The following is a 72,089-nucleotide window of genomic DNA, read 5'->3' on the forward strand; positions in this document are numbered from 1 at the left end:
TTACCATACACACAGTAGCTAGTAGGCAACCTTTCTCCCGTCTGATGTAAGTTGTCGGCCTATCAAATGCAGGCACGGTAAAAGGAAGTGACGTGTCCGTCCTACAACGTGTAGTTTGTATGCATTAATTTTGTTGTGTTGCTAGTTTTGATTATTTTTTACAACCCGTATTTTAGAATTTACTGTAACGATATATTTCATGACAGAGTAGACTTGAAGACGTTTAGGATCACTGAAGCAGAACTAGAGACCAATATACACTTACCAGAATTAGAGACCAATATACACTTACCAGAACTAGAGACCAATATACACTTACCAGAACTAGAGACCAATATGCTATGAAACTTTGGGAGTTCAAGAGAAGATTTCCGAGAAGATTTCTTATAGGCGGCGCCCGGAATGTTGCGATTTTTGTCAAAACCCGGTTTGGGCCCCGATTTCCAGAGCGGCTATGTTAGCACTAGATATCCGTTTACACACACCACTCATCATGGATTGCTGACGTGTCTTTCTTAAAGATGTTGTAACACAACCAGTGGTGACCTGACACCCCTCTGTATTCTAACACACCACATGGTGTCATGACAGCAATCCCAACCAAGCGTACACCCACGGTATAGAACAAAGCGCGTCGTTATCCCGGTTAGAATATTAAATATCCGCATTCTTAGAGTTTATGTTTAGTAAATTGTAGGTAAATATAGGTCACAAAACAATGACATTACAAACGAGACAACAATTGTGCGATCAGTGAAAATAGTTGACAGCTAACAACGAAATAATTTGACAATGTTGTTGTTGTCTTTGACTAATCTGACGTTATCAAAACATCAAATAACTATTCTAACGTCAATCGGTGTAGCAACGTCACAAAAACCATTTCGTGACGTCATGAACAGTGACATCATGGCACTAGTTTGACACTAACATCGTGTATTTGTGAGCACATGTGGAAAATAAGCTCAGGCCAAAAGAGGAGCTAAATTGAGTTAAAATCTTGAAGCCGGCAGCTAAGCCGTCAGATCCTGAGGATGCCTTAACGGCGAGTCTTGCCAATTGTTCTGGTAATTTGTATTTGAATTATGTTTGGAATACTTGGCCATTGAAAGTCATTGGGTGAGTTTTTTGGGTATCACTAACAGACTGTACTAAGTGAATGGGAGGGTATATAACCTGGGTGAATGGGAGGGTATATAACCTGGGTGAATGGGAGGGTATGTAACCTGGGTGGGTTTTTTGGGTATCACTAACAGGTTGTAGTACGTGGATGGGAGGGTATATAACCTGGGTGGATGGGAGAGTATGTATGTATGTATGTATGTATGTATGTATGTATGTATGTATGTATGTATGTATGTATGTATGTATGTATGTATGTATGTATGTATGTATGTATGTATGTATGTATGTATGTATGTATGTATGTATGTATGTGTGTGTGTGTGTGTGTGTGTATGTATGTATGTATGTATGTATGTATGTATGTATGTATGTATGTATGTATGTATGTATGTATGTATGTATGTATGTATGTATGTATGTATGTATGTATGTATGTATGTATGTATGTATGTATGTATGTATGTATGTATGTATGTATGTATGTATGTATGTATGTATGTATGTATGTATGTATGTATGTATGTATGTATGTATGTATGTATGTATGTATGTATGTATGTATGTATGTATGTATGTATGTATGTATGTATGTATGTATGTATGTATGTATGTATGTATGTATGTATGTATGTATGTATGTATGTATGTATGTATGTATGTATGTATGTATGTATGTATGTATGTATGTATGTATGTATGTATGTATGTATGTATGTATGTATGTATGTATGTATGTATGTATGTATGTATGTATGTATGTATGTATGTATGTATGTATGTATGTATGTATGTATGTATGTATGTATGTATGTATGTATGTATGTATGTATGTATGTATGTATGTATGTATGTATGTATGTATGTATGTATGTATGTATGTATGTATGTATGTATGTATGTATGTATGTATGTATGTATGTATGTATGTATGTATGTATGTATGTATGTATGTATGTATGTATGTATGTATGTATGTATGTATGTATGTATGTATGTATGTATGTATGTATGTATGTATGTATGTATGTATGTATGTATGTATGTATGTATGTATGTATGTATGTATGTATGTATGTATGTATGTATGTATGTATGTATGTATGTATGTATGTATGTATGTATGTATGTATGTATGTATGTATGTATGTATGTATGTATGTATGTATGTATGTATGTATGTATGTATGTATGTATGTATGTATGTATGTATGTATGTATGTATGTATGTATGTATGTATGTATGTATGTATGTATGTATGTATGTATGTATGTATGTATGTATGTATGTATGTATGTATGTATGTATGTATGTATGTATGTATGTATGTATGTATGTATGTATGTATGTATGTATGTATGTATGTATGTATGTATGTATGTATGTATGTATGTATGTATGTATGTATGTATGTATGTATGTATGTATGTATGTATGTATGTATGTATGTATGTATGTATGTATGTATGTATGTATGTATGTATGTATGTATGTATGTATGTATGTATGTATGTATGTATGTATGTATGTATGTATGTATGTATGTATGTATGTATGTATGTATGTATGTATGTATGTATGTATGTATGTATGTATGTATGTATGTATGTATGTATGTATGTATGTATGTATGTATGTATGTATGTATGTATGTATGTATGTATGTATGTATGTATGTATGTATGTATGTATGTATGTATGTATGTATGTATGTATGTATGTATGTATGTATGTATGTATGTATGTATGTATGTATGTATGTATGTATGTATGTATGTATGTATGTATGTATGTATGTATGTATGTATGTATGTATGTATGTATGTATGTATGTATGTATGTATGTATGTATGTATGTATGTATGTATGTATGTATGTATGTATGTATGTATGTATGTATGTATGTATGTATGTATGTATGTATGTATGTATGTATGTATGTATGTATGTATGTATGTATGTATGTATGTATGTATGTATGTATGTATGTATGTATGTATGTATGTATGTATGTATGTATGTATGTATGTATGTATGTATGTATGTATGTATGTATGTATGTATGTATGTACTCGAAGACTGTATTATAAGTAATACAATTATTTACAAAGCATAATTGAATAAATTCCAACTTGGTTAGGCTTCCCATTCAGCTCTACCCTCTCGGCATCCATGCACAATTTTACCTTTTGTTGCCGGATGTCGCGAACACGCTACAAAGCGAAATCATAAGAAAACTTACTAAATAATTCTCATGTGTGATGTAGGCCTATATTTTTTACACATAGAGAATAGTGAACAGTAACGATTTAAAACATTTTTGTACTAAGAAAGATCTAGCAATAAAAATCGAAGTAAGTAGATTGAATTCACAAAGTGCAAAAATTGTCGATGCGTGTGAATCAAGAGAGTGTGACATCACACATTTTGTACTGTAGTGACCAGTGGTACCGATACAACAATCGGCGGTAAGGGGTTAACTTTGTTGAAGGTACCAAACGCCACGAGATTGATATACCTTTTCACCGAACACTCTCTAAACTTTTCTATAGTCGCCCAGAGTCGGGTGTGTGTCTCAATCTCCGCCTAACTTCGAGATTGACTCTCCGAACACCCGGGGTTAAAAACCACTGTATTAAAGAAAGAAGAAAATAAAGATATTATTGCGAAATATTTTCTTTCATGTTATAATGTTATTGCGTAAGAATTTATGGTAAGATTTTTTTTATTCGCTTGAATAAACAAATACCACGCATGGCTGATTAAGGATGTGCTTGAAGATTTTAGCACACATGACCAAGGGTGGATTATGTCCTACATACATATATATATATATATATATATATATATATATATATATATATATATATATATATATATATATATATATATATATATATATATATATATATATATATATATATATATATATGCTGAGAAATGTGTTACGCTGCTTAGTGCAAGAGGGTTTGAGTCACTTGATTCGATTCGGTACCATTTTAATTCATCTCCACTCTCATGTAGAGAAGTTACAACCTTAAGAGCCTATAAGGCTATTTCACGTTCAGTCGAATAGATGACGCTCACAAAAAAGACGAACTCGATACTCCTTGCCCTTTAGTTTATTCTTGTATCTGCATATGATATCTCTAGAATCTACCTCCCAACTTGAGTCATATCAGCCAGCACACGTCCTTTTACCCCGACGATCAAGATAAGACTAACTCACACACAAATTCAAAGCAATCAACTCTCTACACAAATACGTCACTACCTTTCAATCGAATCATCATTCTAATGTGTTCAATATACTCTTCGCACCAACATGCACTCAGTGCTAATCTATATACTACAAAATGTCAAGTTTGTTTACATGTTTGAATATTTATTTGTTTGTTTAATTGTTTGCCTGATTGACTATTGTACATGGTTGCACTCTTCGTGGAAAGCTGTAAAATAGTATGTAGGTAGAGAAAAAATTTTGTTTTAAGACAGACTGTTAATCACAAATTTATTTAAAGACGTTAATTAATTTATTGATTTATTCATAGTTAAATTAACCGTATTTTTAAAAAAAATGTTAATACTTTGAATAAACTTTGTGGGGATAGTGACGTCCCTTGATGTGTTTACTTTTTGGTACAATAAAAATGGCGGACTCCATCATAGACTTTGTGGCCCATTCAAAAGTTTAACGCGTTACAAAGCTAATTTTCTGCCGGCTATAACTTAAACAATACGTCCGTTTGCTGTATTTATTACGTTCCAACACTTATATCAATTTTCAACTGTCTTTTTCATTTAGTTTTACGATAAATTTCTCTAGATCTAAAGATCAGCTGTCGAAGGAAAGTTATGAATCTAGCCTAGATCTAGATCTAGCCTAGATGTAGGTCACTAGACTCAATATAAATTCTAGATCTAGACTTAATGTAAATTCTACATCTAGAATCTATTTCAGGCCTTAATTATTTTATATAAATCTTTGTTTGGCTAATTTAAGATAAAATTTAATTTGAAAGTTAGTACTACTAGACTTAGATCTAGATCTAGAATCTATGCGCTTAAATCAAGTTGCATAAGGAGACTTAAAGTATAGTATAAAAATTCACTTGTGACGTCACGTGTAAATAGCTAAGTTGGCAGCGTAGTCGGCTCTCATGCAGGTGGCACGGGTTCCAGACCAATATGTCAATGATATTTTTTTTCAATTTTTTTTTTAGATGTGAATGATAAAGTTGCCTATCTGAACTTGGCAAGATACAGGGCAGGTGAAGTAGAATTCATCTGTTTCTTTGTCCTAAGCATATGAAAGGATAGTGTGGTCAGATACATGCTCGGCTGGAATTGTTTTTTAAACTATAAAAACATGTTGTCTGAGACTTGGCGGGACACTGGGCAGGTGAAGTAGAGTTGAGTAGGTCACCTGTGACGTCAGTATATGAAGGGATAGTCCGAAATCAGTGTTTTCGGTGTTTTTAAAAGATAAAAAACATATTTTTAAATGTGGGGGTCTGTTTTTTGTGACGATAAGTGACACTGCAGTAGCGTAGCGAGGAGGGAGGGGTAGGGGGGGAGACATATGTCCCCGGGCGCCGACCTTAGGTGGCGCCAAAATGGGTTGGAAAAATAAATTGAAAGGCTGAGGGGGGTGCAAATCGAAAGTTTGGGTGGGGGGGGGGGGTGCACATCAAAGTTTGGGGGGGGGGGGGTTGCAAATCGAAATCTTGCGGGGGGAGGGTGGGTTCAAATTGAAAAGTTTGTCCCCGGGCGCCGGGAAGGGTCGCTATGCCTCTGAGTGACAGACGTGATGTTTTTTGATGGATGACCCCCGAAACCCACAGTTATCCAACAGATGACGGGTACTCTAGTATCTATCTGAACATCATAACAAGTGTAACATTCATTTAGATTGCTAGCAACTAACAAAATGTTGATAGGAAATATTTTACTATCGCTGATCACATAAAATGGGATTTCTCCTGTTCGGCGCATTTATCCGTCACTGTCAATGAGCTGTGTATTTATCTCTTATTTTTCTATACTTTTGAGGTCAATCTAGTCGTATGCTTGAAGCGCCCTCCTGGTGCCTAGGTTAGGTTTTGATTCTTATTAATATAATAAATAAAATAACGTCACTTACCGACCAATCACTTCAACTAACTGGGCAACATTCAAAACAAGATCACTCCTACCTAACGTAGTGCAAATAGCCGGACAAGTAGATCTATATTTTATTTATTATTAATAAGTTTAGTTTAAAGCGTTATAGGCTTCGCCAATCACCATCGGCTCCTTGTTAGCTGTTTGACGTATTATTGATAAACGCATGCGTTAAATTAAACATATTTTTCTAGCCTGTTTTGTTTGGAGTCAGTGTTTTTTCTCTCTAAAAATAATTGATAGCAGATTTGCTTGCCTATACAATTTATAATATTTAGGGAGTGTCACTTTATGTAAACAGTTTTTGGGCAGAATGTGATGACAGCCGATGTCATTGGAGAAGAAGGGGAGTTTGGAATTTTTTTTCATGGGGAATAACTCATGTTTGTGTGTTGTTTTTTTTTTGTTTTTTTTTTTTTTTAAATAAAAGAGCTATCTTTTAAACATGAAAGTGTTCACTTAATTTACAAAAACAGAAGTATATGTAAGAGCAAATTTGAAGACCTCTAAAAATCAGGGTCCCTCTCAGCTCCTCCTCCACCTTTACTCGCCACTGTCTGCCCTATAAACGCCAGGCTCATGGAAGTAAATGAGAAAGACGAATATCTCAAATATTGGATCTAAGTAGTTTTAATGCAAAACAACTAGATCTAGATAACTTATATTTAAAATATATTACTAGCCAAAACCTCACTTCTAATTACAGATATGTAAAGCATAATTCCATACCTTTCTTAGTAATGTAGCTGGCGAGCAAAGATGAACAAAATGATTGCGAGTGTCAAAATTTGTTTGCTGTTTGTATAATAATCAACTAATTTTATTGTATGAAATAAATTAAAGAAAGCCCGATTTTGACCCAAACATGACGCACAATCCGTACAAACCCCAAAGCCGTTTTCCCATTTTTTTTTTTCCCATCATCCAGTTTAAAAAAAAAACGTTTTTATTTTTCCATGATATCTTCACAAAATATCAACTTTTCTTTGCTTGCATCCAAATGAAAATATTTCACAAAGACAAGCAACTGGTAACACGAACTCACGTATGTTGATTCTTCGACTTGAAAACCAAAAGGTGAAAGTTTGATTTCATACACACACATTAAAAAAGACGTCACGCCTCAGACGTATCTGTCTTTTAAAAACACATATTTTGGCTGAGCTCGGATCTGACAACACAATCTCTTCACATGCTGAGGTCATAAAAACAGGTAAAAACTACTTCACCTGCCTAGTGTCCTCCCAACTCAGACATGTTTTGTCTTTGAAAACTCAGATTTCGGCGGAGCATGGGTCTAACCATACTATATACGTCGTATGCTGTGGACAAAGAAACAGGTGAACTCTACTTCACCTGCTCTGTATCCCTTCAAGTTCCGATACCCAACTTTATTATTCACATAAAAAAAATTGAAAAAAAATCAACATTGAACTGATGTGTCTAGAACCCGTGCCACCATATTACACTAACACCTTAACTATCTTGGCTTGTCACAATAATGAAGTTTTTTTGTGCTCTATATTAATAGTTTGAGTCTGCTTAAAAAACTTTATTTACGCGAATAAGCCATAGATCTAGTATTATTCCACTTAAATTTTATCTTAAATTAGCCAGTTCAATAGCTAAAGAAACAAAGATTTATATAAAATAATGAAGGTCTGAAATAGTTTAGTATAGAAACTCATTATTATCTTGATCTAGATAGAGCTATCTAAATTCTACGTCTGGTTTGGTTAAGTCAAGGTTTTGCCGTAACTCTAGCTAGATTTAGATTCTAGATCTAGATATAGATCTAGAACCGAGATAGATAAATCCATTGTATTCTTGAATTAGATGATTCGTGAAGTTAAAATGCAAAGATGTATATCAAATAATTAAGGACTAAAACTAAAAAATGTATTCTAATTTTATAATTGTTTTTATTTTTAACTAATTAATTTTGGTTTGAAATAGATTCTAGATCTATACATAACTTCATTTCACAGCTGATCTTTAGATTCTAGATCTACAGAAATGTATGGTATACTTAAATGAAAAGATCTGTTGAAAATTGAAGTGTTGGAACATAATGAAAATAGCAAACGGACGAATCGTTAAAGCTATAGCCGACAGAAAATTAGCTATATCATGCGTTATACTAATGCATGGGCAACGAAATCTTGTATGGAAGCCGCCATTATTGTTGTAAAAAAGTAAATAAATCACGAGACGTCACTATGAAGTCATTGTTCTAAACTTGTATAATTAATAAGTTTAATGTACCAATGCATAAATTAATACCCTAATTAACGTCATTAAATTAATTTGTGATTAACTGTGTGTTTAAAAAAGAAAATTGTTCTCTACCTAAATACGATTTTACAGCTCTACACATAGTGCAGATTCTCTCCTGTAACCGAACGCACAAACAAAAAAAAAAAAACAAATAAGTATTCAAACATGTAAACAAACATGAGTTTTAGTAGTATACTAGACTATCCGTTATCATTAGATAACTTTGGGTTTTGATGGTCATCCATAAATGACATCACTTTTTTCACTTATCATTACAAAACAACTAGACCCCACATTAAAAAAGACGACAACCTCAGAAGTTTTGGTCTTTTAAAAACACCGATTCCGGCTGAGCATGGGCCTGACCACACTATCTCTTTATATGCTGACGTCACAGGTAAACTCTAAATCTACCCAATTCTACTTAACATGCCCAGTGTTCCGCCAAGTCTCAGACAACATGTTTTTATGTTTAAAAAAATATTTCGGCCTAGCATGGCTCTGACCACACTATTCCTTTATATGCTGAGGACAGAGAAACAGGTGAACACTACTTCCCCTGCCCTGTGTTACGACTAGTTCTGAAAGACAACGTTATCATTCACATGATAGATTAGGCCAGAAGGAAGACAGTAAAATATTTCTCTTTTTAAATCGACGTATGAAGCGTAACTTAAGATGTGATTGATGTTTCGAGTCTTTGTTTGGTAAATCACCACACTATACTGCAACAGGCTTACATACAAATTATTATCACAATTTAAAACCGTTCATGTCTGTTATTAAATTTGGATCCCGGCTGAGGTAATATTAACATAGTTTATCGTGGATCAATGACTTTAAAGCACTGAACGTATAGATCCTCCAGAGGAAATGGATTGGCCACACACTCAGGAAGCCTGTATCTAGCATAACAAGACAGGCCCTCACCTGGAATCCACAAAGCAGGAGGAGGAGAGGCAGACCAAGAAAGACCTGGAGACGTGACCTGGAAGAAGACACCAAGAAGATTGGATAACCTGGGGACAGTTGGAGAGACTAGCCCAGGACAGAGATGTCTGAAGGCTCTTATCAGCGGCCTATGTCCCAAGAGGGGCGACAGGCAAACCTAACCTAACCTACTGAACGTGTTAAATCGTGTCTAAATGAAGGTGACTTTGACTGTGTAGTGTAGGGAGAACAGTCCGCATACAATTTAGAATATTCTAGAATTAAAACATAATATAACATGTTACTGATTTATAATTTTCCAACATTTTAGAGATTAACTATCAAGCTAAACATACTGTTTAAAGTCTTCTATAACAGCAGTCTAACAAATTGAGTCGCCAGATCCAAACACATACAAAGACAGAAAGAAAAAAACAAATGACCAAAAGTATTAATTTACATTTATATTTACTAGACATGTTGACCAATTTTTTTTTACTCCCAAACAAGCATTCTTCAACGTTTAACAAGAACACTTAAAATATTAATTAAACGATCAATGAAGCTCTATAATAAAATGTCGAGAAATAAATACATCTATTTAGTTACGGTATAGACTATAGACAAACACCCGACACGATGACGTCATTGTTTCTTTGTGTGAATCAAACATTCAAATACACAGCAGTAGACTTCTTTGAGTGGTGGTGTAATATTTCAGGGGTCGATTCACACAATACAACACAATTTAGTTTTCTTTTTCGTACGGGACGAACTTGAGCGACGTTTCTATAAAGTTATTCAAGCGTTCAGATCACGTGATATGACAATTACGTAGTTGGTAATTCAATGCCTACTTTAATTGTAATGATTTTTGGCCAAGTTTAAAGAAAAAAATATTCGTCATGTATCAGTGACTTTAAAGTAAGCACTGAACATGTTAAACCACGTCTATTTGAAGGTCACTTTATCTTTGTAGTTTGAGGGCAACAACTTATATTCCAATAAAAAATATTCACACAAAAACTTGGTATCATAACACTATGAACTAAAAGCTAGAAATTTGGTATAATTGTCTAGAGCCATGAACTAAAAGCTAGAAATTTGGTATAATTGTCTAGAGCTATGAACTAAATGTTCACTTATCTTTATCTCTGGGTTATAGCTTGTATCTGAAATATATCGATCTGATAAATCGGAAATAATATCAGATGAAATGAAAAATTTAGTTTATAATATACATTCAATATCGGAATGGTGGTCTTATAATAATCACCGTAACTAAATATAGAACTTACGGCACGAATAAACAGGTCAGATGTGTTTGTCTCTCCAATATAAGACAGTTATTTCTATACAGCTTTATTAAGATACATCCGCATATGCATTTTCACTAAAAAAATTGGAAAAATCTTGGTAACTATTACAACGGCGGCCATCTTGAAAAATTAACCCCTTCCACCATTCCACATTCATAAAATATTACATTTTAAGCCCAATATTAAATCAATTCATAATCTTCTTCCATATTTTGGGGTAATCAGCTAAACATTTTAAGTGCATATCTTCAAACTAATTTTTTATGAATTTACAAGCCTTGTTGCGGGGACGTTCTACACAGAATAAAAACATCGTAACAATTTAAGACAAGAAGAAATAAATCAATAGTTTAATTATCGCCATAAGACCCTATCTTCATATCTCTGTGTGAATCAAACGTTCAAGTGTAAAGCCACAGGGGACACAGTCTGTCTATAACCGCGGTGTTTTATCTTAGTGGTTGGTGCACACAATAGCACAAGGTTCTGCTTTGTTCCTTACAGTAACGTCAACAGTCAGTCTATAACCGCGGTGTTTTATCTTAGTGGTTGGTGCACACAATAGCACAAGGTTCTGCTTTGTTCCTTACAGTAACGTCAACAGTCAGGCTAATGTTATTCAAGCGTTGATTCAAAAACTTAAAATCACGTGACGTGACAACGACCTATTAGATAAAGCAATGCCAGCCCACATTCAACAGGTTCCTACTGGCGCTAATATAAACAGTGTACCATGCATGATTAACTTTAAAACAAACATGTACTGAACATGTTTCAACGAGTTTTGTTAAAGGTGACTTTAATTAACCGGTACAATGTTCTAATATTTTTTTTAATGACACCCATCATCAAAGCCGCTACTCTCATATTTAACATCCCAACTTGTTGAATACTGACGATTGTAAAATCGTATGTGAACTCAAAAAAACTTTAAGAGTCTGGAACTTTTATCTAAGCGATGGTGTCATTTTATTTTTCGAGGTCTTTCTAGTGGCTCTATGAAGTTTATAAATGGTTTAAGGTGTTTGACGGAATGTTTACATAGAATCTTTGGCGGAATCGTAGTCTTGGGTGAATTACTTGAATCATGAATTACACAAGGTGTAACTGAGACTGGTGTTTGGGGGACCAAAATCTGAGAGACTGACGGCCCATTTAAGAGACAGAATATTATTTAAAGTAAAAGAGAGCTGAAATAACTAGAACTATGATGTCCACTAAAACTACAATGTACACTAAAACTACAATGTCCACTATTGTTACAATGTCAACTGAGTTTAACTGGCATTAGACATCAAATTTCAGTACTATAATAATTTAACTATCCACTAACTCAACCCATATTTGTTGATCAAGTAACTACATACAATGACGTATATCTTTAGTTATTTCAACATGTGTGAGACATGCTTTAACGCGATATTGTACAGGTCATTATCTAGAGCATTTATGTTATAAGCTTCAACACAAGATACACGAGGTATAAAGTCAATAACAACACAATGTTGTACTAGTGCCTGTATTAAACATTTATTTTATTAGTTTTAGTAAAAAACAAAATGAAGCAATATACATTTTTTAAAATCATTATATAGTGAAGTACAAATTTAAATTTCGTGTTATAAAATGTACAAACACGTTTTATCTTGTTTGTTAGCTCAAACATGTTAGGTAGGTCAAAGTGTGTTGTCATTGTACACGGTCGTCGCTTCATTAACACACGGACAGAAACAGGAAGCTACGGTGGATTGGTTTTATATAGAGGTTTTTTTTTTGTTGTAAAGAATAAAGTAGTTAGGTCGTGTTTTGTGACGTCAAGAAAATCAGTAATTGGATCCGTGCCATAATCTGTGTGATTTGTGATAAGGAATTTTATCTGTCCCATAACCTGTGTGATTTGTGATAAGGAATTGTATCTGTCCCATAACCTGTGTGATTTGTGATAAGGAATTGTATCTGTCCCATAATCTGTGTGATTTGTGATAAGTTATTGTATCTGTCCCATAACCTGTGTGATTTGTGATAAGGAATTGTATCTGTCCCATAATCTGTGTGATTGGTGATAAGGAATTGTATCTGTCCCATAACCTGTGTGATTTGTGATAAGGAATTGTATCTGTCCCATAATCTGTGTGATTTGTGATAAGGAAATGTATCTGTCTTATAACCTGTGTGATATGTGATAAGGAATTGTATCTGTCCCATAATCTGTGTGATTTGTGATAAGTTATTGTATCTGTCCCATAACCTGTGTGATTTTTGATAAGGAATTGTATCTGTCCCATAACCTGTGTGATTTGTGATAAAGAATTGTATCTGTCCCATAATCTGCGTGATTTGTGATAAGTTATTGTATCTGTCCCATAATCTGTGTGATTTGTGATAAAGAATTCTATCTGTCCCATAACCTGTGTGATTTGTGATAAGGAATTGTATCTGTCCCATAATCTGTGTGATTTGTGATAAGTTATTGTATGTGTCCCATAACCTGTGTGATTTGTGATAAGGAATTGTATCTGTCCCATAATCTGTGTGATTTGTGATAAGGAATTGTATCTGTCCCATAACCTGTGTGATTTGTGATAAGGAATTGTATCTGTCCCATAATCTGTGTGACTTGTGATAAGTTATTGTATCTGTCCCATAACCTGTGTGATTTGTGATAAGGAATTTTATCTGTCCCATAATCTGTGTGATTTGTGATAAGGAATTGAATCTGTCCCATAATCTGTGTGATTTGTGATAAGTTATAGTATCTGTCCCATAACCTGTGTGATTTGTGATAAGGTATTGTATCTGTCCCATAATCTGTGTGATTTGTGATAAGGAACTGTATCTGTCCCATAATCTGTGTGATTTGTGATAAGGAATTGTATCTGTCCCATAACCTATGTGATTTGTGATAAGGAACTGTATCTGTCCCATAACCTGTGTGATTTGTGATAAGTTATTGTATCTGTCCCATAACCTGTGTGATTTGTGATAAGGAATTGTATCTGTCCCATAATCTGTGTGATTTGTGATAAGGAATTGTATCTGTCCCATAACCTATGTGATTTGTGATAAGGAACTGTATCTGTCCCATAACCTGTGTGATTTGTGATACGTTATTGTATCTGTCCCATAACCTGTGTGATTTGTGATAAGGAACTGTATCTGTCCCATAACCTGTGTGATTTGTGATAAGGAATTGTATCTGTCCCATAATCTGTGTGATTTGTGATAAGGAATTGTATCTGTCCCATAATCTGTGTGATTTGTGATAAGTTATAGTATCTGTCCCATAACCTGTGTGATTTGTGATAAGGAACTGTATCTGTCCCATAATCTGTGTGATTTGTGATAAGGAATTGTATCTGTCCCATAACCTGTGTGATTTGTGATAAGGAACTGTATCTATCCCATTATCTGTGTGATTTGTGATAAGGAACTGTATCTGTCCCATAATCTGTGTGATTTGTGATAAGGAATTGTATCTGTCCCATAACCTATGTGATTTGTAATAAGGAACTGTATCTGTCCCATAACCTGTGTGATTTGTGATAAGTTATAGTATCTGTCCCATAACCTGTGTGATTTGTGATAAGGAACTGTATCTGTCCCATAATCTGTGTGATTTGTGATAAGTTATTTTATCTGTCCCATAACCTGTGTGATTTGAGATAAGGAACTGTATCTGTCCCATAATCTGTGTGATTTGTGATAAGCTATTTCTATCTATCACATAACCTGTGTGATTTGTCTTGAACAAAGATACGTCTGTTGGTGTCACGTGACTATAAAAACTCTATACGCCAATTAGAAATACAAAAATAAATAATCTAATAACTGTCTTAAATATAGTTCCAGTTATTTACTTTATTGTTGTAATGTCCTTAGAAGACTTACCATACTCCCAGCAGCTAGTAGGCACCATTTCACCTGTCTGATGCAAGTTGTCGGCCAATCAAATGCAGGCACTGATAAAGGAAGTGACGTGTCAGTCCTACAACTTTTTGTTTGTGTAATTTAATTTTGTTGTGTTGTTAATTTTGATCATTTTTAAAACCCGTATTTTAAAATTTACTGTAACGATAAACTTTCATGATGGAGTAGAATTAGAGACGTTTTAAGGATCGCTAAAGCAAAACTAAAGACCAATATACACTAACCAGATGTGGAGAGATTCTGGCTTTTAATGTCGTCCTGATACGTGTGAACGTATTTCGTCGCACACTTCGTCAATTGTTGATAGTTTTAGAGCAACATAGTTAAAGTATTGTCTGTAATTACCATTCATCACAAATAAGCAGATCTATGACTAAAAGAGAAAAGCCTATGGATGCTCGTGCATGTTACTCACTCTATAAATGAGTTATTAAAATTTTTCCCAACAAATATGAGAAATGATGTCATACAATTAGTAAAGTCTTTCCTAGCAAATATGACAAATGATGTCATACAGTCAGTAAAGTCTCCCCCCCTCCCCCCCAAATATAAATATCTGACAGAAAAACATTGAAATTAAACTTTGGTTCCTTAAAGCCCGACAAAAAACAATAAAAATTTCTTTTCATAAAAAACGTTTTAATAACAAGCTTTTATGTACTAATGCACTAAAAAGTAGAAAATAAATTATACACTACTATTTAAATAACTATAAAGAAAAGCGTGGGTCACTTTAGTATCTATTGGATACCTTTACTAATGTTTAGGAAGACAACCACGCTTTTCTTTGTATGCCTTTATCACTTTACAAGACTTGTTGATTGTTCACGGTTATGGTTTATTTATTACATCTTTCTATTCTCACAGTTTATTTTACTTAATCTTGTGGGCGCTGCGTTTGTAGAATGATAATAGTAATAATATAAACCTTACTGTCAGATATATTATGAATGAGACATAACACATTAACTACATTAATAATGACTCAAGGTTTACACATTTTACAAAACGCAATAAAAAAACAAGATTTTTTTTTGTATCTTTAAATAAAATTCACACGAAGAAAAATAAAAATGGCAAAAAAAATGTTTTTAAATCAGGCAAATCATCATCAAAATGTGTATTTATGACTTGCTTTTTGTGTTCATATATAACAGCTTTTATCATTATTCTGCTCTTGTACAACTAGCATGGGCTACAGATGAGATGATAAGGTTGCGACCCTAGTTTAGCAATTTCCAGCTATCTGCTAATTCACTTTGAAGTAGATAGTGGCATCAGGGTTGTACTGTTGTGTATGAATATTTGTCGTATTGAATTCTTGATAGGTCTGACTGGTCTGTTGAAAAGGGGTTGTGTCTTGTATAGTAAAAAAGGTGTGTTGAGAGAGGTTGGTCTATTTTGTGTTTAGACTGGTCAGTTGAGAGTTTGATCTTTTGAATGTTACAACTGGTCAGTTGAGAGTTTGATCTTTTGAATGTTATGACTGGTCTGTTGAGAGTTTGATCTTTTGAATGTTACGACTGGTCTGTTGAGAGTTTGATCTTTTGAATGTTACGACTGGTCTGTTGAGAGTTTGATCTTTTGAATGTTACGACTGGTCTGTTGAGAGTTTGATCTTTTGAATGTTACGACTGGTCTGTTGAGAGTTTGATCTTTTGAATGTTACGACTGGTCTGTTGAGAGTTTGGTCTTTTGAATGTTACGACTGGTCTGTTGAGAGTTTGATCTTTTGAATGTTACGACTGGTCTGTTGAGAGTTTGATCTTTTGAATGTTACGACTGGTCAGTTGAGAGTTTGATCTTTGAATGTTACGACTGGTCTGTTGAGAGTTTGATCTTTTGAATGTTAAGACTGGTCTGTTGAGAGATGCTCAGCCCGACTAACTTCCCCTCCCCTTCAAGTCGCTGATTAGTTTTCCTCTAGAACTCCTGGTAGTGGTCGCCATGTAAGGGCCCCCAATGTTGGGTTCTTCTGTCTAAGTCTGGGGGTATATAGCAACTGACAACATATACAACAGTAGATATTACTAGATAACAATGCTAAGCAATAATAAGAACTGTAATATACATACGAATACACAATATGAAAATAATAGATGATTCTATATGCTTTAACACATGAGGATACTTAACACGCCCACAGCCACATCACGTCTCCAGCCACAGCAACATCCACAGCCACACCACAACTAACCGCTTCACACACTAGCACACGCTCTGACACCCGTCACTTGACACACCTCACGTGAACACTTCTCGCTCCATGTCAACACACTCAACCAAGGGATACAACTATACACAAAACGGAGGGTACCTGTAATTCAGGCACACAACAGGCTAGGGCTAGGAGACTGTTGATCCCTTTGTAGCCTTAACGTTTTGTTAACATCGCCAGCTATGTTAGATGCAGTACAATCTTCAACTAAACAATAAAATTTAAAAGTTGGGTTGATTTAATTAACGGAGCGATTTTTCTCTTTATGTTTGCATGGATTAAGTAATTTAGGTTCTGCTTTATGAAGCTTAGTAGTTCCAGAAACTTGGGCGACTTGTAACAAACAAAACTTGACTTGGGCGACTTGTCTTAAACAAGTTTAACGTTGATGGCTAAATGCCAAATATTAAAATGTCCAGGAAATATTCAAATGCTATAACCTATATTGATGACGTCACCAACTGTATTAAACGTGCATTTTATCTCAATAAAAATTCTTCAGTATATTTTTTTTCTAAAAACGTACACGTATGTTTAGATTTTAAAAATTAAACACTACAGACGACTTATCACGACTTCTTCCCTTCAAACAGAAATGTTGAATTATTTTATAGCCTATACATTGCATAGGTAGTTATAAGATTTGAAGGATTAGATAAGTCAGTTGACTTTGATATGAGCATATGTGTATGAAATAAACACGAATGTGAACAAGGACATGAGCATGACAAATACATGACAAACATAGAAATTAATTCATCACATATGAACAAACACATGCTACAGAAGTTTAAAATGTTAGATAAAGTCCTTGATTACGTGGCTACCTTATAACTTAAACCTTGCTTATGACCTTTGCACTTAGTGCAGCTTTGCTGACCTTTGTTCGACCTTTAAATCTTAATTACCTGTTGTTGTGTTGTTGTTTTTTTTTTTTCATAAGTTTTAAACCAGAGATACCGGGCCATTGATAAGACTCTATCGCTGTCTCTAATTTGCTGTGTGGTTTTTTTTATCATTATGTAAATGTCATCTGACTAGGACGCTAAGAATACTTTCTAAACATAACAAATATTTACACGGCAACAAAAAGAAAAGCAGACAAGAAACATTATGTAGGCATGTAAACAAGACTTGTAAGACAATATTTTATCCTTGCCAAAAGCAAGAATTTAAAGCTGACAGCTAGATCTTGTACTTGGAGTGTTGCCGGCTAGTTCAGCTGAAACCAGTTTAAAGCTGACAGCTAGACCTTATACTTGGAGTGTTGCCGGCTAGTTCAGCTGAAACCAGTTCTAACCTGCGCCAGTCATATGACTTGATTGAGTACTGATTGGATCACGTAACGTGACTTTAGAAATGGTTGAAGGCGTCAACAGGTGGGATTAAAATTTTCTGGAAGAAGTCCAAGTGTGTCAACTGACGTCAGCAAATCGATAAAATTAGTTGATTTTATTTCATTGATCGTTTAATATTTGAAAAGGTGTAAATGGCGCTAGATTAATATTGTTATAAAATGATACGAAATGGGCGCTTGCCAAGTGGTAAATAGCCAACAGGACGATCTAATATAGATCTACTGTGGTTGGGTTACCTGCTTGTGGGTAAAATAAGTTTATAGACAAGGTATTTTATAAACACTTATGTATAGGCAAATAATCTGAAATCTTAAAAGTTGATTTGAAATTAATTGTTTTTATCCTGTTGTAATATCACTAGTGATGAAATAGATGTTTAAACATATGAATAGAAATAAAAACAAAAGGTACGTCTAACCCAACTGAATTGGAACACACAACTCAGCCGGGGTAATGGAACAAGTCTAGTTAATAATGTAAAGCGACGCCAGACAGTGTAGTTCTAACGTCTGTTCAAAAGTTGTTTATTTCCATTAAAAGTGTTGTTTTAGTTTTTAATAAGCATTTTATAAATGAGTAAATAATGATATTTAAAGGTCTTAATATTTTTGCTGATTGGTTATATCTAATTGTATCTAATGCCAGATAGTGTAGGCCTACTTTCATGTTTTATTCAAACAAAATACTCTTTTTTATAAAAACTTTACCAACATTAACTTAACATTTAATATACAACTAACATCGATCGAATTACAAAAAGGCAAGCAAAAAAAAATTATTTTATTTTATAAAATATTTTCTATTTAGGACGACCCTCAATAGACTGCCTGTTAAAAAAAAATGTTTTGAAGCAGACATTTGTACGACTAGTCAGTGACGTAGCGAGGTCGGGTGTCACCAGGTGCGGCACTTAATGGTGTTACCCCAAGAGGCGTAGCGACCCTTCCAGGCGCCCATGGACAAACTTTCAATTTTCGATTTTCACCCACCCCTCAACCTTTCGATTAGCTACCCTCCCCCCCCCTGAAGCTTTTATTTACACCCCTCCCCCCGCCCCTCCACCCATGTCGGGATTTGTCAAATTTGCTTTTTAACACTCGAATTAATCACTTAATTAAGTGGAAGTATCATTTTTCTCTATATATATTGCTATTTTTTGCCTTGGTGTCACCCCCCTAATTGGTGTCACCCGGTGCTGTCCACACACCCCCGCCCCCCCCCCCCCCCCCCCCCCCCATCGCTACGCCACTGCGACCAGTATTACTAACACCGAAAGAAATATTCGCTCATTTATCAGCTTTTCACATTCGTGCCCAAGACACGTGGGGCAGATGAAGTAGGTTTATCTGCTTCAATATTGTGTGGTCACCATTATGCTCAGACATATTTGTTTCCTTCACATGAGCTAGGTACCCATCAGAGCTGAGTAGGCTCAGGTACGTCCCAAATATCAACTGGGTGAGATGACACAGAGGGCACAGCACTGTGTTTTATGTCACACGGGATGTTTAAAGGGAGGTAACCGGTAAAATAGAAGTTGTTGTAAAAATACTTGGTTGCCTACCTTTCTACAAGTAGTAAAAAAAGTTTGAACCACTGTGAGAGATAAAAACAACAGACAACAGAACTGTGACATGTCATCTGATGGTCAAAGGGAAGTCACCAACAGGCAGTCTATTGAGAGACGCCCGATGGCTTTATTTATTTCTTGTAATGTAACGGGTGCATTGAGGCACTTTGTGTTGAATCCTTGAGAGATTTCTAAATGTTTTACTCAGCCTTGCTTTTCTCTTTAGCTCCTAGGGATCAATTCAGCCGACTTTATGAAATCTTGATCGTGCACTTCAGCCTTTTCTCGTGTAAATGTATTATTGATGTCTTCTACAGGACAAGTCTGAGATACCCTGGTCATGAGACGATCATTTAGATAGTAATTTAAATCAATTTCCCCACCAATTTTGTTTTATTTCTTGTGGTTCTTGCACATTCCCACTTAATGATCTGGACATTTTCTTCAACGACTTTTAAAAAAACAATTTCCTATTTTAGTTTTAATATTGTTTGAAATGTGCTTTATAATTGTATATTCAGTTTAGTGAACGACTATAATGCTACCTTTTATCCATATTCTATTACCGTAGCCCTCACGAGATACCCGGGGCGCTAGGTTGCACCCTGCCTTGGCAGCGCTCGTGCGAAATTAAACTTATTTTTGTTTTGCAGAAATCTTATCAGGACAGTTCTCGACAACTTCCTAAAGTTTCATGGCGATCAGATGCAAGGTGTAGCAATGCCTGAAAGACAAATAAAATCTGACAAAATATATTAAGATGATTTCATCAATGCTTTACCAATCCTATATTCTTAGAAGCGTGACCTTGTTTTCTAAAACTGGGTTTTTTAAATGTAAACAATGCCCGTGATCCCCCGATTACAGTACCGCAGGGGTGCCGCGTACGGCGAATATTGTGTGCCGCCTTGTAAATATTGTAGGAAGCTCCTTAAAACTTAGGCGCGTTTGCGATTTTGGGATAGACCGGGGCGCCAAATAGCACCCTGCCGAAGCGCTGGCAAGCACGCCTGATTTAATTTAGTGAGCGACTATAACGCCCATCTTATCCATTGCAATGTTTACAACGAACGTAAGGGACACAACGCTCACTGGAAAGCCCAGGGCGCCAGATCGCACCCGCAGAACGCCGGCAGACGCGCCCGAATCGATATAGCCAACGATTATTGTTGTCCATTGTGTCTGTTAGGAAATGTCAGTTGGTATGATTGATACTGATGACTGCAGTGAGAGGTTCAAGTAAAACACAAACACAATTTCAGCTAGGCAACTTTAATGATTACTACGTTAGTCTTCAATAAAACAGGAATATAATCTTGAACATAGTGGCCAGCCCTAGTGGCCAGCACTACCACACTTTACAAAAAAAACACGACTACATCCTAGCAAAGCTAAAGTTCAACTGTCCTATCTTTCTGGCCCTCACCACCCAGCTTGGGGTCTATGCCCTGGATTAACATCGGATACAATAAGGTATCTCATTTCGTGTTTCCCCAAATTTGCATCCCATGTTAGTTGTGTCGGTCAAAGACCGGCGACCTGGAGCCTACTTCCCCTAGCCTGCACATCGCTAGGTAAAGCGGGGTGATGGGGGTGGGACGTTAACACGCTGTCCCAGTTCAGGTGTGGGACGGTGGGACTGGAGGGGGGTGGACTCAGTTATAACAGTGTCTATAATATATAGCCAAGTGCTAAGATAGCCGCTATGGAACTCTGGGTGCCAAACCGTGTATTGACAAAAATCGCAGCCTCTAGCGGCGCTGCCAATAATAAATTTGATTACCCTGTTCACACGCGTTTTTTTGAGAACGGAAATAGCAAAAATGACTGCTTCCGGTCAACGGAAATTACTTAAAATTTGATAGAAGGCAGAGATTATCTTTTACTTACATGTGAAATTTTAATTTATCTATCTGAAATAGTACTCAAGATATAGGCTTTTGAATAATTCAAAGTAGAAAAAGTTCCACTTCCGGTTATCGGAAATCGCTCAAAGTTGATACGTATCTATGATTTCAATATAATACCTATATATGAAATTTCATCAACCTAGCTCTAACGGTACTCAAGTTATCGTGTTTACACTAAGACACACAGAGAGAGAGAGAGAGAGAGAGAAAGAGAGAGAGAGAGAGAGAGACATATACACACAGACAACCGGACAAGATTGCAAAACTATGTTTTTCCGACTCAAGGAGCTGTAAAACGTCGAGATTTTCAAAAATCTCGATTTTGTTTGCACGATTACAAGACTTTCTCTATATGTCGTATATACGAGAAAAAGTAAAAAATACACTGCGCTTAGAATGTTTGGGAAAAATACAGATTTATTGATTAATTTTCCGATGTGTAAATATGGACGCTCAAGAAAGTATACATAACACTAACCTTATCAACAACAACAACAATTATAACTTCAAACCAGAAGTGAAACACAAACACAATGGTTCACTATAAATATCTATATAACATGGGTGAATGGGAGGGTATATAACCTGGGTAAATTGGAGGGTACTGGATGAATGGGAGGGTATATAACCTGGGTGAATGGGAGGATACTGGGTGAATGGGAGGGTATATAACCTGGGTGAATGGGAGGATACTGGGTGAATGGGAGGGTATATAAACTGGGTAAATGGGAGGGTATATAACTTGGGCAAATGGGAGGGTATATAACCTGGGTGAATGGGAGGGTATATAACCTGGGTGAATGGGAGGATACTGGGTGAATGGGAGGGTATATAAACTGGGTAAATGGGAGGGTATATAACTTGGGCAAATGGGAGGGTATATAACCTGGGTGAATGGGAGGGTATATAAAATAGGTGAATGGGAGGGTATATAACCTGGGTGAATGGGAGGGTACTGGGTGAATGGGAGGGTATATAACCTGGGTGAATGGGAGGGTATAAAACCTGGGTGAATGGGAGGGTATATAACCTGGGTGAATGGGAGGGTACTGGGTGAATGGGAGGGTATATAACCTGGGTGAATGGGAGGGTATATAACCTGGGTGAATGGGAGGGTACTGGGTGAATGGGAGGGTATATAACGTGGGTGAATGGGAGGGTATATAACCTGGGTGAATGGGAGGGTATATAACCTGGGTGAATGGGAGGGTATATAACCTGGGTGAATGGGATGGTATATAACCTGGGTGAATGGGAGGGTATATAACCTAAGTGAATGGGAGGGTATATAACCTGGGTGAATGGGAGGGTATATAACCTGGGTGAATGGGATGGTATATAACCTTGGTGAATGGGAGGGTATATAACCTGGGTGAATGGGAGGGTATATAACCTTGGTGAATGGGAGGGTATAAAACCTGGGTGCATGGGAGGGTATATAACCTGGGTGAATGGGAGGGTATATAACCTGGGTGAATGGGAGGGTATATAACCTGGGTGAATGGGAGGGAATATAACCTGGGTGAATGGGAGGGAATATAACCTGGGTGAATGGGATGGTATATAACCTGGGTGAATGGGAGGGTATATAACCTAAGTGAATAGGAGGGTATATAACCTGGGTGAATGGGAGGGTATATAACCTGGGTGAATGGGAGGTTCGAGAAGCCTCCAAGATGAACGCAATAGGAAGCTATCAGAATTTAAAATGTATCCAATATTGTTCCAGCGATTTTATATTGTGTATTCATTATCTTTTATTTTAAGCTCTATATCAAACGTTGGATGTTTGAATAGTGAAATGAACTATACACATTGTGAATTTGACTGTTGTAAATAAAGTTGTGATATGAACCAGCAGTTTATCGTCTGTCCTTACAAGAAGAACCTACAAGAACAACCAGTGTGAGTCCGTCTACGACATACACACCTGTATCTAACAAAGGCAGGCTACTATTGTTACAGGCATCCCCAGTCAGTTTAACGGCCGTACACTGCGGTGACGTCACACACAACGATCTCAGACGTTATAAATCTCATAGGTCGATGTCAGACGTTATAAATCTCGTTGGTCGATGTCACATGTTATAAATCTCATTGGTCGATGTCTGATGTTATAAATCTCATTGGTCGATGTCTAAATTATATAAATTTGGTGTCCGGTCAAAATCCCCAAGACATAAATCCCCATTATGATGGGGGTGGGGGAGGGGATGTATACGTTGCTATATGAATCTACTCCTATAACTAACACTCCAACTATAAACTTGTGAATAGGAAGGGAACACTTTTATTTTTAACGGTATTAACAACTTCGATCATAAAATATAATTAACTTTATTATCAACTACTAATACTATACAATATACCCCCCCCCAATTGTATTCACTCCTGCGTCTTACGTCATCTGTGACATTGTTGCGTCACGCTCACGTCACACTCACGCAACAAATATTTATTAAACACGCGCACAATACTCTCAAACTAAATCGTCTACCATCAAGGTTGCACTTTCCTTATTAGTCTCTACCAGTCTAGTGTTATTTTATCTATCTATGCTATGACACCCAGCGAGATGGACTGTACCACTACCGACGTTTGCCGTTTGGATTTTACCAGATGGACTGTACCGGTACCGACGTTTGCCGTTTGGATTGTACCAGATGGACTGTACCAGTACCGACGTAGGCCGTTTGGATTGAAGAACGCACCAAGCTCCTTCCAGCGCATGATGAACGGAATCACCCGAAAAGTGGAAAAATGCGACTCATACATTGATGATGTAGTTGTATATTCTTCTAGTTTTTCACAACATTTGTCCCAAATCCGTAAATTGTTTACCGAGTTAAGGTTGGCCAATTTAACTATTAACTTAAGCAAAAGTGAATTTTGTCACAGATATATAACTTATCTCGGACACAACGTTGGTAATGGCGTGGTTCGACCTGTGTCAGCCAAAGTTGAAGCCATTGACCACATGTCCGCTCCCACAAATGTGAGACAGTTAAGGTTTTTAGGCATATCGAGCGATTTTGTCCAAACTTGTAGTTTTGTAGCCCCTTTACCACTCTTCTTAAACGTAACGTTAAGTTTGTTTGGGATGTCCCATGTCAACCGGCTTTTGAAAAAAATCAAAGCCATGTTAACCTTTAACCCCGTCATAAAAGCTCCTGATTTTAGTGAGCCGTTTAAACTGGCTGTGGATGCCAGCGAAGTAGGGGTAGGAGCAGTGCTCTTACAAGAGGATACAAATGGAATGGATTATCCCATTGCCTATTTTTCACAAAAATTAAATGCTGGCCAACGCAACTACTCAACTATTGAGAAAGAGGCACTAGCCTTAGTACTTGCTTTGCAACATTTTGAAATATATGTCACTTCCTCTGTTGGTCCCTTAGTGGTGTACACTGACCACAATCCCTTAACTTTCATGAAAACTTTGGAAATACAAATCCTTGGTAAGTAAGAGGGGCATTGTATTTTCAAAACTTCGACTTGTGCATCAAACACATTAAAGGCTGTAATAACCTTGTTGCAGATGCCTTGTCGCTATCCATTAACTGAACCTATATTGATTACACCACTGCAACTAATGCCATGATGTTGGTATTATATGAGTAATTTGTATTTGTTTAAAATTACTGTATTAATAACTAGATTTGTAAATGTTGGTACATATTTATAAATATTGACCTTTGGCAGGTCCTGGTTAAGTTAATCCAGGGAGATAACCTGGTACTTATTGCCTTGATTTATTGCAATTTCTTTTACTATCCGCTTGGATAGTGTACTTAGTTTTACTGTTTATCATTTTAAGGTTGTGACTTTAATGACATATCTACTTTGTAGATTATTACCTATGTTTTATGATGGTTTTTTTTTGCACACGCTTCATTGTTATGTGGCACTTGCTGCATTAGTGTTAATACCTTGTGGTACTTTATTTACATCATGAAAGTATATTGTAATACTAATGTTAGTAGTTATTGGCTTTCATGTTACTTCATCTCATCAAGCTAGCCACCACTGTTATACTATTTAAAGGTTTTTGGAGTCAAAAGTTACTTGTCATATAATTTTTGAGTTAGCGGTGGGGGTGTAGTGAACGAGTGAAGGGGGATGAATGGGGGTGAGTTGTTGTACTTGGTACCCTGTCCCGTTCGACCTTCTTCAGTTCTCGTGCTGTGAGTTGTAATAGTCCGGTTTGTACCAGTTTATGAAATGGTATATAAGGTGTATAAAAACGTGTGTGATTGCCTCAGTTTTGTCCAGATCTCCAAGGTTAGTACAGGTTAGGTTAAGATTAGTTTTTAGCCACTGTATCTTAGTTTACTAGCTTGTATATTTTGTGTTTAGACTAAACTGTTATGTGTAGATAGTGTATATACTATTAAAATCTTTTAGTTTTCACCGAGCCTTTGTTTCATTCAGTCTTGCTTTGTAGCCCTTACACAAAGAAACTGGCCTTTGTGTCTATGTCCACTCCTCAATTCGTTTCAAGTACAGGAAGGATCTGTCAACGGACATATAGAATGTATATGGATTGAACTGGAAAAAAGCAAACACCACCCGGCAATTTTAATTTGCTTCCTTTATAGAAATCCCCGCGAAAACATGGAATGGTATGATCGTTTTTGCTCCATGATAGATTCCGCTTTATCTACTATCCATCAATATATCATGTTGGGAGATTTTAATATAAATTTATTAAAACCTCAAGGATATTGGCAAGATATTGTTGATTCTCTGAATCTAAAACAATTTGTGCACACGGCTACCAGGGTCAATGATAAATCAAGTACAATAATTGACCACATCTACGCATCACCTGACTGCAACCTAATAGAGGTCTGTCTCCCCTCTTGTGGTGTTAGTGACCACTTCCCTTTTTGTTGTACTTTTTCGACAAAAAGATTATGTGTACCTTCGCAGCAACACATCACTATAAATTATCGCTCTTTTAGAAAATAAAATGAACATCTTTTTTCTTGCGGATTTCTGGCTGCCCCCTTCTGCAACGTATACAATTACAATTGTCCCGATCTAGCTATTTCTAAATAACTTCGTATTTTCTATACCATATATGACAAACATATACCTAAAATCTCTAAAAGGGTTAAGACTACATACACACCTTCTTGGTTTAACAACAATATCGAATCCGCAATTAATAAAAGAGACTGGCTTAAACGTTATGGAACTTCTGAGGACTTTTGTAGGCAGCGAAATTATGTCAAACCGCTCGTGCGTAGGTCGAAGAAGGAGTATTTTAATATGTTGTTGTCAGGACAACCTAATTCCAAATCTATCTGGACTGCCATGAATCAAATAATTAGAAAAAAAAACGCACATGTAATACAGCTGGACATTGCCAGATATCTGCTGATGACTTCAACTATCATTTCATATCATCTGTAGCGCTCAACACAGATGCTGATTACACAATCAGTGAGGAGCTTAAACAGTTTTATAATTCTGCTCACCGCGGTAGGACAGAGCTGATATTTCCGCTGCTCACTGTTCATGAAGTTTATGTTAGCCTAAGATCTCTTAAACCGTCTACAACAAGTTCGTTTGATGATATCTCTAATAAAGTATGGAAGATTTCAACTCCAATAATCTCTGAAATTTTAACCTATATCTATAACCTCTGTATTGCCAAGCATTATTACCCGACACATTTTAAGCATGCTAAGGTTATACCACTACAAAAAAAGGTAACATCCAAGATGCTAATAAGTACAGGCCAACTTCTATACTTTCTTCCCTCTCCAAGCCACTAGAAAAACATATAAACAAATGCATGTCAAACTACCTAGAAAAGCATTAGCTTTTCCATAGTAATCGGTCTGGGTTTAGAAAGTTTCATTCTTTTCAAACCGCTTTGATTAAAATGAATGAAAACTGGCCTAAAAATATTAACAAAAACCTACTCTGTGGCACGCTGTTCGTCGATTTCAGAAAAGCCTTTGATTCTATTGATCACACCATACTTCTTAAAAAACTAATTCCATAAAAATTCCACGATCATATTCATCTTCTAAGAATGTCCTTATTAAAGACAACTTTTCAACTAGCAAGGATAAAGAACCTTCTGGACTATAGGAGCAGGGTGGTTTTTTATGAGGTTTTTATTCAATCTGGTTGGATTATGCTTCTGTAGTGTGGAGCGGCAGCTTTATAACTAAGCAGCTTCCTCTTTTATCATTAAAAACAAGGGCTATAAAACTGGTTACTGGCTTGTCTAGTAGTCAGGATTCTTTTATTACAACTAAAATACTTCCATTAAATAAAAAGATAATATATACTAAATCAATTTTTTTATATTAAATATTTCACGAAACAGCCCCCTCTTACTGATTAGACCTATTTTCTTTTAACATAAAATTAAATCGTCGTCCTAATTTACCGATCCCATATACAACTTTTTTTCCAGAAACATAGCTTTGCCTACTCTGGTTCTAATTTGTGGAACAATCTTCCTAATAAAATAAAACTATCTAGATCTGAAAATATATTCAAATCTAAACTAAAACAACAATTATTTAATGACATCTCTAACTGACTCGTTGAAACATTTCTCATTCATCTATTATATTCTTATTTAATCTCATTTTGTATTATAACTAAGTAACACTATTTCTTTATTCCACATTTTAGTGCTATGTTACTGCTATGTTGTTACTATGCAATTGCTATTTTAGATGCTGTTATTAAATTGTTGTTTTATGTATTTTAAAACGGCCAATGTGAAAAAAGCCTTCGTGCCTACTATTGGCATGGTCAAAAGTAGGAAACTTGTCTATATTATAGAAGTAGGGTTTACCTTAAACCTGTATGATCTACAAATGCAACCAATTTTTTTTTTTTGCAGACTTTTTCGCCCGAGAAGTAATTGAAATTTACGGAGGGGGGGGGGGGAGACTAAATTTTCTTGGGGGGGGGGGGGTCGTACACTGGTAAAAGTAAATATTATATATATTGTATTTCAATGAAGATGACGTGAAGGGTGGTTGGGAATGACTACGACTATATTAAGTATCAATGTGCAGTAACTACACTATCAACTTAGAGTTAGGGTTAGTATCAATGTGCAGTAACTGCACTATCAACTTAGGGTTAGGGTTAGTATCAATGTGCAGTAACTACACTATCAACTTAGGGTTAGGGTTAGTATCAATGTGCAGTAACTACACTATCAACTTAGGGTTAGGGTTAGTATCAATGTGCAGTAACTACACTATCAACTTAGGGTTAGGGTTAGTATCAATGTGCAGTAACTACACTATCAACTTAGAGCCCAATGTATCTCTCCCTCAACGGACAATGTATTTCTTTTAAAATATTGACACAAGTGTGGGTGTATTGTTTATGTGTTTTTCTTTTTACTTTCAAATCAAGAAAACATTGACACACGTGTGTGTGTATTGTGTATGTGTTTTTCTTTTTACTTTCAAATCAAGAAAACATTGACACACGTGTGTGTGTATTGTGTATGTGTTTTTCTTTTTACTTTCAAATCAAGAAAACATTGTGTCCGCTTTAGTCAACACCCATAAACCTTGACTATCCATGAACCATAACACCCCATGAACCCTAACACCGCAAGAACCCTAACAACCCATACACCTCAACACCCATACACCTTAACACCCCATGAACCTCAACACCACATGAATCACAACAACCCAACAACCCATTAACCCCAACACCCCAACACCCCATGAACCCTAACACCCCATACACCCTAACACCCCCTGAACCCTAACACCCCATGAACCCCTACACCCAATGAACCCCAACACCCATTGAACCCCTACACCCCAACACCCCCTGAACCCTAACACCCCAACACCACATGAACCCTAACACACCATACACCCCAACACATCAGCAATATAAACATAAAGTGATATTTCAACGCCAGTTGAAATATCACTTTATGTTTCTATTGCTATTTCAGTTACAACGCCTGCTTCCACCCCCTCTACATGTTTACCCCAACACATCATGAACCCTAGCAACATATGGACCCCATCACCCATTGAACCCCAACACCCCATGAACCCTAATACCCCATGAACCCTAACACCCCATGAACCCCAACACCCTATAAACCTAAACACCACATGAACGAATGACAAGCAAGCAAACAAAAAATGCTGTAGACAGTGGAAATAATATTCTCTCGACAACAGTCAGTGTAAATCATTCTTAGAAGAACAGATCCACAAAAACTGTTGAAGTTTTGAGACGTCTACATTCGATTTTATGATATGTTAGTTGAGCTTTTAGTTTTATTGATAATAATATTGAGATATTAGCACTGATAAGCTTTTACGCGTCAATATTGAGAGTCGCTAGATCCAAACTTTAGCGTCAATTTTGAGAGTCGCTAGATCCAAACTTTAGCGCCAATATTGAGAGTCACTAAATCCCAACTTTAGCGTCAATATTGAGAGTCGCTAGATCCAAACTTTAGCGTCAATATTGAGAGTCGCTAGATCCAAACTTTAGCGTCAATATTGACAGTCGCTAGATCCAAACTTTAGCGTCAATATTGAGAGTCGCTACATTCAAACTTTAGCGTCAATATTGAGAGTCGCTAGATCCAAACTTTAGCGTCAATATTGAGAGTCGCTAGATCCCAACTTTAGCGTCAATATAGAGAGTAGCTAGATCCAACCTTTAACGTCAATATTGAGAGTCGCTAGATCCCAACTTTAGCGACAATATTGAGAGTCGCTAGATCGCAACTTTAGCGACAATATTGAGAGTCGCTAGATCCAAACTTTAGCGTCAATATTCAGAGTCGCTAGATCCAAACTTTAGCGTCAATATTTAGAGTCGATAGATCCAAACTTTAGCGTCAATATTGAGAGTCGCTAAATCCCAACTTTAGCGTCAATATTGAGAGTCGCTAGATCCAAACTTTAGCGTTAATATCCAGTCGCTAGATCCCAACTTTAGCGAAAATATTGAGAGTCGCTAGATCCAAACTTTAGCGTCAATATTGAGAGTCGCTAGATCCAAACTTTAGCGTCAATATTGAGAGTCGCTAGATCCAAACTTTAGCGTCAATATTAAGAGTCGCTAGATCCAAACTTTAGCGTCAATATTGAGAGTCGCTAGATCCAAACTTTAGCGTCAATATTGAGAGTCGCTACATTCAAACTTTAGCGTCAATATTGAGAGTCGCTAGATCCCAACTTTAGCGTCAATATAGAGAGTAGCTAGATCCAACCTTTAACGTCAATATAGAGAGTCGCTAGATCCAACCTTTAACGTCAATATTGAGAGTCGCTAGATCCAAACTGTAGCGTCAATATTGAGAGTCGCTAGATCCCAACTTTAGCGTCAATATTGAGAGTCGCTAGATCCCAACTTTAGCGACAATATTGAGAGTCGCTAGATCCAAACTTTAGCGTCAATATTGAGAGTCGCTAGATCCAAAATTCACACACACACACACACACACACACACAAAATACAAACAGAAACAAAAATGAAAAAGAAAACGAGTTGATTTAAAACTGTTTATTTACGTTTATAATTACAAGAAATTTGCGACATTTTTTTCTCCACTCCCACTCAAATAATCAACAATTTTTTCTCTGATAAAATTAACCAGATAATTAATTAAAAGTTTAATAAAGCTCTACAATAATGTCAAGAAATATTTTAAGAGCAGACATGCAACAGGCGCCATGTTTGTTTACATTCTAGAAAAGACAGACATCCAAAGGCGCCATGTTTGTTTACATTCTATAAAAGACAGACATTCAACAGGCGCCATGTTTGTTTACATTCTAGAAAAGACAGACATCCAACAGACGCCATGTTTGTTTACATTCTAGAACAGACAGACATCCAACAGGCGCCATGTTTGTTTACATTCAAGAAAAGACAGACATTCAACAGGCGCCATGTTTGTTTACATTCTAGAAAAGACAGACATCCAACAGACGCCATGTTTGTTTACATTCTAGAACAGACAGACATCCAACAGGCGCCATGTTTGTTTACATTCAAGAAAAGACAGACATTCAACAGGCGCCATGTTTGTTTACATTCAAGAAAAGACAGACATTCAACAGGCACCACGTTTGTTTACATTCTAGAAAAGACAGACATTCAACAGGCGCCATGTTTGTTTACATTCTAGAAAAGACAGACATTCAACAGACGCCATGTTTGTTTACATTCTAGAAAAGACAGACATCCAAAGGCGCCATGTTTGTTTACATTCTAGAAAAGACAGACATCCAAAGGCGCCATGTTTGTTTACATTCTAGAAAAGACAGACATTCAACAGGCGCCATGTTTGTTTACATTCTAGAAAAGACAGACATCCAACAGACGCCATGTTTGTTTACATTCTAGAAAAGACAGACATCCAACAGGCGCCATGTTTGTTTACATTCTAGAAAAGACAGACATCCAACAGACGCCATGTTTGTTTACATTCTAGAACAGACAGACATCCAACAGGCGCCATGTTTGTTTACATTCTAGAAAAGACAGACATTCAACAGACGCCATGTTTGTTTACATTCTAGAAAAGACAGACATCCAACAGACGCCATGTTTGTTTACATTCTATTCAAGAGCAGACAACTACAATTCCCAGTCCCCATCCACCCCACTATAATTTAATCCACCAGACTTAGCTCCACTGTGGGGATGTCTAGACCAGCCCCACCCCAGTATGTAGACCATAGCCCCACTGCTACCTGGACAGGTGGACGTTGTGTACGTGTACCTGGTCCATCTACCATCCTCCACCACCTGCCTGTCCACCCAGTGACCTACAGAGACCTGCTTACAACAGCCATGAGGATGTGACACTATAATGGTCAGCTTGTCCACATCTCTACGACTCTTGTATTTGTCCTCTACTTTATCACATAGACCCTGATACCGCCTCACCATCTCCTTCAGTTTATCAGCTACATCTACGTCATGTGTCACACAAGACAACCAACACTTGTCTCCCTCAGTGTTTGACAAATCCACCTCCCACCCATAAATCTTGACCACTGGACTTTTATCATCATCAAACCACAACCTACAGCTGGACTGTCTCGCCTCACTCTCATCAAAAACCACATGTCTGGCTGTCACCACACCAACCTTCCACCACACTTTGCTGGGTGTGTCCGAGTGGTCACATTCAGGACATGGACAAGTTCTGTAGCCCTTCCCCTCTGTGTACTTGATCACCCCCACCACCCTCCCAGTCCCTGTCCTCAGTGGGATCTGTCCCCTGGTGTTGTAGCAAGGATATGGATCTTTAGTGCCACGTACAAACTCTGGTCTGTCTGGACTGGTCAACTTAACGGCTATCCTGACAGTTAGGTCAGCCAAGGCTTTTGTGAGAGCAAACATGACTTTCTTACGGTAACGAGAAGGAAAATGTCTTAATTTTAACTTGCTTACAGGTATAAACTTTGTATGGCCAGGATTTTTCTCACAGTTTGCCAGGTGTGTGTGTAGATCTACCTCACCTTGACCTTCAAGACATTCTTGTACTTCATGTGTACCTGTACAGGTAAACAAAACAATTTTATTACTGTAAACATTTCATTAGCTGTTAAACTTTGACAAACAAAACATAAAAACTATCTACAACCTCCAACTGTCACAACCATCTCAACCATCACCATCATGCAATTAAAGCAACACAAGAACTTCATCAGTGCAGAAACTTTCACTAGCCTCATTAATAACATTTTGTATTTGATGCATGCATTTTCTATATAAAAGTCAAACAAATGGACATTACCTGTAAAATATGTTGATAAGTCTTTTCCACTGGCCATACTGTTGTGGTCATCTAGACTATCCTCTCCACTGGCCATACTGTTGTGGTCATCTAGACTATCCTCTCCACTGGCCATACTGTTGTGGTCATTTAGACCTCTTGTAGTTGTTGATGAGTTACCTATATCTGTAAAGAAATTATGCTGATCAGATTAAATGGCTTATGGTTTGTTATGGTTTTTAAGATTCAAAACTACACAATTTAATGAAAATATAATTTTTAGAGACAGAAACCCTAACTGAAAATCTTAATCAATAAAATAGCAATTTATTTCAATAAAATAAATAAAGACAGCCATGGCCATTCGAGAGAAACACAATCCTACATGCTGGTCAGATTTAGAAGATAATGGTTAAATAGCCACTGGTCAATGATGTGGAAAACAGAATACAGTATGAGGGTCAGCTTTAGAAGATTATGGTTAAATACATTCTTAGACCAACATACAACATATAATGGAACTGACCTTTGAACTCCCCACTTGACTCTAAGACATCACCATACAGCACACACCACTATGGAAGATCCTTCAGGCTCTGGAGAGAGAAATAAAATTATAGTGGAACTGTCATTAGCATAGAACTACAGAATGACAACATTTATAACGGAACTGTCATTAGCATAGAACTACAGAATGACATTTATGATGGAACTGTCATTAGCTTAGAACTACAGAATGACAACTTTTAATGTGGAATTGTCATTAGCATAGAACTGCAGAATGACAACATTTATGATGGAACTGTCATTAGCATAGAACTACAGAATGACAACATTTATGGTGGAACTGTCATTAGCATAGAACTACAGAATGACAACATTTATGATGGAACTGTCATTAGCATAGAACTACAGAATGACAACATTTATGATGGAACTGTCATTAGCATAGAACTACAGAATGACAACATTTATGATGGAACTGTCATTAGCATAGAACTACAGAATGACAACATTTATGATGGAACTGTCATTAGCATAGAACTACAGAATGACAACATTTATGATGGAACTGTCATTAGCATAGAACTACAGAATGACAACATTTATGATGGAACTGTCATTAGAATAGAACAACAGAATGACAACATTTATAATGGAACTGTCATTAGCATAGAACTAAAGAATGACAACATTTATAATGGAACTGTCATTAGCTTAGAACTACAGAATGACAACATTTATGATGAATTATGAACAATTATAGAAGAACATAACATGGTTCCTATAATTGTGGTGTAACCTGAAGAGATCACAGGGGAGAAATGTTAGTATCTAGATCTAGATCTACCTGGAAATGTAGGTAAAAGTTATACACCTAGATCTACATGGAAAGTTAATTAGAGAAATATATTAATTGTAATCCTGTTAATTCATATTTTAACAATTGCATCAACTTTGCTACTGATTCATAATAAGCCCTGATTATGTTAGGAGTTTTAAGTTTAATTTATAATTGATTAGGCTACAGGTTACTAGATCTAGATTTAGCTATTTACAATAATTTACACAAGGTTTTTGCTCTAAGATATAACTGAATAGTTTTTAGTTGCCTCGCAATTTTAAATTACACTAATGCCTAATTAGGCTGTTACTAGTTATAGAACAGGGCCCACTATTTAAAGACCTGAAATAAAAACACATTAATATAAATTTTATAAGCTGATGGTGTAAAAGTTACAGTAATAGTTTTTACAACTTTTTTTTTACAACACAATAAATATATAGTCTAGATCTAGATCATAGATCTAGATTTAGTCTAGTACTGTAGGTTTTTTTTTTTTTTTTGTTAGCTTAATTTCTGGCATTTTTGTTTTATTTAAGGCTAGTGTCACTAGTGCTACAAATTTAAAGCTAGAAATCAAATCTAGATACTAGATTCTAGATCTAGGACACTAGATCTCTAGATATAGATACTAGGAGATTCGTCCTAATTCTAGAGTTACGAGTATATTCGCAAAAGCTGAATGAAATCTTTGTCATAATTCTCTCCATGTTTAAACAAAAGTCATGATTGAAATTAGTAATCAGATCTAGAATCTAGATCTATTTGATCTAATCTAGATTCTAGAACTAATCTAGAACTAGATCTAGAATCTATAGATCTAGAGAGGATCTAGAAAAAGCTAGTCTAGATCACAGATGTAGGCCTATTATAGTTTATAGGGTAATCTATCGTTTTAGCGTAATCAATTCGGCTGCAGTAGTAATGTGCGGGAGAGGTAACTGATGAATATATTTGTTTAAATAAGTATATTTAAGTCAAATTTTACAAAATATAACAGATAATTGATTTAAAATAACAATTAGTGACCAAAACAATTTAAAATATCACGAAACTAACTTTAAACTACGTGTTTGAAATAAATATTAGTAGATAAAAACAGCCGCCATCTTTCCAAATAAAATTAAGAGTAGTTTCCCTTGATACAAATGTCTATTCGTATGTATATTGTGTTGACTTTGTTGTTTAACCCTTTATTTACGGAATTAGTTTCTGAATGAAATTTTTTCTTAATCAATGTGTTATCATATTGCTTTTGGCACATTTAAAGCATATGTCGAAGGAAATTTCGTTTCATAAATTTTTAATGGCCCAAACATATATTGGTACTTATAAGTACCGTCAGGAATGTAGGACATTTTTTCCAAAAAAATTTTTTTTTACAAAACAGGAACAAACGATACCATTTAGTAACTAATAACATGGCAATGATTATAACAATCATTTTTGTAATTTTCACACATAAATACAGCACAAAAGTGTATTTTGAGTACGATTTTTACTGGATTTTCTATCGGAACACATCTTAGACCTCAAACACAGCAAAAGTTGCCGACATGTCATGCTCCCTCATTCTTATCTGTGGTCTTTTTGGTGTAGCAACAGTCGCCGGACTGAACATGCTTTTTCTGGAAGCTTCCAATAGCTATTACAATGAGCCGCATAAACAAACAAAAGCCTAGTCATTCAGCACACAACTAGGCCCTACTAGTAATACTAGTCATAACATTCTAGTAGGCTACAATTATACAAGTCTACACTACAGTGTAAAGTTCATAAATAGAAGTGAGCTCAATGTGTTTAGCATAGTCGTATTGGCCTACTGTTTTCTGTTTGCTGATTAAAATTTACCATATAGATCTATAGGCCTATTATATGCAGAAATATGGGCTATTACTAGTCTACATGTATACAGTACGTAAATGCTAGTTATTGTAGGCAAGACAGTTTATTGCAGTAAATATAACTAACAAATTAAATATTACTACTAGAACTAGGCTTTGGTATACACATGAAGTATACTAAACCTAGTAAATGAGCCTGCAACTGCTACCTTTATTATTGTTATTCTTTTACTACTAGAAATCAACATGTAATTACAATATTTCTATGGTAAAACATATGCTAACCTTCTTATAAATGTGTAAATATCATTTTTTGAGTACATTTCGATAATTAATTGTCAAAATAATATTTATGTCACTTCACATCGAAAATTCGCCATTTTCTAGAAATCCTAAAAAAATGACCGTGTGCCCTGACGGTACTTATAAGTCCACTTGTAAACATCGATCTATTACATAGACAATTTGATAAAAATTGTAAAACTAGAAGTTAGACGCGTTTGTCTGACTATTGAAGGTGCCAATAAAAAATATATGGGGTTGAAAACTTGAAAAATAAGGTAAAAGAAAGGGAAATCAGGAACGTGTGTGAGAACTGTACAGAACAATTATTAACTACCGATACAGCAAGACATTGAAAATGGCGCCACACCAGAAATTTTCAAATACCATCGATACCTCAAACTACCGGCGACTCAGGGGAGATAATACTATTAATTACCTCAAAAATTTTAAAAATTCGTATTAAATTAAAAATAATACAGGCACCTAATTAAAGTGGTACTTATAAGTACCGTCAGTAGATAAAGGGTTAATATACATAGGTGTCTTGTTTAATATAAGTAAGACAGAGGGCCGACTTCTTATCTTTAATTTCAATTGAAATGAAGGCTATGTATGTATGTACATCCAAGATCTCAAAAACTTTTGGGAGGTCAAACATTTATTAAACCTTTTGTACCGATGAACTTGTCAATTATTAGGTCGTCCATATTCTTCATAAATGACGTTGGACTCAAAATATGGGACGGGGTAAAATATGTATATTTTTTTAAATGATGAAGAATATATTTGTTTTCGTTAGAGATAGTGTTCGGGTATAGTTAGTAGAACTGCGATATGATATTAAATCACCATCTTGCTTTTAGTGACGATTGGGGGAAATGGAATTCATCGGGAAAAGTATTACGTCATTTATGGATAGGGCCGGCGCTACCTATAAGGCGAACTAGGCTGTCGCCTAGGGAGCTGTCCGTAGGGGGCGCCAAAAATGGCAAAATGGGTTGGAAAAACAAATTGAACGGTTGAAGGGGGGGGGGCGTTTAATAAGTTTTGCCTAGGGCGCTAAATAACCTGGCGCCGACACTGTTTATGGGTGAACCATTTAAGCCTAATTGAGTAATTGTTTGTTATGTCTGTAGACATTAGTCATAGGCCTACACTTTTTCTGAATTAAGGTTATTGTGTTTATAAAAAATATTTTTAAATTTTAATTAGTTACATTTGAATACCACATGGTTATTGTTTTTCTTTGCCTTCTGCTTTCATCAGTTTTTTATTTGTTCAGTAGTCGATGTTTACCCATCCCCACTTTAGCGACGTTTAGCCTGACGAATAGATCCAAATGACTTTAGTTCGGTAAATTATATTGGTGTTTAATTTATTACAGTGGCATTCTGTGCTCCCTCTACTATACAAATTCACGTGCTTTTAATTTCTGCAACCTGCTGCTCTGAGACGTTCGGCTCTAAAATGCCCGTGACACAGCGGCTTCCGTATATGCATTTAGGCTCCCAGTCCCACCTAAACACTTCGTCTGCCTATTAAGCTCCACGCAAAACTTGTGATTGATATATGAACATAAGCGGCGATAGTGGTGGTGTCAAAAGGGACCCCCCCCCCCCCTCCCCAAGCTCAGCTCTTAAAGGTGCTCCGCAGTTCATAAAAGACAAACTTGATGTTCAGACATCGTCAGACTCGAGCGTTTAGTCGACTGCCGTATTCCTAATGCACCGTCCACTGCTAACACTATTTCTATATTAAACTCAAGCCTATACTGAGCTCTGGCTTTTTACCGTTGCCAGGAGCTAGTTGGTTTGAGCCTTATTGTCAAAAGTTATTTCATTTGGAGTCAATGTCGTGCGGCCTATTTTCGTCGGTAGGCCCTATTTGGCGGGGATGGGGTGCTGAGGTTGTTTAACACCGCTTAGGACAACAGGCTTGCAATAGTTAGGATCATTCGTTATGAGAAAAGGTACTCATGAAAACGAACGCTTTATGTTCCTCATTGAGCACAGCTTTATAGAAGTCTTCCAAAATTGACGTCACTCATCCCCCCTTCATTATAGGTCATAAATTGCGGTTATGCGTAACTTGACGTCACATTAGAATAGCATATGTGACATCGTTTATGGACAACCCCATATTATTATAACTCATTTTGGGTATTTGATATCAACATTTTGACAACAAAGGTTGTTCAAAATGTGTATTGGAAGTTAGGACTTGACATTTACCATAAATGACATTACGCATTTAAGGGGTGGAGTAACTGATTTTGAGAGACGTTTTACGCGGGAAAGGGGAGGGGTAAGGAACGTGAAAAAAATCTTTTTCGTTTGAATTATGGCTTGACTTTTTAACAGGCAGGACAAAAAGGTAATTTTCGACGTTACGACTATTTCGTGACGGCGAAAATGGGGGGAGGGGGGGTTAAGGTGAAGATAGGTTAAAAAAACGTGACGTCATTTATGATTAAATCACTAAATTAAAGGAAAAAAGCATGAAAATATGAAATGAAAATAGCAAACAAACAATAGCACAAGCAATAACAATTAACTCAAACTAATATTTAAATAAACATTAGATATGTAGTAGCTCTATAAAAATAGGCAGTTTCTTAATGCATAAAAATTGCATCTCATAATAACAATTCTAGAACTGATGTTTATTGTCAGCCAATTAAATTGTTTAAAGGGCAGAATTTAAAAAAAACGCAAGTTTTGTATTTAAACACAAGACAAACGTATTTAATAGCAAACATCAATACATTTCCATACAAATAGAAATGAAAGGGAAATGACTCAAAATAATATTTTCTTAAGATGGCCGCTGTTTTTAATAGCAAATTTAGTATCTGGAACATCGTTGTCAAACCTTAATTTCATGACATTTTTATTGATTTAACCCTTAAATGTGGTAAGAGATTATTAGTCCCCTTATATATGAATAGGGTACTGAATAATTTTCCTGATACCTGTTTTTAGATAGCGTCCTAAATGAATTAAAAATTCCTGGACCAGCTTCACTTAGTTACTTTGTTGTTTTTTGTTTTTAGTAGGCCTAAATTCAAAAGTTCTGCGCATGCGCAGTGACCTTAATAGCTGCGTAAGTGTTTACAGTACTTATGACATGTATACTAGACTTGACTAGACTCGGGGTCATCCATTTATGACGTCCACAAAAATGTGGAATTTTAACCCCCCTCCTCCCACTCCCCTCCCTCGTCCACTTCCGACTACCCCCCGCCCCCCCCCCCCCCCCCCCAATGTGGACGTCAAAAAAAAAATTAGTAGACCTCTCAAAACATGCTATAAATATAAAGATACTAATTAATTTACTAATTCATTTACACACCATGTGTACGTTAACTGATAATGTAATATAGGGATTTGATATTTTCGATAACATCTATTACTAGGCCTAAATAAGAATTTGGAGTTAAACTTTTCCAGGATGTCCGTAAGTCCAGAGGCGTAGCTAGAGGGGGGGGGGGGGGGTTGGGGCGCCCCGTGCACCGACCTTAAGGATGCACCAAAAGGGTCAGAACGGCAGTTGTTACCGGCAATGTTACAAATATTTGTAGTAGTTTGTGGATTGTTGGACATATTTTTACCTCGCACATTAAAAAGTTTGATGAGCATTTTGCGTTACATTTCCACTTGTAATAATGTGGCGCCACCTCAGTTTCAGTTCCCCAATTCTTTCATCGATGACACTGCTGTTAATTAAACGTTGATATTTTTGCATAAGTGTTATGGCATTCTTTTCGTGTTCTTTGTTGGAACCCGAGTGATTGGACAAAAGACGCATAAAAACTCCCAAAACAGATTTATGTTTCAGCAACGTGTCTCCTTTTTGACATATAACGGAATCAAGGAAAGGCATTAATACAGCTATTCTGTAATACTTTTCAGGGGTATTTGTCATCAGATTGCAGCGTTGAATTTGTTTTCCAGCTCGACGTGGAATAAGTATATCTTTGTCAAACTCCTCACAAATGTCTTTGACTTCATTTAACAACCCTTTCCCCGGCGACTGGGTGTAATCGACCCGAAGTCGCTATATTTTTGCTCACATCTCGAGTCTCGTTTTATAGTTTTTTCTGGGCCTCATTCCCATCTATAAGGTGGTTGGGATGAACACATTGGAGGTTGTAAATTTTAAAAATCTGTGTAAAAAAGTTTTTTTATGAAGGTTTTAATTTTTTTTATACGGTCCATGGCAACTGGGTGTTATACACCCGTACACAATTTTGAATGGAACAAATATTTATAACTTATAAACTGGCTTCTAAATATTTGTTTTTACTCATTGTGGGTTAAGCCATTGTGTTACATTTTCAAAGTTTAACTAAAAATTAACAATCTGAAGGTATTTGAGTAACAAAAATATCAAACAGGATTGAAGTAATCAACTTTAGTAATAAAATAATAGAACATTAACACGTTCTAATAATTTGCACCTCAGAGAGCACAGTTGTTAGATAAAATTAAAGTAACTGGGCATTTCCTTTTGCTGGCAGGGAACTTTAGTTTTCTTTGGCAAAATATGAGCACCCTTTTAGTGGTGTTACATGAGTCACATGCCCAAAATATTTTAATTCCATACTTATCGGAATTGCTTGGTATGTATTGGATAAATCTACTCCCACCTCTAAAATCAACCAGTTGCCCAATTAGTAATGATCACTCCAGAAACATAACAACCCCCCCCCCCCAACTACAGTTCCCAAAACATATCACTTACTCTTGATGCTCCACAAGATCAAGGTTGGGGGAAACAAGACATATAAAGATGTGGAGTTTTGGTTTTAAAAAACTGTTCCCCCAAAGCAGTTATCAACCCGATAGGTTTGAATGTAGTATCAACTGCTACTTCACTTGTAGGCATCACGTCTTTATTAGATTACATTATATTACTCCACTAAATTTTGATTCTGTTTCTCCTGCACTAGATAACTGTGGCATTTTTTTAAAAAATAATATTTTAACTCATGTGATTTTTGAAAATAATTAAACACATTCTTCCTGTTAATGTTACCAACACAATAGTTTTAGAGTTATTGTATGTCCAAAGCAAAAAAAAAAAAATTTGAATTTTTTTTTTATGAAAATAAAAGTGACCAAAACGCATTTTTGTCATTTTCAATTATTTTTTTACCTTAGAAAGACTCATTTTAGATGACTGAAAAAAATTGGGCATATATATTACAAACTTTGCAGTAACTTTACCAATTTCTACACTTCTATGTTATTTAGTTTAGCAAATATGGGTTCTCAAAAATGGCATTTTTTGAAAATCAGTTTTTTTTACCAAATTTTGCTTTTTTAAAAATCGCATAACTTTTTTATTTATCAAGATATTTTTATAAAATTTGTGGCATAGAGCTTACAATTAAAAGTTCTTTCATGACATAATCAATCCAGAAGTCTGCAATCAATAGTTAATTTCAGTTTGGACTACCTACTTCGATACAAATCGTTTCTGTTTTAACTGTTAAACGATTTATCTACTCACCTTTCCGTTGTAAATTCGTCCTATTTACCTTGACAAAAAAGGTTTAGATTTCCTTAACCTTGACAAAAAAAGTGCCTCTTTCCTCCCCCCCCCCCCCCCCCCCACATTTTTCTTCTTATTTTATTGTTACACAACACGCTTTAATACACATGGTTTGTTTTCTAAGTCTTAAAAGGGTGATCTACTCACCAATCAAGTACAAATCCTTGAGATTTATGTTGGGGAAAAAGCCCCCCCCCCCAATCATCTTGGACAATGTTGGTAAAGTGGGTTTCAGTGGCGGTACTAGAAAAAAATGGTCGCCCCGCAAACACAAAATACGAACAGAGTATAGGATACTCATTGCAGGCCTTTTCAGGTTTTGAAAAAAAAAGTTTTTTTTCAATTAAAACAAATTACTACGTCATATCATGTGTGTAAGTGCATTAGTGTGATTTGAGAAAATCAATTTCATTTTATCTGCTACGGGTTCTCTTAACAACTATCTGGCCAAAAGGATATAAAACATGAAATCTTTGGAGAAGTAGTGGTGTCTCGTGTTATGATTATTATTTTTTTTTTATTATTTAAATTATTAATTTTAAATACATTTCCTTTTTATACAAGGTCAATCTTTAGTAAGTACTTTATGAAAATATATTTAGTAAGAGAAGTAATTGCTTTTTAATTTGTTTAGTACAAATCTATTAAAATTAAAAGGAGCTTATGAGCACCCCAATTTGACTATTTAAAAAATGGAAATAAGTCATGGAAGTGGTTTGAACGTTTGCTTATCTTTGTTATGTTTAATTGTAGAAGAGAGAGGACCTGGCTTTCACAGTGGTTTTAATAAAAAAAGAGGGGGGGGGGGGGAATATACCACAGCGTGGGGATGGTGTCAATAGAATAAAGATAATCAAACCGCAGCTATGGTAATCGTTTTACAAAACAAACATTAAGTCAAAAATTGCAAGAAAATTAGATTTTTAAAACTATAATAAAAACTGTTAGGTTTGACCGTGGGCCCCTATATGGCGTGCCCCCCCCCCCCGCATTGCGGGGTCTGGCGGCACTGTAGTTCCGCCCCTGGTGGGTTATAACTTCACTAACATTTTTTTTACGTTTACACAATGTACAATACGCTTTTATACTATTGGTTTCTTTAATTAGTGATACAGGTTATCTACTCACCAATCCAGTGTAAATTCTTCCGATTCTATTCAGCAAACAAGCGTCCGCCCCCCTCCCACAAAAAGGCCACAAGAATGTAATGTTTGATATCCAAGGTTTTCTCAAATTACTTTACTAAAAAAAAAATTCATAAAAGAGAGAAGCCACATGAATGTGATATTTGTCACAAAAAGTTGACTCAGAAGAATAATTTGTTATGATATGTTTTTACAGGTTATAAGCCATATGTCTGTATACAAGATTTTCTTAAAGTTCTTATTTAAGTGCCCTTGAAAAAGTCACTCAAGAGACAAGCCCCATTAATCTAGTATTTGTCAGAAAAGATTTCTCAAAGTCTTAATCTAAATGCACATGAGAAAAATCAATCAGGAAGAGAGGCCACATGTATGTGATGTTTGTTACAAAAGATTTTCTCAAATTTCTAATTTTAATACTCATAAATAATTCATTCTTGTGGTAAGTTAGGAAATTCATCATGACTTAACACCAATTTAATTCATTTTTTAACTAAAATAATTAATTCTAGAGCAAATTATTATTATTAAGTATCCTTTTATTATTTTTTCTCTTCACGTAACTTTAACTAGGGTCATCCAATAGTGGGCCATAGTTTATTAACTTTTATATTTGTATTATGAAAAGGTTCTTTTGTGGGAGAGTATGCTACAGGGCTCGGCTTGTGTTAAGCTGCATGCAGCTATTTTGATATCAAGATGTGGCTCTTGTCTTGAGTTCCATACACCATGTTATTTCATTTTCAAAACTCTTAACAACTATTATACTGTAAAAAAAAAAAACAACTTTAAACTGGATAAAACACTCAGAGAACAATGATAGTAGGTGTGGTAGAAAATTTACGGACAGCTGACAGCCGCTTGGGCACCCAGCCCCACAGCCGTGCTGTAGCCAGCCCAGTGATGACAATTCCATGCTTGCCACTGCCCCCGACGTTTTCAAATAACTTTCAATAGTGAATGTTATTTTATTAATGATGCATTTCTCTATCTTTCAGTATGCATTAATTAGACCTGAGTGACATTGTTTTTAGTTATTAGCTTCCTATGGTTGATTCGGGTACTGGACGGTGGGGTACAAGTAGGGTGGAAGGTAAGTCAGATGTGAACCGAAAGACAGAAGTGACAGATTCGGTACTCAAACCAATATCCAAGCCAGTTAGTGCGAGTTTCTCGTGTTGAGGCCTGCCTGGCTAATAGGAGACACCTCTTGAGCTAGTGATGTCCATAAAGACAAAAAATGTATTAGCTTCTAAAATGGTTTCTTCTAAAATAGTTATATTATTTGATTACTAATCTTATCAGAACAGAGCTAGCTAAAATACTTTAATGTTTTACTCGAGACATTTGTATGATTCTATATTAATAAATATTATTTTATTTATTAAGTTATTTATTTTAAATAAAAAATTACATTTATTAACCTAATCCTGATTAAATGCCATAATAATGAAATAAAAATGCTAGTGGCTCTTTAAAAAAAAGGTTGCTGACCCCTGGTATACCACATCAATTACTGTATTATGACTATAAAAAGAAATTGTATTCTATTATGTCAGCTGCATGTCTACAATTTTTTCTTCTTTTTGTATTTGTAAATATGTATGATAGGAGAAGTAAGCTATAACTTTAGAAACCCAGGGTTTTCTTTTTATACCCGCATGGTTTTTCTCAGGCCACACAGTTAATTGCCTATTTTTTTTCAAACTATATCAAATTGTCAATGCACATTCATTGGGACAAGGAAGTTAACTAAATCTGCACTAACCAGTTACACACATTAACAATAACAGAAGCTAACTAAAATAAAACACAAAGTTTGAGTTCAGTGCATTTATTTACATTTACTAAATGTTTACAATATAAGTGCTGTAACACAATAACATTCATAACTTTCACCATTTACAGCTTAACACATTTACACTACTCACAAACAGCTCAGTCAGACATACAGCAACATGACAGAATATCATGTTGACAGGTAAAACAACCTCCATTAGACAAGTACAATGACATCAGGCCAGCAGTTACAGTGGCATCTGGCCAACAGGTAGGCCTACAGCAGAGTTTCTTCCAGGCATCAGTGCGCACACTAAAAACATACTTTTACCAGTGTCTGCCATCCCCCCCTCCCCCCTCCCAGAGAAAAAAGTCTGGAAGAAACACTGTCCTTCAGTGACATCAAAACTTTTGAGCAGACAATCTTTTTTTGTAAAAACTTTTTCATCTTTTGCAATATGTCCTTAATACTTTAATACTTAATCATTCTGTTGATAGGTAAAGAATCTTAAATCTTATGATCAAACACTACTGGCTGCTATGTAAAACTCACACAGACCTTATGTAAAAACTGGCTGCCCCAGAGAAATTCTAATCTTTGAGATGTATATATTGTCTTCACTAATGCAGATATTATAGTAAATTGAATTGAGATTGAATTTTAAGTGGTAAATTAGTACCTGGATGAATTACATTTGTACTAGGAACTAAGTTCTTTATGGTGTGCAGATCCAGTTAAAATTTTACAATCAATGTCATTAAGATGTACGAAAGGATGCTCATTATTGTTCCATTGACTAATGCTTACTTTGTACTTAAGTTTCTGTTCTGATCAGTAAAATGATGCAATTAACTTTCTATAGCCTACAAAATTATTTGGTGAAAAATAAATTAAAAACTTCTTTGTTCATTGTTTGACATTATTTTATTAATCCCATTTTGGAATCTCCCCTCCCCTCATTTACATGTCTTATGGAACTAACCTCAAGTTTCAACTTGGTCCAACCATTGTTAAGGCTTATGTTCACTTCCTTACTTTTGCTAGATTCATGGTTTTTTTTTAAAAATTTAATTAAATGCTTTTGTAACATGTTATATATCGATTTTATCTTTCTGCACTCTTACTCAATATGAACTTTATGCCAAATCTCAGACACCTCTCTACATGCTAGCTGTTTAAAAATAATACACAGTAATTTTCTTCACATATTTATATAGGATTTAGAGATTAACCACTCATAACAATTACATAAATATTTAATTTAATTTAAAACAGCACAAATAAATAAAATTATCAATTTGAAGAAAAGAGAGACTAAAGCTGCAATTGTTACATTTTGATATCTTTAGTAACAATAAAATGTAATTTTTGGTTTAGTTGTTATTTAATTTTGTACTCATCCATAAATGACGTCATGCTTTTTAGGCCCATATTTACCTCCCCTCTCGCCTCCGCCACACCTCGTCACAAAAAGCCAGACCACCCCCCCCCCCCCAATGTAGTCACTCCTCAGCCTACAAGCGCCCTCAAAATTGTAGTTGTTTTGTCTTAAAACGTCGACATTTTTGAAAATCTTGTCTGAGTATATTAATCGATTACTGTTACAATTTATAAAAATAGTTTTTTAAAATGCGAAATAATGGCTAAAACTCGCTTTATAACATTGCATTTTGTGATGCAAAAGTGACATCACACAAGCTGAACCCCCCCCCCCTTCCCTGCTCATCCCACATCCTCAAAATATTACGGACCCCCCCCCCCCCCCCCCACAAGTTTGACGTCCTTTATGGACGACTCCTAATAAAATAAACCGGGAGTGATCTCCCCTAAACTTTATCGAATATTCTAATATAACACTACGGGGGATGGCAACTCGGGATATAGACTTCTAGACATAATTTTTAATCCATTTTTAATACTCTATTTTAAAAAATAGAATATAATCTCGTAGAAAAAAGAAATGCACACCAAGTGAACGCTAAATAAAGATGTGCATAATAGTGCGCAATATTATTAGTACTTTATAAATTTACATGCGTTTTTGAGAAATCGGAAGTAGCGTAAATAAGTACTTCCGATAAACGGAAATTACTCAAAATTTGATAGAAGGTAGAGAATTAGATCTTCTACTTACATATCAAATTTCATTTATCTATCTGAAATAGAACTCAAGTTATAGGCTTTTGAAAAATTCAAAGGAGAAAAAGTACCACTTCCGGTTATCGGAAATCGCTCAAAAGTGGACACGGATCTACGATTTTGATAAAATACTTATATATGAAATTTCATCAACCTAGCTGTAACGGTACTCAAGTTATCGTGTTTACACACGGACACACACACGGACAGAATTGGATAATCAAGTTTTTCCAACTCTATTACGCATAAAACGCCAAAATTTTTATATATCTGAGTTTATGATTTTTGCCCGATTAAAATAAGTCTTCTATATCCCGGATGTGATGAAGGACTGAGGAGTAAAACGGTGAAAACTGTCCAAATTTAATGTGATTTTTGTGCACGATTACAAGACTTTCTCTATACTTCGTATATACGAGAAAGTAAAAAACAACATTGCAATGAAAATTCTAATAAGTGAATCATTGGTAATTGTAACATGAAAATTGTATGAAATAAAATGACTAACGTGTATGTCAATTTTTATTGTTATGTTTTTTCTAACAACACTTTCTGTATGTTAACATAAATTCCAATGAGGCCAATCTATATATATATATATATAATTCTATTCTGGGAGACGTTAGAAAACAAGCTGCAAGCGCGCCTTACAGTCCCCTCTCTTCCTCTCGATCGCTATTCCCCCCCCCCCCCCCCCACCCCCTCACATGGTCTGGTGAGCTGTGGTTCACGCTAAATATTTACAAAACAATCGTAGAGCCGGGTTTGGTGACGGCTATTATTAGGGGCAGATAATTTAGTTTGAAACGATTTTAAACTTAGAGGAGGTAACTAAGAGGAGGCTGCTTTCATGTGGGTGGGGGGGGGGGGGGGTTAGTTTTTAAAGCAAATATTTTCAGTGGCAGCATCACAATATAACCTATTTTTATCATCAGCTGTCAAAAATGAAAGTGAGAAAAGTATTATTATTATTATATTAATATATTATAGATTACTGAATGATAAACCAAAATCATTGGCTAAATAGATCAATATAGGCCAGAAATTAGCTTTAAACAGCAGTGTTTGCGAGCAAGATTTGCTGTAAGTTAATTAGTAGGCCTATAAAAATAAACAGCAGCAATCTGTAAAATAGAGTGGTTTCCCCTGAATCTCTAAGCCTAAAAAAATCTTAAACAAGATGGCTGCTAAAGTAAATTAGCATGGTTACAGTTACATGTGATAAAAACATCGCTAGTCTTTAATCATTACACAGAAAATTTTTAATACAATTGTTTAAAAACAGGTAAATCTAGATCTAGAATCTAGATGCAACGGTAATCTATCGTTTTAGCGTAATCAATTCGGCTGCAATAGTAATGTGCGGGAGAGGTAGCTGATGAATATATTTGTTTAAATAAGTTTATTTAAGTCAAATTTTACAAAATATCACAGATAATTGATTTAAAATAACAAACAGTGACGAAAACAATTTAAATAACATGAAACTAACTTTAAACTAGGTGTTTGAGATAAATATTAGTAGAAAAAAAACAGCGGCCATCTTTCCAAATAAAATTTAGAGTAGTTTCCCTGGATAAAAATGTCTATTCGTATGTATATTGTGTTGACTTTGTTGTTTAATATACATACCTGTCTTGTTTAATATAAGTAAGACAGAGGGCCGTCTTCTTATCTTTAATTTCATTTTCAAGTGAAATGAAGGCTATGTATGTATGTACATCCAAGATCTCAAAAAACTTTGGGAGGTCCAACATTTACTAAACCCTTTTGTACTGATTAGGGGTCGTCCATAAATGACGTCACAATCGTAAGGGGGAGGGGGGGGTCGGTAATTTTGTGACGATGTGTGATGACGGGGAGGGGGGGGGGGGTTCAGATGGTGCTACGTCACACTTTTGCTTTATAGAAGAAAAGTTAGAAAACGAATTTTAGACATTATTTAGCTTTTTAAAAAAACAGTTTTAATAAATTATAATAGGAATTGATTAAAATACTATATTTTGACATATTTCAGACAAGATTTTGGAAAAATATCAATGTTTTAATAAAAATCAACTGCAATTTTGAGGGGGGTGGGGGGGGGGTTGTAGGCTGATGTGTGACGTCATTTTAGGGGGGGGGTCTGACTTTTTGTGACGACGTGTGACGGAGGGGAGGGGGGAGGTAAAAATCGTATTAAAAAAGCGTGACGTCATTTATGGATGACCCCTTAACTTGTCAATTATTAGGTCGTCCATATTCCTCATAAATGACGTTGGACTCAAAATATGGGACGGTGTAAAATATTTTTTTCAAAAATGATGAAGAATATATTCGTTTTCGTTAGAAATTGTGATTAAGGGTTCGGGCATAGTAGAACTGCGATATGATATTAAATCATCATCTTGCTTTTAGTAACTATTGGGTGAGAGGGAAATTGTCGGGAAAAGTATGACGTCATTTATGGGCGATCCATTTAATTAAGTCTAGTTGTTTATTTTGTCTGTAGACATTAGTCTTAGGCCTACACTTTTTCTGAATTAAGATTATTGTGTTTTTTAAAATAGGTTCAAATTTTAATTAGTTACATTTGAATACCACATGGTTTTTGTTTTTCTTTGCCTTCTGCTGTCATCAGTTTTTGATTTCTTCAGTAGTCAATGTTTACCCCTCCCCACCATCCATTATTACCAAAAAAAAACAACACCCACTATATGTGTCATAGCGTAGATATATAGAATTAGACTAGACGAGTAGAGGTTACTAAGGACGGTACGAACTTGACGGTAGACGATTTGGTGCGAGAGTATTGTGCGCGTGTTCAATAAAATATGTGTGGCGTGAGTGTGACGTGAGCATGGTGCGACAATGTACCGATGACGTAAGACGCAGCAGTGAAGTTAGTTGGGGGTTAGATATAGTAGAAGACGGATGTATTATTTGATATTGTGAAAATGATCTATAAGTGTGGGTGTTAATTAAGTTCATGTTATTTCATAAACTAAGTTGTTGACATTGTTACTTAGTGTCTGCGGAACATAAGAGTGATTCCCGTCCTCCTCACGAGTATAATAGTTGCCGTATGAATAGTAGTAGATCAGAATATATTGAGATTATATATAAATCGCCCATCACAATATAGTGATATCCCACTCTAGAAAAAAAAACTAGATCAACGTATAGTTCGTAGGAAAATTAGAATCTATCACTTATTCGTCTGTTAAAAAAAAAAGAAATACGTCATTTTTCTCAACCACGCCATTTCATCCCCCACTAAGCACAACGTCACAAAGTTCGCGGCGCGCGTGACGTCATTTGTCATTAGGCTAATGTTTAAGAAAGATACCGCGTAATTAAAAGAAAATCAAAACAGGCCCTAAATCACTATGGCGATGAGACTTTAACGACGTTTAGCCTGAAGAATAGATCTAAATAACTTTAGTTCGGTGAATTATTTTGGTGTTTAATTTATTACAGTGGCATGATGTTCTCCCTCTACTATACAAATTCACGTGCTTTTAATTTCTGCAACCTGCTGCCCTGAGACGTTCGGCTCTAAAATGCCCGTGATACAGCGGCTTCGGTAAATGCATTTAGGCTCCCGGTCCAACCTATAAACGTCTGTCCATTAAGCTCCACGCAAAACGTGTGATTAATATGTGGACATAAGCGGCGCTAGTGGTGGTGTCAACAGGGGCCAAGCTCAGGTCTTAAAGGTGCTCCGCACTTCATAAAAGACAAAATTGATGTACAGGTATCGTCGGACTCTGGCGTTTTGCCGACGGCCGTACTCCTAATGCACAGTCTTAGAGGCTGTCCACTGCTAACACTATTTTATGTTAAATTCAAGCCTATACTGAGCTGTGGCTTTACATTAGCTCAGTGGCGTAGCGAGGTCGAGTGTCACCCGGTGCGGCACTTGATGGTGTCACCCCCCAGAGGCGACAAACTTTCAATTTTCGATTTGTCCCATTTTACCTGCTAGTCAATACTTGTCGAATATTGTTGACAGGAGCTACTTGGTTTGAGCCTTGTTGTCAGAAGTTATTTCATTTGGAGTCAATATAGTGCGGCCTATTTTCGTCGGTAGGCATTTAGTGGCAGGCCCTTTTTGGCGGGGATGATGTGCTGAGGTTGTTTAACACCGCTTAGTACAACAGGCATGCAATAGTTATGAACAAATGTATGCATGAAAACGAACGCTTTATGTTCCTCATTTTCACTGAGCACAGCTTTATAGAAGATTCCAAAATAGACGTCACGCATCCCCCCCCCCCCGACCACCCTGCGTAAGTTGACGTCACATTAGCATTGCATATGTGACATCGTTTATGGGCAACCCCATATAACTCCTTTTGGGTATTTGGTATCAACATTTTGACAACAAAGGTTATTCAAAATGTATATAGGACTTGACATCTACCCTAAATGACATCGCACACTTAATGGGTGGAGTAACTGGTTTTGAGACGACGTTTTACGCGGGAAGTGGGAGGGGTAAGAAACGTGAAACGTTATGTATTTCGCCTAATACAAAAATGCTAAAAATATTTTTCATTAGAATTATGGCTTGACTTTTTAATAGACAGGGCAAAAAGGTAATTTTCGACATTTCGACTATTTCGTGACGGCAAAAATGGGGGTGGGGGGGGGGGTTTAAGGTGAAGAGAGGTCAAAAACGGGACGTCATTTGTGATTAAATCACTAATTAAAGGAAAAAAGCATGAAAATATTAAATGAAAATAGGAAACAAACAATAACACAAACAATAAGAATGAACTCAAACTAATATTTAAATAAACATTAGATATGTAGTGGTAGCTCTATAAAAATAGAGAGTATCTTAATGTATAAAAATTGCATCTCATAATAATAATTCTAGAACTGATGTTTATTGTCAGTCAATTAAATTGTTTAAAGGGCAGAATTTTAAAAAAAAACGCATGCTTTGTATTTAAACACAAGACTAACCTATTTTACAGCAAACATCAATACATTTCCATACAAATAGATATTAAAGGGAAATGACTCAAAATAAGATGGCCGCTGTTTTTAATAGCAAATTTAGTATCTGTAACATCGTTGTTAAACTTTAATTTCCTGACATTTTTATTGATTTAAACCTTAAATGTGGTTTAATATTCAATTATCTTTAGTATTTTAGTAAAATATGCAAAAATATATCCATATTTAAGCCATATTTATTAGTTACCTTATCCCTACATTACTAGTGACGGCCGAATTGATTACGCTAAAGCGATAGATTACCGTTTATAGTATGGCTGCGGCTAAGTATAGGCTAAATTAATTGGAACATTGCATTAAAACACACTATAGCAGTAAAACTAAAACTAGATTCTAGACCTAGAATCAAATCTAGATCTAGATCTATATCTAGACTCTAGATCTGTGTTGAGGACGGAGACCAAGGATTTTGGAAAACTAAAAGCTGAGACCGAGTGTAACGCAGTCTCGACCCCAGACTTTCATCGCTAGCAGGAATGAAGATCGGCTTTCGATGGCCAGAACACTTTAAACTTTTATTGCCGTAAGCACATTTAAAGAAGCCAAAAATAAAATTTAGTAGCAGTCCTACAATATCACTATCAAGTATCAGAGGCTGTAACATAAAATAAATAGATCTAAATGGGAAAAATAAGAAGTGGCGTTTGACTTTTGGAAATGGGACCGACGCCGCTCCAGTCCCTAGGCCGTCCTTACGAGTTAGTCAACTTTGATAATGTGGTTAAAAAAAAAACTATACTATTTGAAACAGCGTTTCTTCCCGAATTTTTTCTCCGAGGGAGTCACTTAAAATTGTAGAGGGGGGGAGCAGTGTTTCTTCCAGACTTTTTTTCTCCGGGGGGGGGGGGGGGGGCACTTGAAATTTTCGGGGAGCGGTAAACTTTCTTCGGGGGCGGGGGGCGGACACTGTTAAAAGTATATATTTTCTATATAAATTATATATATTTCATTTCGTTCGGGGGGGGGGGGGGGGGCGGCAAAAAAAATTCGGGGGCGCTTCGCCCCCCCCCCCTCGAAGAGATGCCTGGAAGAAACTCTGGGGGGGAAGGATGCAGAAACTCGTAAAAATACATATTCTCCATATATATTCTACTTCATTCGGGGGATGGGACTTATTATCCAGTAGCTAATTTAATACTATTGTTAAAATATATCTCTTCTAATGATAATTTTTAAAAACAATTTGGATTTGCTTCTATAACCTAAGGCAGTTGTGGGCCTAATTGTTTTACTCTGGAGTTGTCTCCCCTTGATTGTTTACTGTCAGCAGTAACGCCTACGGTTTAAAAAAAATATTTTCCAAGATTATTTAAATGATTAAAAACGAAATGTGTTTACCTTGAATTTGATACGAATTTCAATTATCAAAAATAATCGATAGCCTAGAAAATGATTTGTGAAAAAAATGCCTTGGATTTTAAATGGCTACGCCGATACGGTGGGGTAATTTTAAAGGACTGTTTGTTGTGACGTGATTTACTGTACAGTAGTAATAAGTCGTTTGCTAGATTTATTCCCATTCAAATACAAACGGCAAAATGGATGGGCTTAGTTAGCTGTTATCTCGATAAAGTTATTTTTTGGAAGGTTTTTTAAACTCCATATTACTTTTTAATTAATGAAAATAATTTAGTAGGACGTAATACATAATTTTCTATAGTTCAGAATAATTTTGAGCATTTTTAAAACAATATTAAATACTGTAATTAAAGTTTTGCGTAATGTATATTATTTTGCTCGATATTCTCAACGATTAGATCCAAAATGTACAAATGGCAGGATTGCATCAAGCACTTTTCGTCAATTATTAAAACGAGATCAGTATTGTTGAATAATACGCAGAAAATAACGCTTATAAGCATATATTACTGAAATGACAATGAAACATTCGGATTCGTCGTTTTCGACAGCCATTATCACCATGACGACGATAAAAAGAATTAGGTCAAACGACAGACTACATAGAGCCTCATGTACACGGGTGCTTGAATTCGGAACTACTAGGTTTAGCAGCAATATGCTTTACTGGCCAGACAAACGAATCTGTGACTGGCCTGTCTTTATATCTATGTCACCTTGCCATATAAAATCCTATGGGACAATGGGCCCAACATTGGGAACTAACAAATTATCAACCCCCCCCCCCCCCCACGGCACTAACAAACCTGGTCACTGGTCAGCCTACAGGCTAGTTTTGTCACGTCTGGTCTGTCTGTTGTTCACTCCCCGTGGTAATCGTATTGTTCTGTCTAGCAAATGCTTTTGAGGTTCCTCCCATTTTATTTTACATCCTATAAAGTTTACATTCAAATGTGGAGCTTACAGTACAATAAATCCGCCAAATTATAATCATGACATTAACATAATTTAAATGACAAAATTAAATAATGTCTATGGATATGGATCACCTCATTCTGAAATATTTTAATCTAAATAAGTTATCGGAAGTATAAACTAAATCGCGTTTGTAAGTATAAAACATACATAATTAACACTTTGAAAAAAGATATAATAGCTGATTATTTCCAAAAAATATTTTTTATTAAGAACAATTTTCTGATTCGTAAAACTTATATTCAATATTTTATTCCGTCTATGATATTCAAAACATTTATAATAACTTAAATAGTAGGCTATGTAAATACATATCTTCTGTCTTTGTTGTAATTCGATTATTAAGTATTTTAATATGTATTTATAGTAATTATAGCTAGATCTATCATCATATTGCATTTACTTCTAATTAACTTAAAAATTAAAAGAATAACTTTTGCAAGTTTGTCAATTTGGCAAACCTTACCTTCAGAAGGTATCGGCGTTTTCTTTTATAAACTAGCATCGATTCTGATACTACGCATCGCCTACTGAGTAATGAGTGTAAAAACAAAAAGAATTATATGTAAGCAACTTTCAAAACATTTTATTACTGATATATAAACTTGAATATAAGTTTTATTTAATAGAACGTTAATTAAAATAAAGTGTTTTTTTTATTTATGTAAATTTTGCACATCCTACAAATGGCGGGAAAATATATTAATTACTTTATCGATATTTTATGAGTATCGACTTCGAATCCTCGGGAATTGTTTTGACTAAATACCGATACATTTAATATCGTCGTTCATTGTTAAAAAATTATAATTTTCCGTTTGTGAAAATAGAAATAGTAATTATATAAACCAAAGTACCGATTATCAAACCTAACGATGCAAGATTAATTAAATGAAATTTCTGCAATATTTCGAGGTGATCCATTGACTTATTGGAAATTTAATACAGAGAAATTATTTGCTTGAATGAAACAACTTAAAATATCGTGGCTAAACTCTTAAACAATAATTTAAATGTAAATAATTACCGATAAAATGAACAACGCCCTTAATAACTACCTAATAAAGTTCAACTAGTCCAAATTATATCCTCAACAATGCACACACCAGTTGTGTAAGGAAGTCTTCTTCTTCTTCGTTCTTATTTTTTAGTATTGGAATGGATCGAGCCTTATCTGCTAGATGGTTTGAACTCGAGACATTTTTCGAATGTATCAGTCATGAGCTATTTTGCCGACTCGACCACGCCTCCATCACAATTTAGGATACGTGTCAACTGGCGTGCGGCGTCAATTCGGCCAATGACGAAACGGCCCCGTCAAAACGACCCCGACAAAACGGACCCGTCAAAACGACCCCGTCAAATCGGCCCAGTCAAAAGGGCCAGCGACATATGAACCCCGTCATATAGGCTCCCGACAAATAGGCTCCCGTCATTTAGGCTACCGACAAATAGGCTCCCGTTATATAGGATCCCGACAATAGGGCTCTAGTCAATAAGGCTCCCGACATATAGGCTCCCGTCATTTAGTTTTTTCCACAAAACGGCCCCTGTCATTACGACTCACGACAAATAGGCTAGCGTCATTTTGGCTCACGACAAAAAGGCTCCTATCAATTTGGCTCCAGACAAAAGGACCACTGACAATACCGTTTCTGTAGAGACTAAGTCGCCCGGCAAAGCGGTCTCATTGAATATGACACCTGCCAGTGGGACCCCTTCATCAACATTCTATAGAGTTAGCTTATCCAACACTCTTATGTAATACAACCAGGGGCGGAACTACAGTGCCGCCAGACCCCGCAATGCGGGGGGGGGGGGGGGAAAGGGCCCTTTAGGGGCCCACAGCCGACTATAATTTAAAAAAATATAGTTAAAAAATATAATTTTCTTGCATTTTTAACTTGATGGTTGTTATGTAAAAAGATTACTATAGCTGCGATTGGATTATCTTTTTTTCTAAAGACACCACCCCGCACTCTTGTATTCTTTTTCCCTTTGTTTTTAAACCATTGTGAAAGCCGAGTCCTCTTTCTCCTACAATCAAACTTATCAAAGATAAGTAAACGTTCAAACCACTTCCATGACTTATTTCCCTTTTTAAAATAGTCAAATAGGAGAGCACATAAGCTCCTTTAAATAGATTTGCACTAAACAAATTAAAAAAGTAATTACTTCTCTTAATAATTATTTTTTATAAAGTACTTACTAAAGAATGACATTGTACAAAAAGAAATTGCATTTAAAATTAATAATATAAATACAAAAAAAAAACATAAAAATAAACATAAAACGAGACACCATAAACTTATACAAAGCTTTCATGTTTTATATACTTTTGACCGTCTAGAGATCAATAGATCTGATAGCAGAGATAAAAATAACTAGATATTTAAAACAGACTATTGCGCTTACAATACCTTCCTCTATACTCTGTATACGAGAGAGTAAAAATGCTAGCCCCAAATGTGTAGCGTTGAGAACCACCAATTCCAACAACAGAACCTCAATTAACATTCTCCTTTGTCGACACACAAAAAAATAGCATGATAGAAATTTGTTCTCATGGAGTCAACGTGCTTGCTTGTCGTTCCTATCTGTCAAGGGAAGGTTCGAATTTGTGTCAGAATTACACCAGCCGTTCACAAGAACTAACAAACATTTTTTTAATACCAGAACAATTTTTTTTTATGGCAAATGTAGTTGAGTTATCCGTGAAAACTCGTATGTATTTTTTCTGGTTTTTAGCATGGAAGTGTTAAGAGGAAATGGAGGCTGGTTTCTGGTTGCCTATTTTCCATATTTTAACTGCTCGTTCATATATATGTCTTTATTATTTAAATGATATTTTGTAATATGTCGTTAATATATTCGTTACTTACAGCCAATATGAAAAAAGTCACCGTACTAGTATTGAAACCGTTAAAAATAATGTATTTATTATTATTATTATTATTATTATTATTAATTATTATTTATTATTATTATTATCATTATTATTATTATTATTATTTTCATTATTATAATTATTATCATTACCCCATAAGTCCTGATCCTAATAAACAGGCAATCTTTACAGGGAAAAAAAAAGAAAAAAAAAATTAAAACAGACTATTGCACTTACACACATGACATGTTGTAATATGCTTAAATTGAAAAAAAAAACAATTATTTTTTCAAAAACCGAACAGGTCAGCAGTGAGAATCCTATGTTCTTATTGTGCGTTTGTATATATATATAAGAGGGGGGTGCGAGGTGTGCGGACCGCACCGGATGACACCATTTAGGGGGGTGACACCAAGGCAAAAAATAGCAAAATATATAGAGAGAAATGATAATTCCACTTAATAGAGTGATTAACTAGAGTGTTAAATAGCCTTTTAAGAGGTGCAAATCGAAAGTTTGAGGGGGGGTGCAAATCGAAGGTTCGAGGGGAGGGGTGCAAATCGAAAGTTTGACGGGGGGGGGGGGGTGTAAATCGAAAATTGAAAGTTTGTCCCCGAGAAGGGTCGTTGCGCCTCTGGGGGGTGACACCATTAAGTGCCGCACCGGGTGACACCCGACCTTGCTACGCCACTGGATATAGATATAGATATCGATATAGATATAGATAAAAATATTTTTGCGGGGTGGCCCATTTTTTCTAGTTCCGCCACTGAATACAAAGTGTGCATCTCTTGTTCGGCAGGCCTTATTTTTATATTAGTTTATCTATTATAAAATATAGTATGTTTTAATTTAAGGGTCATCTATCTATGACATCCATAATTGAGTCGATAGGCTGTTCCAACTCAGTGTGTGGGGAGAAGGGTCCACGCTATACCTTGTAGGTTATCAAAACAAGATGCTGTTATCATGTAAACATCATGTATATCGTACATTTACACTTCTGTGCTCGCTTTTAAGCAACAGATCTTTTCTGTTGTAAATTAAACATTATCAAAACTTTAGAATTGGTGGAATTTAGCTGTTAACGGCTCGATTCGTTTGTGAAATAATGTTGGTTCATGAAAAACAATTTCGTTCGGGCATTCAAAAGAATTTATAGTTGTATTGGAGGTAGGACAAAATGGTTACTTTTATGCCAATAATCGTCATTCATTGGTCTGGAGCCAATATGTCGGGAGTCATTTTGTCAAAAGCCAATATGTCGGGAGCCCAATTGTCGGTAGCCAATATGTCGTGAGCCCATTTGTCGGGAGCCCATTTGTCTTGAGTCCTTATGTCGGGAGCCAATATGTCCTGAGCCTATTTGTCAGGGGTTAATATGTCGGGAGTCCATTTGTCGGGAGCCTAAATGTCGGGAGCCCATTTGTCGGGAGCCTATATGTCGCAAGTCAATATGACGGGAGCCCATTTGACGGGAGCCAATAAGTCGGGGCCCTTTTGACGGGGCTATTTTGACGGGGTCGGTTTGTCGGGAGTCGATTTGACGGGGTCATATTAACGGGGCCGTTTTGACGGGGCCGATTTGTTCCAGGTCGTTTTGACAGGGCACCGTCAACTTGTTATGCGCCATTGAGGCCATTGACTCCGATTTCAGCCTGCTTTTCTTTTTGGCTTTGCTTCCATAGCCTTTGTCCAACCAAGAACAAACTACAAGGCAGCAGTTGTTTGATTTTGGAGTTTTCTCTACTAGAAGAGAGACTTTTCGGTTTAGCAATCATAAGCTTTACCGACATGGACACCTGTAGACATGGACACCTGAAGACATGGACACATGGAGACATGGGCACCTGTAGACATGGACACCTGTAGACATGATCAACTGTAGACATGGACACCTCTAGACATGGACACATGTAGACATAGACACCTGTTGAAACACATCTACACAGACACAGTGTACACCGACACCCGCTCTTCATTGTTTCATTAAACATTTTCTGTTATCGAGGAAGATTAACCATAAACAACTTTAAAAAAAATTATCGGATGTCTGTCCATATTTATTGACGTCTGCAGACGTTACTTGTCAATGTCCGACCATATTTGGACATCTGCAGACGTTTAACAAGCAACAGTTGTTTATTGGAGATAACGTGAACATACTAGATCTCTGTAATGACGGATTTCAGCAGCTGTTTATTTCTTTTTTTGGCAGTCTTTTAAGTGTAAACATATGCATCTTACGTGTCATTTTACATATTACATCAGGGGCGGATTTTTTTGTCAGTTAGTTGGAGTTGACCTCCCTGGCTAATGGGACTCCTGAGCCGGTATATACGTGTCACGATAGCTATGGAGCAGTCATTCACGTATTTATATTGGGCATGAGAATGCTGGAAATACAGACTAACATTTTAACAAATATAAATATCCATGAGAATATTATAATGTCGTTATTTATAAGGCCCACAAAAAAGTTGAATTTCCACAGTCGCCCTTTAAAGAAAGCCATACCTGACCTGTTTCTGTCTAGGCCTAATTTAGGCATAAATGTCAGGTACCTTATTATAGGGCCTAAATAGGTTTGCCGCGACATAACTGCCCATTTAGTTGAGTTAAAATAACACGGGTACTACCGTATTTGCCTTTTTTTGTTTTTAGGCCTACATTGTTTATGCAGCTTTGTTTTTGTTATAAACAATACAGAGTATGATTCAATGAATGTGATGTCCACATAGCCCTCCCTACCTAAACACATACGCCGCCCGCTCTTTTCCACAATTGTCTAAAGTTTTAGTTTCATAAGTTGGTGATTACTTATATTCTTACGATAAATCTATCTTGACGCCAATGAAATTACAAGCTAATTAATTAGGCCTAACGGTTTGTGGCCTATTTTAATTTTAAAAAAATTAAAAGTATCGAGTTTACAATAGGGGGTAGATTGCACGACTGCTGACCCAAAAGTCCGGAGCTCTAATCCCAGGTTGATATCCAAGAGCACCAAACACAGATGGGTACCTAGATCAATCTCAAATTTTAAAACTACTAAAGGAAGCTAGGCATAAATCTAGAACTTATTAGAATGTCTGATTTCCTGAGAACAACTAAATATGTGAGCTCTACCTAATATTCCCTATGCTCACCATGCCCTAATGGGCAACTAAAAATTAATCTAGGGAGTTTTAATCCAAATAACAAGATCTGGATATCCTGTACCTAAAAAATTATTGTATCCAATATTAACCTGATTTTCATACAATTTCTCGTATCTAATTATTGTATCCAATATTAACCTGATTTTCATACAATTTCTCGTATCTAATTATTGTATCCAATATTAACCTAATTTTTATACAATTTCTCGTATCCAATTATTGTATCCAATATTAACCTGATTTTCATACAATTTCTCGTATCCAATTATTGTATCCAATATTAACCTAATTTTTATACAATTTCTCGTATCTAATTATTGTATCCAATATTAACCTGATTTTCATAGCATTTCTCTTATCTAATTATTGTATCCAATATTAACCTGATTTTCATAGCATTTCTCTTATCTAATTATTGTATCCAATATTAACCTGATTTTCATACAATTTCTCATATCTAATTTTTTTTATCCAATATTAACCTGATTTTCATACAATTTCTCGTATCCAATTATTCTATCCAATATTAACCAGATTTTTATACACTTTCTCGTATCTAATTATTGTATCCAATATTAACCAGATTTTTATACACTTTCTCGTATCTAATTATTGTATCCAATATTAACCAGATTTTTATACACTTTCTCGTATCTAATTATTGTATCCAATATTAACCTGATTTTCATACAATTTCTCGAATATAATTATTGTATCCAATATTAACCTGATTTTCATAGAATATTAACCTTACAATTGGCTGTCCCCTCCTTACGATTGGCTGTATTACCTTTTTTATTTAATACATTTCTTGGTGTTTAATAAGTTCATATGTTTATAGTTGTTAAACCATTGACCAAAATAATATATAGCCGTCAATAGCAGTTCTCGTTGCCATGGAAACCGCGAAAAGGTGTAAAAACTAACACCTTTTCAAACCAATATAACTTTGTTGCCATAAGGAATTTTGAAAAGCGGATGAAAGATTTAGATTTCCTAAACCAAACTGTGCATTTATACGTTTGTTCATTTCAATATCTATTACTCAATTTTTAATACAAATGATTACGTAACTTTTATGTACAAAAATTAGGGGGTGGCGCCACATAAATATTAATATTTTCTAAAGTATTGTAGTAAACTTAATGTACAAACGTAGTTTTGTAGACGGTATAAATAATGCTAAATGCATGTGGAATGATTCAGACTTGTATGACAAATGGTTCCAAATCTTAGCGATTTGAAAATTGAACTTTAAGTAAAAATGCGAAGTTGAGAAAACGTGAAAAGAAAGTCTGAAAACGGCACTGTGCGTTTCCTCTTATAAAAAAAAGAAAATGACTTAATTTCATGGGTGGAAGAACCATTTGGCTAATAAAATACGCTTTGATTTATGTTGAAAGTTTTAGATAGATTTTTCTCTTTAAGCAGAAAATATGTATATAACAGGTAATTAATTAATGACTATTAAGTCATATTCTCAGAACAACTATCATCAAACCAGATTAAGTTTTGTTTGTTAGCCAGTCTTCTCACTTCAATACAATGTCTACTTAAATTGTAGCTTACACAAATTTATTGCCTTATGATAATAGCCCACTACACAACACTGGGTACAACGCTTGAGGCTAGACAAGCCCCTCCACCCCACCCCACCGCTGGATAGTGCGTGAAGAACCGATGAGCCATGGATTACAAATATTCATTCAACCGTGAATAACACATCTGTGTAGATAGGGTCAAGTTCAGAGCCTAAGTGAATGCTTATCAGCTATCCGATCTAGTATTTACATTTAAATTTCTTTTATAATTAACTTCTCTACCGCGTATTTAACTAAATACGTAACAAAAGTTGAGTTTGTTGTTTATGTTAGAGTATTTTTACCTACAATTGTTATAAGCAATAATGCTGTTAACGTCTATAAATAATTTATGCTATCCAAAAATACAACCCACAAAAATAAACATACAAAATTTTATAATTTTTACCAAATAAATCAAAATATTTCTAATAAGATTTTTGTGACTTTTTTCCGATAAAATTTTTCCATCGTGCATTTTTTTCTGTGACTTTTTTCCTAGCAAAAACTGACTTTTTTCTGTGTTTTTTTTCCTGTGACTTAATATGCCGTAACAAGATTATAAACCGCTCGTTGGTTGAATGGCGAGAATGGGATGAGGGGGGTAAAGGGGATGGACCTCGTACATTCTTAAAACTGACAGATATGTCCATGACGCATCGTTTCAGCTAAGTATAAAGAGTACGAAACAGTGTTTAATAGTGTTCCAGTGACAATCAACAGTACATTTATTGGCAAAGTTTCAATTATTAACTTAATGTTGTTGTATAACTTTAAAAAAACAAACAGAAGAGTATACGCTAATGATGTAAACAAACGAAGACAGGCGATTGTTTTATTTATCTAGAAACAAGATGGCTGCCTAACACAAGTGGTTAGTTGCAACCTATCGTAGATTATTATTATGATTTACTGTACTATTGTCCGGTTGGTCAAACGTATTAATAAATCTCTTCCCATTCATTATTTTTACGCGCATTCCCTTATATGAAGTTTGCCATCAAATTCTTATTTGTAGAAAACAACGTTTATCCCACTTATTCTTAAAAAAAATTCATAAAAAACGTTTTAATAACAAGCTTTTATGTAATGATGCACTAAAAAGTAGAAAATAAATTATAGACTACTATTTAAATAACTATAAAGAAAAGCGTGGGTCACTTTATTATCTATTGGATACCTTTACTAATGTTAAGGAAGACACCCACGCTTTTCTTTATAGTTATTTAAATAGTAGTCTTTAATTTATTTTCTACTTTTTAGTGCATTATTACATAAAAGCTTGTTATTAAAACGTTTTTTTATGAATTTTTTTTCAGTACTTTACATGTTTTATTTACAATAGAGTTACATGACTAAAAACCATTGCGCGCCTACTGAACATCACGTTCAGTAGGCGCGCAATGGTTTTTGAACGCAGCCATTACGTGATGGCGCCGCTATTGAAGGTGATGACGCGTGTGGTGTGGTTGGCTAGACATGCCTACTAATTAGGTCCAAATTTTTATTAATTCATAAAAATTTAATTAGGCATCCAATTAAGTCAAATTTAGTTTCAGATTGCATTGTCTTCATGTCTTGACCCACGTGCCAAGTGTGAATCGTATCGGTCAAGTAGAACTGTCCGAATTTTCACTCCTGCGTTTCTATCTAGACTGACGACAGACAGACTGTCGACTGTCGACAGAGGAAGTGAATTAAATAAAAGCTTGTAAAAAAAATGAAGGTCGCTACAACGACAAGGACTTGACAACGTGACCATTGCTACCAATACGACCGTTTTAATGACTGGCCCGACCAACGAATCTCTGACTGGCCCGACCAACGAATCTCTGACTGGCCCGACCAACTAATCTCTGACTGGCCCGACCAACGAATATCTGACTGGCCCTACCAAAGAATATCTGACTGGCCCGACAAACGAATCTCTGACTGGCCCGACCAACGAATCTCTGACTGGCCCGACCAACGAATCTCTGACTGGCCCGACCAACGAATCTCTGACTGGCCCGACCAACGAATCTCTGACTGGCCTGTATTTATTTCTATGTCCCCATAGAAGTTCCCACGGGAAAATTGGCCCAAGATTGGGAACTAACACCCTACCCACCAGAGGCGAAGCGACCCTTCCCGGCGCCCGGGGACACACTTTTGATTTGAACCCCCCCCCCTCAAACTTTCGATTTGCGCACCCCCCCCTCGAACTTTTCATTTGCACCCCCCAAACTTTCAATTTCTTTTTCCAACCCATTTGAGACGTATTTGAGACTATAAACGCAAAGGTGATTAATAGATTGAATAATTCAATAAAATGCTAATAATATTTCAAAATCATTTCTAATAATAAGAAAAAGAATGTATTCGTAAAACTCAAATGTTCTGATATAAAGTATTTTACTCCTCGTATAATATGAAATAGACATGTATTGTAACTCAAATAGTTTCTGTATGAATGTATATTTGTGTTTCTTGTTGTAATGCTACAGTTAAATATTTTTATATAAATTATTATGCTAATCTATATATTACTAAAACTCAAGTTTGTTTACATGTTTGAATATTTATTTGTTTGTTTTTTTTTTGTTCGTCTGATTGACTACTGGAGAGAATTCGCTCTATTTGTAGAGCTGTAAAATAGTATGTAGATAGAGAACTATTTTTTTTTCCAGACAGACTGTTGATCACAGATTTATTTAAAGATGTTAATTAATTTATTGCTTTATTCATTGGTAGATTAACCACATTAATTTTAAAAGTTTCAAACAGTGGCTTTACTTTGACTGAATAGTTCTAAAGCTAATTTTCTTTCGGCTAGAAATTTAACAATACGTCATTTTGCTGTATTTATTACGTTCCACACTTATATCAATTTTCAACTGTTTTTTTTCATTTACTTTTACAATAAATTTCTCTAGATCTACAGATCAGCTGTGGAAGGAACGAAAAGTTTTTAATCTAGATCTAGATCTAAATCTAGGTCACTAGAAGTAAATTCTAGATCAGGCTTTAATTATTTTATATACATATTTTTTTAGCTTCAATGATCATCTAATTCAAGAATGCATGGGATCTAGATCTATCTAGGTTCTAGATTCTAGAATATTCTAGATCTAGGTCTAGACTCAACGTAGACTCTAGATCTAAATTCTATATCTAGATCCTGATTTAACGTAAATTCTACATCTAGAATCTAGAACTAGAATTATAATATACTAAACTATTTCAGGCCTTAATTATTGTATATAAATCTTTGTTTGTTTAGCTACGCAATTGGCTAATTTTAGATAAAATTTAATTTGAAATAATTCTAGATCTAATTGTAGGGCTGATTCGTGTAGATTCTTAAGCCGTTTAGAAGTAAAATATATATGATATTAATTTCTCTTTAGTACGAGCCAAGATAGCTAAGAGGATAGCACATTAGGTTACCATGCGGGTGGCATGGGTTCTAGACATGTCAGTGTTGTTTTTTTTAAATTTTTTTTTTTCGTTTTTTTAGTTGTGAATGATAATGTTGCCTTTGCCTATTGGAACTAAGCTGGATACAGGGCAGGTGAAGTAGAGTTCACATGTTTCTTTGTCCTCAGTATATAACGTGGATAGTGTGGTCAGAGCCATGCTAGGCTGGAATCTTTTTTTTTTAAAGATAAAACATGTTGTCTGAGACTTGGCGGAACACTGGGCAAGTGAACTAGTGTTGGGTAGGTGTAAAGTTCACCTGTGACGACATCATATGAAGAGATAGCTTGGTCAGACTCACGCTCATACAAAAACATGTCTGATAGGGGAGGACACTGGGCAGGTGAAGTAGAGTTGACCTGTTTTTGTGACCTTAGCATTTGAAAAGATTATGTTGTCAGACCCATGCTCAGACGAAGACAGTGTTTTTAAAAACAAAAACGTCTGAGGTGTGACGCCTTTTTGAATGTGGGGTCTGGTTATTTTGTAATGATTAGTGACAGACGTGATGTCATTTATGGATAACCCCCGAATCCTTCAGTTATCTAACTAGATAACGGACAGTCTAGTAAAATCTATCATCATAATGCATCTACTTCTAATTTAACTTGTAAATTGCAAGAATAATGACTGCCAATGTGTCAATTTGGCAAGCCTGATCCACAGATGTATTACGCATTGCCTTGTGGATAAGTAAAAAAATAATTTTAAAGTATAAATATTTTCACAAAAAAATAATTGCAAATATATATTATTGATTTTTAGCGCAATTTCCATACTGGAATTGCGATTATTAACTCGTCATTTCTGGATGGATGGATGTGTGGATGTGTGTCCGCAGCTTTAAGTCGTATCTCCTCCTCAACGAAGCAATATCGAGGACTAGTTCCAAAGCAAATATGTTAAGCAAGTTCCGAGGATGATTGTGGGCCAAAAAAAATTCCCGGAATTCCTTCCTGGATTTCACGGAAAAGCCAAAAAAAAAAAAAAACCTCGAAAAAAATGCAGTTTTTGGCCTATATTTCGACAACCAGACCACTTAGCGACTTGAAACATTTACCAATCGATTCCTGCCATAATTTAAAACAATGTTGCCGAAGAAACTTTTAAAAAATATCCTTTCGTTCGGTCACAATTTTTTTTTAATTACATTATACATAATACATTACAGTACTATATAGCAAAGAAGGCATTGGAAGGCGAAGGAGGAGGAGGGTAAATCATGTGACCTGGCTGGCTTAGCAGCGAACTGCGCGAGCCGCAATGGCTGAATGGGATGAACTTTGGGAGTGTGGGAAAAAGGTTTTTTTAAATCTCGTTAATAAATATTTTTTTCTATTTTGTTTTGAATTATTAAAACTACTTGTGTTGCATTATTTATTTGCTGAACATATGATTTATCTCGATTTAAAGTTGTTATGGATAACATTAGGAAATTGCGCTTAAATTATCACTAGACTTTTTATTAACTTGTTTTTGTTTTACGATAATGTTACTTTATTTAAATTGTTTCCTGTTTATATAAATAAGTGGATTGCTTTAGAACGGCGGGAAAATACAACAATTACTCTTTCGATAAGTTAAGAGTATCAAATCATCGAAAATTGTAATAATGCATTTACTATCATCGTCATAATATGTTATAAAAATAAATAACCCATTTGCACCAATTGAAACTGTAATCGGATTAAGAAAATTACCGATTGCCAAAACATTGCGATTCAATATTAATTATAATAACAGCAATGATTTGAGGCTATTGATTACATTAATTAATGTACATTTTATTTATTAAATTAATATAAATATTATTCAGAGTAATAAATTATTAGTTGTAATGAAATACTTTACTCAGTTACGCTTGAGTGAATTTTAAAAGATCACTAGTATCTACTGGACACTATACGATAATAAACACAGCTGGGGCCAAATGTAATGTAACGTTGTTAAACTATAGGACATGTATGACATGAGATTAGTAGGACATAGGGCAAGTAGAACATAGGGCAAGGTAGAACATAGGACAAGTAGAACATAGGGCCAGTAGAACATATGGCCAGTAGAACATAGAGCCAGTAGAACATAGGGCAAGTAGAACATAGAGCAAGTAGAACATAGGGCAAGTAGAACATAGGGCAAGTAGAACATAGGGCAAGTAGAACATAGGGCAAGTAGAACAAAGGGCAAGTAGAACATAGCACTAGAAGAACATAGCACCAGAAGAACATAAAGCAAGTAGAACATAGGGCAAGTAGAACAAAGGGCAAGTAGAACATAGCACTAGAAAAACATAGCACCAGAAGAACATAAAGCAAGTAGAACATAGGGCAAGTAGAACATAGGACCAGTAGAACATAGGGCAAGTAGAACATAGGGCAAGTAGAACATAGCACCAGAAGAACATAGGGCCAGTAGAACATAGGGCAAGTAGAACATAGGGCAAGTAGAACATAGGGCAAGTAGAACATAGGGCCAGTAGAACATAGCACCAGAAGAACATAGGGCAAGTAGAACATAGGGCAAGTAGAACATAAGGCAAGTAGAGCATAGCACCAGAAGAACATATGGCAAGTAGAATATAGGGCAAGTAGAAAATAGGGCAAGTAGAACATAGGGCAAGTAGAACACAGGACAACTAGAACATAGGGCAAGTAGAACATAGCACCAGTAGAACATAGCACCAGAAGAACATAGCACCAGAAGAACATAGGGCAAGTAGAACATAGGGCAAGTAGAGCATAGCACCAGAAGATCATATGGCAAGTAGAACATAGGGCAAGTAGAACACAGGACAACTAGAACATAGGGCAAGTAGAACATAGCACCAGTAGAACATAGCACCAGAAGAACATAGGGCCAGTAGAACATAGGGCAAGTAGAACATAGGGCAAGTAGAACATAGGGCAAGTAGAACATAGGGCAAGTAGAACATAGCACCAGAAGAACATAGGACCAGTAGAACATAGCACCAGAAGAACATAGGGCCAGTAGAACATAGGGCAAGTAGAATATAGGGCAAGTAGAAAATAGGGCAAGTAGAACATAGGGCAAGTAGAACATAGGGCAAGTAGAACATAGGACAAGTAGAACATAGCACCAGTAGAACATAGCACCAGAAGAACATAGGGCCAGTAGAACATAGGGCAAGTAGAACATAAAGCAAGTAGAACATAGGGACAGTAGAACATAGGGCAAGTAGAACATAGGGCAAGTAGAACATAGGGCAAGTAGAACATAGCCCCAGTAGAATATAGGGCAAGTATAACATAGGGCAAGTAGAACATAGGGACAATTGAACATAGAGCAAGTAGAACATAGGGCCAGTAGAACATAGCACCAGTAGAACATAGTGCACAGTAGAACATAGGGCAAGTAGAACATAGGGCAAGTAGAACATAGGGCCAATAGAACATACGGCAAGTAGAACATAGGGCAAGTAGAACATAGTGCAAGTAGAACATAGGGCAAGTAGAACATAGGGCAAGTAGAACATAGCATCAGAAGAACATAAGGCAAGTAGAACATAGGGCAAGTAGAACATAGCACCAGAAGAACATAAGGTAAGTAGAACATAGGGCAAGTAGAACATAGGGCAAGTAGAACATAGCACCAGAAGAACATAAGGCAAGTAGAACATAGGGCAAGTAGAAAATATCACCAGAAGAACATAGGGCCAGTAGAACATAGCACTAGTAGAACATAAAGCCAGTAGAACATAGGGCAAGTAGAACATAGGACCAGTAGAACATAAGGCAAGTAGAACATAAGGCAAGTAGAACATAGGGCAAGTAGAACATAGCACCAGAAGAACATAGGGCAAGTAGAACATAGGGCACGTAGAACATAGGGCAAGTAGAACATAGCACCAGTAGAACATAGGGCAAGTAGAACATAGTACCAGTAGAACATAGGGCAAGTAGAACATAAGGCAAGTATAACATAGGGCAGTAGAACATAGGGCAAGTAGAACATAGGGCAAGTAGAACATAGCACCAGAAGAACATAGGGCCAGTAGAACATAGCACTAGTAGAACATAAAGCCAGTAGAACATAGGGCAAGTAGAACATAGGACCAGTAGAACATAGGGCAAGTAGAACATAGGGCAAGTAGAACATACGGCAAGTAGAACATAAGGCAAGTAGAACATAAGGCAAGTAGAACATAGGGCAAGTAGAACATAGCATCAGAAGAACATAGGGCAAGTAGAACATAGGGACAGTTGAACATAGGGCAAGTAGAACATAGGGCAAGTAGAACATAGCACCAGTAGAACATAGGGGAAGTAGAATATATGGCAAGTAGAACATAGAGCAAGTAGAACATAGGGCCAGTAGAACATAGCACCAGTAGAACATAGGGAAAGTAGAACATAGGGCAAGTAGAACATAGGGCAAGTAGAACATAGGGACAGTTGAACATAGGGCAAGTAGAACATAGGGCAAGTAGAACATAGCACCAGTAGAACATAGGGCAAGTAGAATATAGGGCAAGTAGAAAATAGGGCAAGTAGAAAATAGGGCAAGTAGAACAAAGGACAAGTAGAACATAGGGCAAGTAGAACATAGGGCAAGTAGAACATAGGACCACTAGAGTTTTGAACCTAGTCCAAAACTGAACTGAGTTATTTATAGTTATTATGAAGCTGTGTTGTGACGTAGCTGGTGTTACTAAAATAGAGTTTGACTTGTAATCTCAAAGACAAATGAAAAAACTATTAATCAAGGCTATGCAATAGATGGTACCGAAAAAGTTTTGTTTGACATTGATGGCAACACCGGATGTACAGCTGGGTGTGTCTGGATGTGTATATAAGCAGAGATACTCTTTGGTAGAGGGAGCGAGACAGATGTGAGAGACAGAAGATGTGATGGACAGAAGATGTGAGAGACAGAAGATGTGAGAGACAGAAGATGTGAGAGACAGAAGATTTGAGAGACAGAAGATTTGAGAGACAGAAGATGTGAGGGACAGAAGATGTGAGAGACAGAAGATTTGAGAGACAGAAGATTTGAGAGACAGAAGATTTGAGAGACAGAAGATGTGAGAGACAGAAGATGTGAGAGACAGAAGATGTGAGAGACAGAAGATGTGAGAGACAGAAGATGTGAGACAGAAGATGTGAGAGACAGAAGATGAGAGACAGAAGATGTATGCAGAAGCGAGACTGAGCATGTGAGAGAAAAGATGGCACCATTGGAGGCAGACATGTCAAGAGGTAGAGAATGGATTGAATGCAGAGACAAGTGTTAGTGGATGGAGAAACGGATTTAAATAGTGTGTGGACATGTGACATTGATGGTCTGTTGAGATTCACCTAATTATCTGAACTGTGATTAATCATGAAGGAATTACGTGTTGGAATATTGAACCTGCGGTCAGAGTGTGCTTCTTTATATCAGGTGAATGGATCGGTGCCAAATGAGGTGTACGCGGCCTAGAGGCGGAAATTCCTAAGCCGTTGACAAATACCTACAGACAGATGGCTGCACAAGCCTCTGTCTTATGTGGGTGCCATAAGGAAGGGGTCGCACAAGACCTAACAATATATATATATATATATATATATATATATATATATATATATATATATATATACTAGTCAGATTTCATGCCGTGTGTACACGTAGCACAAGAAGAGACCAATGGCAGTCCTTATCTAAACCTTAGCCATGAATCAGATGTTCTTCTAAAATATTATGGCCCTACATTTTATAATGTTCTTTATGTTGTCAACTAATTTATTGATATATTGGCACTTCATTCAAATGACTTGCTAAAATGTGCAGAATTTGGAATGTACCAAACCTTTCCTCTAACTCATGACGATTACCAATCTGACTATTGTACCTGATTGGCAAATAAATGAATGTTTGTGTTAGACCCAACAACTGTGTCCCAACACAAAGTGTTAGAACCAGCAACTTACCATTTGTTTACATGATGAAGACATCTAACAGAATATATATATATATATATATATATATATATATATATATATATATATATATAT

At 35.8% G+C, this 72,089-nt stretch overlaps 1 protein-coding gene across 1 annotated transcript; it reads right to left on the reverse strand.

The window, feature by feature from the left end:
• Positions 1-32,412: 32,412 nt before the first annotated feature.
• LOC131936740 (uncharacterized) lies at positions 32,413-34,155 on the reverse strand. The gene is made up of 3 exons (XM_059293806.1): positions 34,086-34,155; positions 33,581-33,745; positions 32,413-33,338 (listed from the first exon to the last, which is right to left on the reverse strand). Exons 2-3 carry the CDS (start codon positions 33,693-33,695, stop codon positions 32,413-32,415), a joined length of 1,041 nt encoding a protein of 346 aa, XP_059149789.1. The 5' UTR covers positions 33,696-33,745; positions 34,086-34,155.
• Between the last annotated feature and the right edge of the window lie 37,934 nt (positions 34,156-72,089).

Source organism: Physella acuta, unplaced genomic scaffold, assembly GCF_028476545.2.
Source record: "Physella acuta isolate Inbredline_101_S28 unplaced genomic scaffold, ASM2847654v3 ptg000186l, whole genome shotgun sequence".
NCBI lineage: Eukaryota > Metazoa > Mollusca > Gastropoda > Physidae > Physella > Physella acuta.

Bases quoted from the DNA above. Each gene is read 5' to 3' on its own strand.
- LOC131936740 (XM_059293806.1), bottom strand. From the start codon at position 33,695: ATGGCCAGTGGAGAGGATAGTCTAGATGACCACAACAGTATGGCCAGT. The intron at 33,339-33,580 runs GTAATGTCCATT...TTACCTGTACAG, and splicing joins CTTATCAACATATTTTACAG to GTACACATGAAGTACAAGAA.